Genomic DNA, 56,978 nt, shown 5'->3' on the forward strand with positions numbered 1-56,978 from the left:
AAGTAAGTTCAGTCGTGTTGCATACACATTTTTTTTCTCATTGGGGAGTCTCCAACGTTTCTTTCTGAAATGGACCTCTGAATTGCAAAGGCCTCTGATTACTGTGCATTTGGTATTGGCGTATTGGTACATTTTCATTAGTGATCATTTGACAGGACAAAATTTTGATTATTTTGATTGCTTGCTTTTATGCATAAAATTATATTTTCAGTGCTATATTAACATTTTTGATTGCTTGCTTTTATGCCAAATTATATTTAGCATATTGCAGTGCTGTATTAACAACTGATATGCTCATGTTATTAAAATGTTTAGTCACAACATACATAAGGAATATTTGGTAACGCTTCCTTTTACAGTCCTGTTCTCCATGTACATACTATGTACGTATTATAGTAATTACAATAACTGTGTAATAACTAGGTACTAACCCTGAACCTTCCCCTAAACCTAACCTTAACCCATTAACCTTAACCTTATATTACCCAGTGCGGTTACACTTTATTTTAAGGTGTCATTGTTACAGTGTAATTATATAATTAAGTACTGAGTAGCATTAATTAACTACATGTACTTACTGTAGGGTTATGGTAGGATTAGGGTTTGGTTGAGGGTTAGTTGCATGTAATTATGCATCATTTACTGTTATTACTATGGTAATTACATGTAACATATGTAACAAGAACACTGTAAAATAAAGTGTTACCCCCAGTACTTTCTTAGATAAGTACACTGTAAGTACATGTAAGTTAACGTACTGTAAAATGAAGCGTTTCCGAATATTTTTATTATACAGTGAACATACGTATGCATGTTGCATGGAAGGATTCAAAGGTGAGATTTTAAAAATATCAAGACAAGCAGCCTGATCTACTTTTCCTACACTGTATATTACCAGTATAGTGCTACTTTCTCTCTGTTTCTCTCTCTCTCTCTCTCTCTCTCTCTCTCTCTCTCTCTCTCTCTCTCTCTCTCTCTCTCTCTCTCTCTCTCTCTCTCTCTCTCTCTCTCTCTTCTCTCTCTCTCTCTCTCTCTCTCTCTCTCTCTCTCTCTCTCTCTCTCTCTCTCTCTCTCTCTCTCTTTCTCTCTCTCTCTCTCTCTCTCTCTCTCTCTCTCTCTCTCTCTTTCTTTCTCTCTCTGTTTGAACACCAAACACTTTGACAAGAACTTCATGGTCGGTCTTTAAAGTCTATTTTTATCCTGAATCCATGACAGAAGGAAAGGTTGAATGTCAGAGCCAGATTAAAGCTATTTTAACTCACATGAGGCTTGAAACATATGGATGTATCGCACAAAAACAAAACAAAACAAAACAAAACAAAAAACGTAGGGCTCATTCGTTCTCACTGCCAATGCCATATAAGTACCTATTATCCTCATCATGAGTAAATGAAGGACACGGCAGTGCGAGAAGGCGGACGATTTAATACGAGTAAGACAGGAACTTTGTAAAAATGCTGTCCTCTTCTCTAACAGTCATTAATTGCTCAATGACCTACAATTATCAAACCTGCTAATATTCATCATGTTGATTCCTGTTATTTAGTTTATCCACGCTGACTAATTCATGGCTAGAGGGTTGTAAATCTCCTGCTAAGCTTAATTAGTGATCTTCATTAAGAAAGATACTCAAGCTTATTGAATATAAATTGACGAGAGGCACTGCAAGGCAACGGACGGCTCTATGGATTCACATCTCTTTTTAAGCCTTCAGATTGCATTGCAAAAATTAGATGCTAAATTATGAGTTAATTCCATTATCTGGATTTGCTCAGTGTGTGTGATGTACTTTGCATTTTAAGTGATAATTGTTTTTTTCATGGGAAAATCTTTGACACTCCTTTTTCTCAATAAAAAAACAAAACATGATAGCGTTTCTCAACTGACTGAGTGACAGAAGATATGACTAAAAATCATTTTTGTAGTCATGGACATACAGTGAGATAATAGTGGGAGAACTGTCAAGCTCAAGAGTAAGTGTCCTGTAAATGTGCCTCGATGTGGTTTTCTTGAAGAATGAGGCAGCGCTTGGGAACTGGCACAATCAAATGATTGAAAAGCCTGAAATCACATGTTAAATCCTCTCAAGTATGGCTTTGGACTTTTTTTTCTTATCTGATACAAAAATAAATTATAGCTCTTCTACGTATTACAAAAAGAGAGATCTGTGAGCGCTGATTAAACCTACTGGAACAAACTGTTATTCATAGTTTAGTCACGACCTGTACCGAGACCTCGAGGGCAAAACTGTAGCAAAGGCCTGTCAATCTGTTGAAGCCAGGAATATTTACATCACCAATAATATGTTAAATAAAATTCAGGTTTTGGGCACTTGTGATCCATATCCAGCAACTTCTGCAGTATTTCAATCACTAAAAACAGTGGGATGTTCTAAACGCTAAACATGAAAAACACTTCAATGTAATAAAGTCATGGTGGGTTGCAGGAAGGCAGACGGAGACAAGGATATATTTCCAAAATTATGGTTTTAATGAGATAACAGGACAGCAGAACAGGCAGCAACACACACTAAATACAACACAGATGGACAAACACTGACTGAACAGACGGAACTTAAATACAAACACAGATGACACTGATTAATAGAACACAGATGACACTGATTAATAGAAAACAGGTGATACAGATGATGATGACTAAACAGGTGACAACTGAACTGATAATGACAGTAACCATGGATACGAAGGAGTGGCGGGAAAAGAACAAAGGAGAACAGGAGCCAATCAAAATACAAAAGTCCAAAAAAACACTGACACGTGACATAGTGACATTTAAAAGATAAAATTCAGGCCTTGTCCACACGGACACGGGTATTTTTATAACCGTGACTTTTTTTACGCGGCTCGGATGTTCGTCCACACGGAAACGCAGTATCAGGTCACTGAAACCGAACATTTTTGAAAACCCCTGCCAGGGTGAGGATTTGTTCAGAAACGCCGGTTGCAGTGTTGTCGTGTAGATAGTGAAACCGGGGTTTTTGCCTTGCGACATCTGAGTGTGTTAGGCTTCTGATTGACCAACGTGGCTTTACGTTTAGGGTTATATCGCCGCCTGCTGGTGTGGCATGCTCTTAACAGCGCTTGATTGCGTGTTTTTGCGTTTTCACGTAGACTGAGATTTTTTTTTAAATGCAGGAAAAACTGCGGTTATAAAAATACTCGTGTCCGTCTGGACTAGGCCTCAGTATACACCTTATTGATGATGCATATATATATATTTAAGTGACCAAATGTTCCCAGAAAATTAACACAACACGCTAAATGGTTGTGTGTTTTCTATATAATGGTTTTCTATGGAAAAAACGCTAATCGAGAAACTGTGCATTGATTTTATATTCTGGGTTTGTCTACTTGCCTATACATATGCATTATCAACAAGGTGTATATTGAATTCTTACTACAATAGTACTTAGTAGAAAATAACTGGCAGGCAATGGAGAAAAGCCTTGTTTTAAGCTCCAGCCTGGCGTTCCTATAAGGTTGTGATGTCACGTTAAATCGATGAATTATTTGGTTGTAACATTCAGACAGACCACTGAATAACAGTCTGTGGTCAAACTGGAAGTTTACCTACACCTTGCATCTAATATTAATTAATGCCAGTTAAGGTAACACTTTATGTTAAGGTGCTTGTAATAGGCAGTAATTAACAATTAATAAGACATTAGGATAAATTTGTTTTCCTTAGGATAAATTTTGTTTTATTTTTCTAACGACCTGTGTGCAAAGTTTCAAGAGTTTTCGAGCATGTTAAGGGCCCCAAAAGTGCCCGAATAGTCGTTAGAAAAATAAAACAAAATTTATCCTAAGGAAAACAAATTTATCCTAAGGAAAACAATAGGGTCTTCGCCCTTTCAGGGCTTGGGCCCTTATAAATGTGTTAATTATGCTTTAATTAACACTTATATTAACTTATTTATGTTTATATGCATCCTATAAGGTATTATAAGTGTCTTATTAACTGTTAATTACTGCCTATTACAAGCACCTTAAAATAAAGTGTTACCCAAAATGGGAATGAAGCGCAACAAACTTTTGCCAAGCAGTGTGGCTGGCTTTTTTCAGATTTATTATCTGCTTATCTGAGAGTTTTTTGGTCATTTTTCACCTTTTTTCCTTGTTTGCACAACAGATATTTAAATTGCAATGACAATTTATTTAATATCCAAAGGCGATATTTTGCATTGCATTGACACTGGGAGCGAGGTATGAGACTGCTTTGTTGATTATAATTAGAGGGTTTGCGGGAGTGCAGAACAAAAAGCCACGTGGAACTGTTCAAGGGACCCCAGTCTGCGTCATCATAGGTTATGATGATTATAATGGGAGCATTCGAGTCATTAGCAGTGTGAGTGGGGTTTATTCTGCACACTCAAAGACACGCAATATTCATAGTTTACACCTTGAAGCAGCAGAACCTTTTTATTTCTTGAAACTGAATATGTGAGTGATACCCCTGCTAACTAAAATATGTTCTTAGAATATGTTTTATGTTTAGCCATTAAGTTATGAAAATGTTATCTCTGAACGTTCAAAACGTCCAGTTTAACGTATTAAGAACGTTTTTCTTGGTTTATGTAAATGTTTGAGGAACATTCCATTCTATCATTTTGATAATATCATGCAAACATTATTTCAGAATGTTTGTGTCACGGTCCTGTTGTATTTGGAGTTTTAGTTTGTTTACCTTCAATCACATGTTTCCTTTGTTGTAGTTTCCCGCCACTCTTTGGTCACTATGGTTTCTGTAACACTGTATGTTATTCAGGAAGAGAAGGAGGCGGGAACAGGTGAATGTTCAACACTTTAATTATGAAATAAACAAACACAAAATTAAAAGCGGCAGCCCCTCTGGGACGACTGCCACACACATAACCAAAACATAACGTAAAATAGTCCTTCACTGAAGAACACGCACACTTTGAGGCTCAGCTGGGACTCGAACCGGGAACTGAGTACCAAAAACTATGTTAAGACACATTTTTTCCAGATTGTTTACATTTTACCAGCGTTTAAAAGTTTTTACAAAAATAACAGATGAGACTTTACTTTAAGATTTACACTAAACTGTGTAAGAGTCTCTGGGAAGTACACAGTCCAAAACATGGAATTGTGAAGAGCAAAGCTTACGGTATGTTTTCTAAACCAGAAACACAAGAGGAAAAAGAACACAAACTCAAAAGCACACAAGTCAAATCTAACAAGAAAACAACACAATAGAGCAAAAAAACACCACAAACACCATTGTGTTCTGTGTATATGAACTGTTTCATACAGAGTTTCAATCATGATCATTGTGATGCTCCAGGCTGAAGAGAGACTGAGATTGTAACACTTGTCTGCAGACTCTGGATGCTCGGTTTAAAAGTGGCATGGACTGGATCTGTGAGTGATAGAAAGACAACGAGATAATTTAGTTCAGAATCAGATGCTGTTACAGAAGAGGAAGTTCTGTTTGCTTAGTGTAATGCATTAGGTTTAATGAAGTCAGTCAGTGTATAATACCTGTGTGTATATTTCATATACAACTTCCATTCATTCATTCTTTGTTCCTTATGCATTTGTCTTGTGACTTCATATTCTCTTCTCTTCAATTCTCTTTATTGATCAAAGAAGTAGTAACGCTTAAAAAATGTTAGATGAACGCACAAATAAAACATTCCAAAAAACACAATCCATCAACACTGTATAAAAAAACTTATAGGAGAACGTTCCCTGTGAGCTGGGAATCTACTAAATGCGCCTGTAAGGCATTATGATATTAAGATAAAAATATTATAACTTCGTGATTTTTTTTAAAGCTGCTTTGAAACATTGTGTGAAAAGAGCTATACACAAATTTGACTTTTACAAATAACACTCTAAGGATGTTTCATTAAAATTGTTCACACAAAGTTTATCCAAACATTCCAAAAACATTCAGCAAATATTTATAACATCATAAGGACGTTCCAAATACATTTCTCTCCATCACGAGAACGTATATTAAGTATTCATATCGTTATAAGAACTTTCCATACAGATAATTTTAAAAATGTTTTGTCCCAATGTTAGCATAACTTTTAAAGAACGCTATAGTAAGGGTGATGGGAACGTTCCCTCTTATCTGGGACTGTCCCCGGCAACACGGTTCATTTTCCTACTTTAAAGTTTGTGCAAGTCGTTCACAGCAAAAATGACAAAGGACAGGACAGGTATAAAAGCAAAAATGAATGTTCTCAAAAGCATCCCCACTGGTGGAAATTAGAGACAATAATGGTGCAATAAGTGGTTTCTGAGAAAAACTGTTGATATTTAGGTGTGTTCACACCATGTCGTAATAACTGCAATTGCAAAAAGTGTTCACTTCCTCGTAGAGCTCGTAATTACAGCTTGTAAGATAGTAGTTTTCTGAGAGCTCCTATTTGTAGTGATGTGACATTTGAACCGAGGCGTCAGAGTTTGAGTCCAGCATAAAGGGACCTGTCAGATGTAGCCTGGGACATGTTCAAGCTCAACGTTTTGCTACGGTTTTCGGGTTGAACGACATGTTTCCTGGAAACGGTGTGAAACGGTGTGCACCGGGGTTTGAGATACGTTTTCTCTTGTTTGGTGGGTGTGCAAAAAATGTCAGCCCAATCAGCAGCAACATGTACAGTATTTATGTAGCTAATGTGTAGTTGTCTTCTAGTCATTGATTAGCATATTATGTCATGATAATCTATAAATCGTGTTACAGGAGTGGGGTTTATGTAAATTTTAAGGTTTGTGATGTCACTAACCCGGGAGGAATGTTGTGTAGTTCCTACCAGCCGTTTGTTGTAGTCCTTAAAAAGCAATTTCTTTAAAAGAAAATATCTTACTTTGCTCTGAACTTTGAGTGCCGTAACTTTGCAGATGTTGTTTATGCTCAAACAGCAACATTACACACTAACTAAAGTTAGAAAAGTGAAATCATAATCAACCACCCCTTTAAAGAGACAGCTCACATAATGGGTCCAGTAGTCAGTAGTATGTTAGACTAAATATATGTTTTCAGTCTGAAATGCGAGGCAAATGTTGGATCACAAAAATTAGGAACCACAGTTTCCACAAATCCCTTCACTCGATTGGGATCTTCTCTTTATTTCTGGACGGCAAGGGCAGTGACTTAACATAGAGGGTATTTTGCAGTATTAAACACGTATTTATCAGCGAACACCGATTTCATCAGGCCCCGAAAATTCTTCAAAAAGAACACAAATTATGGCCTTCTCAGCTGCCGTAGTTGCAACTCTTGCATCATCAGAACAGGGTATTCAACACACCACTGTTTCTATTTAAAAAACGTTTTGTCGGGGCTGAACACAGCCCTAGATTCGAGGCTTGTGTTGTTAACGTAGAAATCACGTGACCAATGACAAACGAAGCATCAGTTTCTGTCTAATCACGTGCACGATTAATTTTGCGTGTCGGAATGTTTGAACCCCCAGATCTTACTTTATGTTTTCATTCAGACTTATTCAATTACATTGTTTAATATCCAGTAATGCAAGTAATAGGAAAAATACAAATTATTTCAGGAAAATAAAATATTTGCAATATCTATTACATCATATTGATATACATACTGGCATTAAATGCCACAGTTTAATGGGTAAATTAATTTATCACAGAGAGAAATTCAACACACACACAGACGCACTGTTGAGCCTTTATTTGTCCACATTACATGAAACTATCTATGGATTGCATGGTGGCTGCTTCGTCTGACGAAGCTTCTTACACAGGGTTTTGGCTGCTTTATTTATACCAACACCAGGTGGAGCTGTTTTCGACACTCTCGAAACTTTGAATCTTTTCCCGGAACAATTAGGCGAAAGGCTGAGGCGAATGAGGCTTCCTTTGCCCATTCCTACCTATGACAGCTGTACCACCTGACCTCTGCAGATTAATTTAGGCATTGATTCGTGGTGCCATAAGAGGATGCTCTCTCTCCTCCCTCATCATGAGTGGACACGCTTCCTACTGCTGATTGGCTCTCTCTCTCCTCTCTCATCATAAGTGGACACGGCCCTTACTGCTGATTGTCCCTTTCTCCTCCCTCATCATGAGTGGACACGCCTCCTACTGTTGATTGGCTCTCTCTCCTCTCTGATTATAAGTGGACACGGCCCTTACTGCTGATTGTCCCTTTCTTCTCCCTCATCATGAGTGAACACGCCCCCTTACTGCTGATTGGCTCTCTCTCCTCCCTCATCATGAGTGGACACGCCTCCTACTGCTGATTGGCTCTCTCTCCTCTCTCATCATAAGTGGACACGGCCCTTACTGCTGATTGTCCCTTTCTCCTCCCTCGTCATGAGTGGACACGCCTCCTACTGCTGACTGGCTCTCTCTCCTCTCTCATCATGAGTGGACACGCCTCCTACTGCTGATTGGCTCTCTCTCCTCTCTCATCATAAGTGGACACGGGCCTTACTGCTGATTGTCCCTTTCTCCTCCCTCATCATGAGTGGACATGCCTCCTACTGCTGATTGGCCCTTTCTCCTCCCTCATCATGAGTGGACATGCCTCCTACTGCTGATTGGCCCTTTCTCCTCCCTCATCATGAGTGGACATGCCTCCTACTGCTGATTGGCCCTTTCTCCTCCCTCATCATGAGTGGACATGCCTCCTACTGCTGATTGGCCCTTTCTCCTCCCTCATCATGAGTGGACACGCCCCCTACTGCTGATTGGCCCTTTCTCCTCCCTCATCATGAGTGGACATGCCTCCTACTGCTGATTGGCTCTCTCTCCTCCCTCATCATGAGTGAACACGCCCCCTACCAATGATTGGCTCTCTCTACTCTCCCATCATTAGTGGACACGCCCCCCTGCTGATTGGCTCTCTCTCCTCCCTCATCATGATTAGACATGCCCCTTACTGCTGATTTAGCCTGACTACGTCAGACTTCGTACTTCCGCTCAATTTCATTTCGCTTCTGTACTTAGTCTGAGACATCGACATGTCTCTCAGTATTCCTCCGGCCTGAAAACAGCCGGCCAATCAACGAACAGAGGGCGGGCTGAGAGCCGTGACGTAGACACTAAGCGCCGAGTTTAAGATTGGGAAAATCGAAAACGACCGCGGATATGGAGACACAGGACGCAATTCGCTCTGTTCTGGAGAATATTCCTGGCATTTCCAAACTGAAGGCCGAACAAGAAGAGTGTTTGGTAAACATTTTGAATGGAGGTGATGTTGTGGCCCTACTCTCGACAGGTTTTGGTAAAAGTTTAATTTATCAAATACTACCGATCATCAGCGAGAAACTGGGGAGGCCAAAGGCCGGCAAGGCGATAGTTGTGATTGTGTCCCCCTTGGTTGCACTCATGGAAGATCAGGTTAAGGAGGCAGCAAAACTCGGTCAGCCATGTTCACTCCGGTATTTCGCTCGATGGTTTCGTTTTCGCATCATACATGTGTTTACAGTGGAAGTTCGATGCGGCTGAGCTGGCGAATAACACACGTCATAACCAAATGTTATGTGATTGGCTTACGGGTAACCAATGATTTTATACTTCAGACAAGCGCCCCCCCGCGATAAAGAAAACACTTTTCAATGATGCCATTCCAGACTCTGTCTATGAAGCAAAGCGAAGTAGCAGAGTTTGGTATTACCAGGCTACTGCTGATTGGCTCTCTCTCCTCCCTCATCATGATTGGACACGCCCTCTACTGCTGATTGGCTCTCTCTCCTCTCTCATCATGAGTGGACATGCCCCTACCAATGATTGGCTCTCTCTACTCTCCCATTATTAGTGGACACAACCACCCTGCTGATTGGCTCTCTCTCCTCCCTCATCATGATCAGACACGCCCCCTACTGCAGATTGACTCTCTCTCCTCCCTAATCATGAGTGGATACGCACCTACCAATGATTGGCTCTCCCTGCTCTCTCATCATTAGTGGACACCCCCCCCCTGCTGATTGGCTCTCTCTCCTGCCCTAATCATGATTGGACATGCCCTCTACTGCTGATTGGCTCTCTCTCCTCTCTCATCATGATTGGACACGCCTCCTACTGCTGATTGGCTCTCTCTCCTCTCTCATCATGAGTGAACACTGCTGATTGGCTCTCTCTCCTCCCTCATCATGAGTGAACATGCCCCCTACTGCTGATTGGCTCCCTCTTCTCCCTCATCATGAGTGGACACGCCTCCTACTGCTGATTGGCTCTCTCTCTCCTCCCTCATCATGAGTGAACACGCCCCCTACCAATGATTGGCTCTCTCTACTCTCCCATCATTAGTGGACACGCCCCCCTGCTGATTGGCTCTCTCTCCTCTCTCATCATGAGTGGACACGCCTACTACTGCTGATTGGCTCTCTCTCCTCCCTCATCATGAGTGGACACGCCCCTACCAATGATTGGCTCTCTCTACTCTCCTAACATTAGTGGACACGCCCCCCTACTGATTGGCTCTCTCTCCTCCTTCATCATGATTAGACATGCCCTTTGCTGCTAATTGGCTCTCTCTCCTCCCTCATCATGATTGGACACGCCCTCTACTGCTGATTGGCTCTCTCTCCTCTCTCATCATGAGTGGACACGCCTCCTACTGCTGATTGGCTCTCTCTCCTCTCTCATCATAAGTGGACAAGGCCCTTACTGCTGATTGTCCCTTTCTCCTCCCTCATCATGAGTGGACATGCCCCCTCCTGCTGATTGGCCCTTTCTTCTCCCTAATCATGAGTGGACATGCCTCCTACTGCTGATTGGCTCTCTCTCCTCCCTCATCATGAGTGAACACGCCCCCTACTGTTGATTGGCTCTCTCTCCTCCTTCATCATGATTAGACATGCCCCCTGCTGCTAATTGTCTCTCTCTCCTCCCTCATCATGATTGGACACGCCCTCTACTGCTGATTGGCTCTCTCTCCTCTCTCATCATGAGTTGACACGCCCCTACCAATGATTGTCTCTCTCTACTCTCCCATCTTTAGTGGACACGCCCCCCTGCTGTTTGTCTCTCTTTCCTCCCTCATCATGAGTGGACACGCCCCTACCAATGATTGGCTCTCTCTACTCTCCCATACTTAGTGGACACGACCCCCTGTTGATTGGCTCTCTCTCCTCCCTCATCATGATTAGACACGCCCCCTACTGCTGATTGTCTCTCTCTCCTCCCTAATCATGTTTGGACACGCCCTCTACTGCTGATTGGCTCTCTCTCCTCTCTCATCAGAAGTGGACACGCCCCTACTGATGATTGGCCCACTCGCCTCCCTTATCATGAGTGACGCCCCCTACTGCTGATTGGCTACAACTGTGCTGTGCTGCTCAGTCCAATCCCCTTTCAACAGCGTTTCGACTTCGACCGTGTTTGGGAAACGTCACGCCCCTTACCATAACTGCGAGTTTCAACACACTGGCTGTAAGAAAAGAAGTATGTCTGAATTCACAGTACTCATAAAAGAGCCCTAATACCCGGATGATCTTCTTCTTCCGGTGAGATTCTCTAGTGCGCGTATGATGGATACTTTACTATCCCATGAGGCCACTGGAGAGGATTTATGAATGACAGCAGATTTAGTACATCCAGATTACATTCATACTACACACATGCATACTATATGGTACATGCTTTTTTAGTGGTCATGAAGTAATTACTTACTCAAAATAAGTACCTACTCAAGAGAGTAGGTGATTTCAGACGCTGCCACTACTAACTAACTAACTCAACCATTTATTCCCTCCCTGGGAATTATTTAAATGAGGAATATCGTGTACTTTGTGCTTCGTAGCATCATTTTTCATGCTCAAACAGAAAAATTAATAAAGCAGCTGAAAATGTTATAAAAACATAACAGGTTCTTCTTTAATGCATAATGCTGAATAAAATACATTAGCCTACACTTTTATCAAACTTATTCTGCCAAATTGAACAGAAAATGTTCAGTGCATAATTTAATTCAGCCAAGACACAGAATATATGATATTTCATTTATACGAAATATCAGAATATCTCTGTGCTTATGAGATTAAAGAACCAGATATGTTGTATAATATTCCATATACAGTTTCTGTTGTGGTTTGTGTTTGTTTGTTCACTTTAGTGTTTTTGATCTTCTTTGCTCATGTCTGTTTCTAGGTTGGTTTTCAGTCTTCAGTCTTGGTTCCCTGTGGTTTCTAATTGATTGTTGGTTCTGTTCAGGCGTGTCTTGTTAATTAGCTCCTCAGTTGTCAATTTAAGCCTTGAGTTTCTTTCAGGTTTTTGTCAGTTCTACGTAAGGTTAAGTTTGCTGTTCTGTTCTTGTTCCTGAGAGTCAAAGTTTGAGTTTGTTTTTTGAATAAAGCTGCTGCACTTCAATCCTGTTTCATCTCTGCTGCAACCCGACCGTGACAGTACCTAATCTAGATTGTGGAAATAATGTTATGGATGTGTTCAAGGGCTCATATTAATGCTTCAGGGATTTTTTAATCTCATTCCAAAGCTCTTAACAGGAATATCAATGAAAAGAGAAGATATGGATGATGAAACAGCCAAACAGGGACAGAAAGAAGAAAAGTGTCATATCTGTGTTGTTGGAACATGGCTTAAGGGCCGGGATTATTGTGCAGGATCACAGGACAAAAATAACTTGCACTTTCACATTTTGAGATCAGTGGTTTGATGGGAGCCCCAACAGAGAATATAACTTTCAGTTTTTTAGAGCTGGAATATTTTCCCCATTCATTTTCATTACAGAAAATGTTCTCCAGTAAAGAGTTTGGCATGTCTAATCACCATAGACCAAATCAACCAGCTCTGAAATTAATAAAACACGATTACACAGTTTAATTACAATCCCAAGAATATGTGAATGTCATAATCAAATAAAGAACTCAATAAAGAACAAAAAATAACATTATTTACAGTGAACTTGAAAAGCTGCAATCTAGTGATAATTTTGTCTTCAAAAAAGCTTGTATCTTGTAAGCACAATTATAATGTAAACACAATGTTTGCTAGGCAGACAAAGCCAACCAATCAGATTAGAGCTTGTCAGGTCGAGAAAAATCTTTGCAGTTTGTGCACAATATGCATGAGACGGTCAGTGAATGGATTTTCAGCGGTTAATTGATGGTCAGCTTTAAGGCTTGTGAGCCTCTTGTAAAAGCAATCTATCCTAACTAATGGACCCGCTATTGATGATGTGTATATATATATATATATATATATATATTTTTTTTTTTTTTTTTTCACCTGCATCATTATTTATTGGCCTGTAATCTTTTTCAAATGAACCCCTAAACAACACATAAAAATGCAACAAAATGGTTTGTTTACATATTAGTTAAGCAGAAAAATACAATTATGAATGTCTTGAATAATCCAACATTAGATTATTCAAGAAATTCATGCATTGTTTTTGTATCCATGAGTTAGAATGGATTGTGAAGGATTAAGAGACAACAAGTGTCCAGGATGCACAGGAAATCCTTCACAACAAAAAATATAAGCATAGTTTTAGCAACAACGCAATATGAATAATAAAGAATAACTAGGTGCATGTGCTTTAATAATCAGATAATTATGACATCTGCTAGTAATCATAAACATGTCAAGAGAGCAAGCCAACAATCGTTAATTGTCTGATTTTAAAAATGCGAGCAGGAAAGGGCCGTCCCTAACGCCTACTTTTATACACTGAATGGACCCTCTGTTGTTTCTGCATTCCAATGAATATACAACAGCTTGAAAGCAATTTGGGAGACCACACATTATCATCCTCAAATCGCTTCATGTCGACGGCAGTGCTAAAGCAGAAGGTAAAACATTTCCATTAAAGTACTCTGTTCAGCCATTGTTTTGGATTAGGATGCAAATGTGTTCTGCAAGCATTTTTTACTCATTTCAAATTTTGTCAGAAATGAAGTTTGTCAAACTCTCTTAAGTCATCATTTTTCTGGGGTCGTATTTCATCCTCAGGAGCTGCTAAATGATCAACCGAAATCCAGAAAAGGCGTGATTGCAAAATAAAGTGGTATAAATGGCTGTTGCATGATTTTATAATTGCAGCTCTTGATTTGGTTTCAGAATGAAGACATCAGGTTTTTTTATGTTTTTGTAGCACTGAATGCTCCAATCAGACAATATGAGGATGAAACCTTTCTGCTAATCTGGATACAGCGCTTGTTTTGTTTCTATCGCCTGTTGGTGCAGACAGAAGCTTGATGGCTCTCTGCTGTTTTCATTAGCTCCACGCTGTTTCCCTGTGTGTACTGACATTTCTTTAATAATATGTCTGTTTTTACAGGTCACCACTGTATTTGCAACCAAGCTCAAGTCTTTCACATTTGTGCCACTTCTAAAAAGACTGCCCGTGGAGAACAGGATCTGGAAAAAGGTACTTCAGACAGACAGACCAAACCAGGTGAGAATAAGAAATACTCTTGAGACAGCTCAGGATGGTTCCTGTAAATGAATGCCACACCGTGTCAATCAAACACAAAACATGACACCACACTAAAGGGGTTAATTATTTACTTTGTGCAGTTCCAAACCCATATGCTGATATTTTCCATGGAACATGAATGTTTTGAAGAATTTTAAATAATCCAGCTCTTTGTATACAATGATAGTCCATAGTGAACATGGGTTTACCACTTAACTGTCAGCCCCCTTTTTGAGAATAGACATGAAAATGCACTACCCAGACTTTGGTCTTGTTTTAAAGAAGACACTCATCAGATTATTGCTGAAGTGAAAGCACCTCATAAAATGAAATGATGAAAAATTTATGGAAGTTTAAACTTACTGTAAATCAAATGTACTTATTTTATAATAAATATTTGAATATTATATTTATATATTTTATAATATATATTTAACCAAGTTGTGTTCCAAATTTAAAGTTGATATCATCAAAATTTAAGTTCCTATGAGATTTTGTTTTCCAGAACAAATAGCCACCGGGTGACACACACATTGCCTTGAATTTTGTTTTGATGCATTCTCCTGTAACAAATTAATAAATATTAGTCCAAATATGACTTCTATCACAGAATATGGAATCTTGAGACTCAGACCTTTCCGACGATATGTGTTTTGTCTAGATTAGAAAAAGTTTTGATTATAAAGTAGTTAAAAAACATTTTGTAATATAAAAAATGACACCGCCCAATAGGGGAGCCAGCTAAACAAAAATAGTACTGTTTCCATGGTAACACAACATCCAATTTCAAAACGGTTTTACAGGATTAATTTTGAGTTCGTAAGCTTTCAAATGATACCTAATTTATGATGATTACTAAAATGTGTGATATGAAAAAAAGGACATAAAAAAGAGCACTTCAGGGGTTCGAGCAGTACATAATTATCATAAAGTCAGCTAATGATATCTGTGCTATTTGTATTCTGTAGAAGATTTTTTGGGAGAACAGACCCACATTTAAGTCATAACTCACACATTTTTACCTCTACTGAAGCTCTAAATATGTATTTCACATTTAGATTAAAAACTCACATTCTTTTTTTGCGTTGCAGTAACGCTTGCTTTGATTTTAAGAACATTGTGTGAGTTTGGAACAGTTATTTGAGTGAACAGTTCCTTTAATTAGCAAATACTTCTCAAATCTGATAGAGGGACACTTCAGCGCTTCCCAGAGTCCCTTAGGAGAAGATGACCTATGTCTGTGTGAAAGGGAAACTGCAGAAGGCATTTGCTGAAGGGCTTACACAATCAGGGTGGGTCATATTTTCTTGCATGTGAGCAATACATGAGGGACATGGACTTCTGGTAAAAAGTTGTACGAGCTGGAACGGGAAACACATGCATACATAAATGCATTCACTGACTCTCTTATATCGTCAAGATGCTCAGAAGCTAGAAATAGCCATCTGTAGCTTGTGGACAGCTGCCATTTCAGGTTTGGTGTCTCTTAGTAACATTTCCTTATCCAATGACAGACTTCACGAGAGCCAGGGGACTTTGAGAAGAGCATGGCAGAGGAGGGTGTCTACAAGGCTGAGGTTATTTACGTCCAAGACCCTGCAGAGCTGGGAGAAACGCTCAAGAACACCACTAAAAGTGAGGTTAGTATTGTGGTATATTCTGTCAGAGGGGCAGAACATTTTAAGGTAACACTTTACAATAAGGTTCATTAGTTAACATTAGTTAACTGCCTTAGTTAACATGAACTAAGAATGAACAATACTTCTACAGAATTTATTAATCTTAGTTAATATTAATTTCAACATTTACTATTACATCATTAAAATCAAAGGTTGCATTTGTTAACATTAGTTAATGCACTGTGAACTAACATGAACAAAACAATGAACAGTTGAATTTCTATTAACTAAGGTTAACAAAGCTTAACAAATACAGTAACAGATGTATTGATCATTGTTAGTTCATGTTAGTTAATACATAAACTAATGTTAACTAATAAATCTTATTGTAAAGTGTTACCAAATTTTGTTCTTTAACTGACTGCTGAACCTTCTTTAAAAATGCCACAATTATATATACTTAATACGCTGTGACAGAATGATTGACCATAAAAAAACAAGCTATTGAAGCAATGACTTTCCAAGTAATAGTTTAGAGATGAAGGACTGTTTGTAGAGTACATGTTCAAGTTGCTTTGGGATGAATCCTTGATATCTTTTAACCGGCTGTAATGGGAGCCATGATGATGATGAGTATACTGATAACAAATGGCTGCTTTCTGTGTTGCAGTCCCCTGTTAATTAAACACACACATTAGCGTGCTTACATAGTAGATAAAGTTCTGACCGAGCAATTGATGGATAGGAGCCTTTATTGTGTCTAATTAGTCTGTGCCACTAGTGTGACTAGTCAGAGCTAAAAAATAATGATTTTAAATAATGACATTTTTAAAAATGTTTCCAAGACTTCTCTCGCCAATGGCATACCCAGTAAGAGTCATTTAAACATAAAGACCATCATGCATTTAATGATGGAATTACCAGCTTGCCATTTGATATTGGATTTACGAAAGAACAATGGAACCGACTTCACTAAATTCTCATTGGGCAACAAGTGCCTCTAATTGGAGATGGTCCTCACTGAGCAATGAGGTGCTACTGTCTAATTGGGCAACAAGTGCCCCTCATTGGGCAACAAATGCCTCTAATTGGGCAACAAGTGCCAATCATTGGGCAACAAGTGCCTCTAATTGGGCAACAAGTGCCTCTAATTGGGCAACAAGTAACTCTCATTGGGCAACAAGTGCCTCTCATTGGGCAACAAGTGCCTCTCAATGGGCTTCTGATAATGAGTTATACTGTAATTGGCAATCAGGCCTGTTAATAAACAAACAATTTGCAGAAAACAATGGTTAATCATCATTGCAATACTCAAATGAGTTCTGTTTATGGCTCTGTAATTTTCTTTCTTTCTCAGATTCAGTCAACTGACCATTTAACCCTTAAACCTCCCACCACCCTAGTTGGTCCTCACGCAGAATTCGTTAACATAACCCCTACCATGGAAACCACTGTTAACAAACACCCTGGCATTTCTCATCTAGGATTTCACAACACTGCTGAGGTCAGCTCAGGTCTGTTTTTAAATAGCTTGTCCCAGAGAGAGGAGGTCCTTAGCCCTGCCAGCTCCATGGATTTCCTCACATCCCCTGCTTCTTCCAAGGAGTCGATTCTCTCCGAGGGCTGGGACAAGGAGAGGAGCTGGTCAGCGCTTCACATGTTCTCACGAGACGGTTCTCCAGGTCCCTTGAGTCGCACAGTTTCCCCGTGTTCCTCTGTGAGATCAGGGACATTCACACCCTCTGTTGTGAGAATCAAGCGGCTTTCTTTGGCTCCGGGCTCCAGTTTGCTACAGATGTCGTCTGTTTGCGGTACACCCTGTGACAGTCGGACAACCTCACCCTGTCCTCTTTCGCCCCGTTCCCGGCACAGGACTCCTCCAACCCAACTCTCCCTGCTAACCGCAATCCTCAGGAAAGGCCGTCTACCCGTCCTGTCCTCTTCATCTCAAAGACCTTACACGCCCTGCTGGCCCATCAGTCCAGTTAACATGTCGTCCTGTTTAGCGTGCTCAGCTGCCTCTTCTGTTGCACCCATGAACGTGTCCAAAGCAAAGTCTTGTACCTCCATAGATACAAAGTCTTACCAGATATCAAAGCCACAGATTTGGAAACCAGAGCTGGTTAAGGCACCTGACGAATCCCCACTCATGAAACCACCAGAAAGACTTGGCTCATGCAGACATTTCACCAGTAGTACTAGCAGCATCATCTTACCTACAAATCGCATCTCTTCACCAAGCGTACCTGCAGTCCAGGCTGCCAATGCTCACCTGTCTAAATCAGATCCCAAGGGAAATCGTTTGCCGACTGTTCCTAGCTCTCTTTTGTGTAGCTCCAACTCCTGCTTGAGTTCTCCTAAATCAAGCTATCTATCATCTTCCAGGAACGAGAACTATAAAAATCCATCAGTGTCAGCGGAATGTCCTGTATCTATGGATCCAAATAAGTCAGGCGAATCTTTAATACATAATGATGAAACAAAACCCCATGATAGGCCAGAAAAATATTCAATGCCACAGAAACAGAGTCAGAAATCATCTGAGCTCTCCAATGAACCATATCTGAAACACATAGGAAGTTCATCTGACAATTCACACTCCTCGGTACCAAAACCTGCTCTGTGTTCACGTAAACCTTCATCTCCTACTCTGAAACACACTGTCGAATCACACATCAATTCCATATCTCCAGTTTTAAGCCACAAAGAGAATAAACAAAGTACTCTTCTCCCAAATGCTCGCATAAATGACGTGGAAAGAGTGCACCTGTCATCCCCGGCTTTTAGGCTGTCTCCCTCTCCTAGACCCATGGGTCTCTCCCGCCTGTCCTACACACCTCCAGCCTCTCCAGCTTGTCCTCTCATCCACCCAAGCTCCCGGTCCTCCACCCCAGATCGCTGCACCCTCTCGCCCTCCCCGGCGGTCCCGAGCCGTCAGCTTTCCCCCTCTCCCTCATACTCTTTCTGTTCATCACCCTCTCCATCCCTTTGGGGAAGCACACCAGACTGCACAGATGGGGACTGTAAAAATAGAAAGGTACAGTGCATGCCCTTTCGTTGTTACCTGCAAGCTACTTGCATGCCCTACCACTGAGAAGTGGCAATCATTCCAGCAGTGACATGCCTCCCGTATTGCTGGAAAACATGATATGCTTCATACTCATGCAAAAGCAATAAATCTTTAGCAAAGGGCAAGTTTTGCATGTTTCGTGTTTGCCAGTACCCTTGGTTCGAACAATACACACATGGTATACCACAGTGGAGATGTTTGCACGGCTATCTCTGGGGAGTACGGTTTTAAGCTTTTTCCACATAACACAAATGCAGACTGAGACATTCTGAACGATGGTGAAGTGTATGTTGATCTGCAGTCACATGCATGGGTATATTGGCTTTTATATATTTTTTGACATGCATGCATTCCCCCCAGTAAGGAGAAAGAACCACATGGCTATTTATTATTGATAACTTTTTCCATGCAAAAACAACAATATTGTGATATGACAATATTGTGTTTCATTATAGGGAATCACAGTACTCATATACCGCCTAGCCTTATTGCATAGCACAGGGACTGTAGATTATGTTGTTTAATTCTGCTTTTGACTTTTTATGACTTCTCAACCATTTTTTCCTAAAAAAGACACACAGGATCAAATCCACCTACAAAGCGCTCGCTGCTATTCCTACAAATACTCTGCTCCTGGAACAGCAGGTGAGCTGCTTTATCTAATTACTCTAAATGACAGCTATTATTTAGTGTACAATTAATAAATGGATCTCTTTCAGTGTCAGTTTAAGCCATTAAATGAGTGTTATTTTTGGATTCCATGCAATTATATTGTCGTTAAAGAGGTTGAAATTGAATCGTTCATTTTTTTTCCGTTGATGGACAGCAAAATGGATTTTTTCATAAGTTGTCAAAGGGACTCTTAACAGAACAAGCAGGATGAGTCATCCTCATTGTATACCTCATTAGACATTATAGGAGAGGTTAAAATGTACTGAACAGGGTCAGAAAATAGAGGGACAATCAATATAAGACATGAGCAGACTCACATCTTTGGGATTTAGTTGCTTCTAAAACCTCCTACCCACTTGCTAAGGTCAAGAATATATTGCATCATTAAAAGATTAAAGCTTCATCTGCATTTCTTAATTTTTTCCCTGCTGAAGGCTATAGATGAAGATGTCAACAAGAAAGAGGCTTTGCTCATCCCTGCAGACAACTATTCTTGGGAGGACCCACATGAAGAGGTAGAATGAGACACAAACACCTGAATTCGCTGGGTATAACAGTATACCATGTGGTGGCTGGTAGAACCTGTAGATATTTTACTATATAACTCTAAATTTCAGAAGGCAAGACTGCTGTAGATTATGTTACATGTGAAAATAAATAATGAGAGACTGGGATTTGCCCCAAATAAAGATCAGTACAAACTATCATTTTTATAACTGACTTTTAGAACCTTGACGTGCATCTTTGTACTGATAATCTTTTAATTTGCATCCATTATCCATTAATTAAATGGAATCAATAATACAATGAGATGAAGTACCAATAATAAATAAGTATTTAACTCTCTGGACTTTCCACAAATATGCATCTCTGTTAGTATATAAAATATATTTTTATTTTGGTGAAATGTCCAGCAAAATTAACCACATTCTGATATTGTATGTACCAGTCCCATGATACACTATAGCGTCAGCTTTTGTCTTAGTGTCTGATGTGTGAAAGTGAATGTGTGTGTGCAGATGTGCTCTCCTGCGCAGCTCCGTCAGCAGACTGCAGACCTGTACGCCACCATTGATGAAGTCCTCGAGGACTCGATCCAAAAAGTGAGCTGCCGCCATAACACACTCTTCTCAGAGCAGACCTAAACAATATTCCTTTTATCTACCGATTTTCATGTTTTAATCTATTTTTTCCCCAGCATCAATCAGACCATGTGAACAAAGCTACTATGCAGTCTTTGGTAGTGGAGACATCAAGGGTATGTAATTAAAGATTGACACTGGGAATTATCTCATCTTCATTTTGATTATTCACATCAAAATCACGTTCAGTCAAATCATAAATTATACTGCTTGTCTGGTAATAAAATATTTTTTGTTTGTGTGTATAATCAGTGTATCTTGGTCTTCGATGTTGTCTTTAACTGTGTTATAATAAAAAGTAAAAAAAAAAAAAAAAATCAAATAAAAAAGAAAATAGATTGTCATTCCTGATTATTTTCAAAGACTACGCCTGTTAGCAATATGAGATGAAGAATTCGATCATCCACTCTGACTAACACTTTCAGCCCCTGCTGTTCAAACCCAGCTTTCCATTTTTATTATATTCACTGTACTTGCATTGAAAATGTGTGCGTAAATCATACTTTTTTCTTTTATTCTGAATCTCTAAAGTCACAGACGTCATCACCATCACCAAAACTATTGGGACGGGAAACAAGATATGTGAGTATTTCCACTGATCTCTGTACATATTTTACACTCAGGCTTCTGAGAAGGCAAATCTGAAAAATCATTAATTATAAAAGTGTTAGTTCTGGAAATATTCTTATTTTGCAGTCCTTCATATTATACTATTTTTGTATGCCAGTGAATCTGAGCATACAAGCCAATAAAAGACCCAGATTTCACACCTAGATTTTAGATCCAACTGTTTATCCGACAGAAGTATAGAAAACTTATTGGATGCATAGTCTTTGATGTTGGCAAGAAAAGATATGGGAAGCATTTTCATCTTCCAAATGTTGACCAGCCTATTTCCCCTGCTGTTTGGCTCCTCAACCCACCAGTAGAAACGTTGGTAATCAGAGTAAATGTCTGTTATTCAGTCAGATCCAATCACATAATTCAGCCTGTACTGCCCACATGCTGCTGCATTGTGCCTATGAATATAAAGTGTGTAGACGTTACAACAGTTGACCCATAAACTGGACCCTTTTTCTATTGCTATTTTCATTTACTTCATTTTTATGATAAGAATAGTGATTTGTGTGAAAATGCAGGTATTCTGACCTTTACTGAAGTATTTACTTTATAATAATCGTATTTTAGACCCTGTTTACATTCTGAGGGCAGAATTTCATCTCGCTTGGATAAGATTTTCTTATCATACGCAAATTTGGACTCTCAGTTTGCTATCGTTGTTTCACAGGTTTTGCCAATAGAAAGATTTAATGGAATATCACAAACTCCGAAAAGATTACAGGCAAGGAGCTGAATAATGTGATATGAAATCACTTCAAATAATATCATAACAATTAAGAGCATATTTTGGAAGCACTTTACAAAACTATTTAATTCATGCCCTGAGTGTTCTTCAGCTTAATCAGGAATCTGTAAAACAATGTAGAATATACACAATTTCATATGCAGATGCATTTCATTACTGACTCTTTTATAGATGTCATGGGTAAAGCCATCTTTTTTTCTAGGCAAGCTCTCCTTTTCAACACTTTGTAACTACTGAAAAAACATTGGTAAGTATTTGGTATATATATCTATTTGCATTTAAAATGTTTATCTCAGTTTCTGCTACTTTACATCGTTCAGTAGATATGGAGAGGAGATTTTGTTAAATAATGTTTCTATTTAGGGTATACATATGCGTCAGAGAAACAAGAGCGCACTCATCTTTATCCTTTTGTATTTGAGCTTCAGTTTTTGCAGTAGCTCTGTATATTTCTATGGCATCGCTGTCGAAGAGTAATTATCTAGGAAAGTGGATTTACATATTGTAGAGTTAAGGAAAGTTATCATGTGCATTGTAATGATTGAAGCGGATGTCATAACAAATGTCATAAAGATATTCCATATTGTTGAATTTAATTCATATATGTAATTGCGAAGATTTCATTGCTGTATGTACTAGACGACACATACTAGGTGTTGGCTGTAGAAATCTTTAGCTGATTTTGTGAATTATTGATTTATAATAATTTTTTTTCTTGTTTATCTGTCCTAGACAAAGACAAAGCCTGGAATTATTAGACCAGTCACTGCAACATCCAGAGTTACAGATGATAAACATGATGAAGAATTCCACCCAAATCCTTTCAAGAACCCTCAAGAGAACAAATCCAGTCGCTACCAATACAAGGTGTGTTTCTCTGAAGATTCATGCGCAGTGAACGCAAACTCAACGTCAAACTAACATCATGTCATCAAATGCAGAATGAATGCAGGACGAAATCTTTCATATTGCATATAATAATAGTGTGAAATTCATAACTTGAGCAGATGCACAAAAATGTATATATATATATATATATATATATATATATATATATATATATATATATATATTGTTTATATATACAGTATATGAATAATAGGGGTTGTGTATATTTATATATATATATATATATATATATATATAATATGTGCAATGCTTAGACATGCCACATGAGGGGGCTCATTATAGATTTTAGAAAATCATAATTGTTTTACGTTCTATAAATGTCATCATAAATAATGGAGGATGCGAGTAACAACTGTTTATTAATGGTGAAGGTGAGAAGTAATATTCAAAACAGTCTGGTGCAGGAAACAGTAAAATGGAATGACCCAGGGACGTTGACAAGCAAACCCGATTGGTCGTGGCAGAAGTGAAGAAGTAATCCATGTGAATCAAGGCACGAAGCAAAAGAGCTCCAGATGAGAAATAATCCCAGGCAGAGAAGTTGGAACTCAGGAACTAGAATCCAACACAGGCAAGGGCAGCTAGTAAACAGGAAGCAGGACACGCCACTGGAAATTCCCACAACGATCTGACAACACAAGACACCAGGCAATGAACATATATAGGCGCGGCTGATAGTTATCAGCTGACGCTGCTGATAATTATAGTAATTAGCGATCACACCCACACACACACACACACTAACATAGTGTACGGGAGGAAAGAGAGACAGGGAATTCATGAACCGTGACAGTACCCCTCCCCCTAAGAGCGCCTCCTGGCGCTCCCAGATGAACTTACCTGTCGATTGTAATCATCAATAAGAGAGTGATCCAGAATGTCTTTAGCTGGTACCCAACTTCTCTCCTCTGGACTGTAACCCTCCCAGTCCACCAGGTACTGAAATCTGCGTCCCCTCCGTCTCAAGTCCATAATACGATTGACCGAATAAGTTGGTTCCCCGTTCACGAGTCGGGGGTGGGGGTTCTCTAGTGTTCTCTATGAATCCCATCTTTGAACTGGCGGATGAATTTGGGAGCTAGCTTGTTAGACACGGAGCGGAGCAGAATGTTCTTGGTTGAAAGCCACACTTTTTGACCTACGACGTACACGGGAGGCTTCGACTGGTGGCGATCAGCCTTAGCCTTGGTGCGCGCCCCCACCTGGAGAAGAGTCTCACAGGCTCTGGTCCATGTGTGACGACACCTCTGGATGAAGCTGTGGGAGGAGGGGACCGAGACTTCGGATTCCAGACTCTGAAAAATAGGTGGCTGGTAACCTAAGCTGCACTCAAACGGAGAGAAATGTTAGGAAGTTCTTGTCCTTTGAGAGCATTGACAGAAAACATGTGAGAAAGTGATGTGATGGGAATCTGAAGCTTGTGAGCAAAAGGCAGGTCCATAAAGTTACCTTCTGCTCCAGAGTCCAGTAAGGCTTGACAGTTGTGAAATCGGGTTGCCCATCTCAGTCTTACCGAGAGGAGAGTAGATGATGAGGTCTTCTCAGCGGAGATCCAAGTCAAGTCATCCTCATTTATATAGCGCTTTTAACAATGTAGATTGTTTCAAAGCAGCTTTACAGAGATAAACATATAATTTAAGGTAACAGAGATTGGTTTGGTTTTATAGTGGTTCTTGAAAAATGTTTTTTTCCAGCTAAAGTTAGTTTTGATTGATTCACTTCCGTCTAAAGGATCATTTGTTATTAAATTAGGGGCCGCTAAGACGACACCGTTCTCTCTAAACAGACTTTAGAACGTGAACCTGTCCCACCCGATAGTAGCCTCGTCTTCACTACCGGGATCGATCTTTTACCGGGCAGGAGTATACGAAATGGCTGGCTCCTCCACAATAGAGGCAAAGTCCTTTGGACCTTCGCCTCTCTCTCTCCTTCCGGGAAAGCTGAGCCGAGCCGAGCGCGGGAGGAAAGAGAGACAGTGAATTCATGAAACGTTACAATAAAGCCTACAAATAACATTAAGTGCAATAATAAAATATTTGTTTAGTTCATTATTCTGTTACTGTAATTTTTAAATTGGTTCATATGCACCTTTTTGTCCCTATTAGATCCATGTAATTCATTCTGCATTAAAATGAAAGCTAATTAATGTTGCAGTTCCCTTTCAAGAGCGGTTCACTCGTATTGCGTAGCTATACGCTATGGGAAAACTCATTTTCTCGAGAATATTGAAGCCTTTATTTTAAAACGCAGTGCAGCTGCACAGCAAGCACGATGCAGGCTGTCTAAGCGCGCTGATTGGCTGGGCTGCGGCAACTGGCCCCTGTTGGGCCCAAGCCTCTACATATCCCTTCAGGGGACCTCGTCTCATCCGGGCCTCGATAGATTCTGACTTTAGTTCTACCATGAATCTTGGGATTCTCAGCTCCAGGCATTAGTCATAGCGAAGTCATCAGCTAATAGACCCCTTTTCAGTTGGTAAACATGATGACGTTTTTATGTGGGCGGAGCTTAGGTGGAGGCAGAACGATTCCCTCTGGCCGCTTCACTAACATTAGTTTGCAAGTTTTGTTAGCTTGTTTTTTAACAATGACGGGCAAAAATCAAAAATCTTATCTTAATGTGCAAGGTCACTCACTGTCCAGGACCGCGATTGTTATTTTCAAAAGTAAATTTTAATGGACGGAACCAGATTAGCCGACCCGTACACGCTCAGTCAATGGATGGAGTATCTGACAGGATTAACGTTACCTCGGGTGAGTGGCCTGCCTTCTACACCGACCTGATAGAGACACTGAGCGTAAGGACAAACTGAGGGCATATAAATCTATAGATGCCTATAACTATGTGATGAATGGTCTTGACTTGTGGCAACATTACATTGCGCGGTCCTGCCCTGCGCCAAGGCCAGAAGACGACAATGTAAAGAGTGACATTACAGTGCAATTTTAATGATGTGAATATTTTCTAGAAATAAAAATATTTTTTATGTATTAAAATTATATGAATTAACTATGTATTTGATTATTCTTTCTTACCATGTTCTTCAAAATGTCTTATCACAATCAATCACAACAATGTATACAATCATAGATGATTCACAAATAATCACAATAATTTAGAAAACATTATGCGATACAATTTCAAATTGGATCCTTTAGGTGATTCTTGCACCCAGAAACACAACAAGATGACAATTAATAAAAATAATAATAATTTAAGCTCCTTATTATGTAGCTGAATTTGTACTGGTTTGTATTGGCCGCCTCCAGTTTTCACTTTGCTTTGCCTCAAGCTAACGCCGTGACGTAATTGTGACATCGGCGCAAAAGGGGTCTATAGAACAGCGTTTTAAAATGGGTTCCCATAGCGTATAGCTACGAAGTATCATAGGAGTAAACCGTTCTCGAAAGGGAACGTACTCAGTTACTAATGTAACCTCTGTTCCCTGAGAGATAAGGGTACGAGTATTGTGTAGCCAGCCTTGCTATTACGCTGCACGTCCAGGTACTGTCGCTTCAGTCGATTTAACCTGATTCCTATGACGAAATGGGCTGCTTATATAGTCAGCAGCCACACCCATTCTGGCGTGCTTTGGCGCCCTCATGGATTCGCGCATCCTCGCTGCTTCGCCATAGGTTCGTGCAGTTGCCGCTGCCCAGCCAATCAGTGCGCTTAGACAGCCTGCATCGTTCTTGCTGTGCAGCTGCACTGCGTTTTAAAATAAAGGCTTCAATATTCTCGAGAAAAGGAGGTTTCCCATAGCGTATAGCTACACTGTACTCGTTCCCTTATCTCTCAGGGAACCGAGGTTACGTTAGTAACCCAGCACGTTTTCTGTTGTATAGAGCAAACTGAACTGCGCCTGCTGTTGCTGATATTTATTTACACACACTGTCTGTGGTGTTTCAGCATCAGATTTACTAAAGGAATTATGTAATGTAGGCTCGGCAGTTTGTATACAGCCACAAAAAGTGTGTTGAACACAATATGCCCGATGCAGTTTCAGATTCCTTCCTTCCTCTGCTGTATGGTCATCCTTCCGATCATTCATCCATCCATCCATCCATACTTCCATCCTTCATTCTATTCATATATCTATCCATCCACCCTTCTATCCATCCATACTTCCATTCATCCCTCCCTCCCTCCCTCCATCCATCCACCCCTCATCCACCCCCCATCCATCCATTATTCCATTCATCCCTACCTCCCTCCCTCATCCATCCATCCATCCACCCCCCATCCATCCATTCTTCCATTCATCCCTCCCTCCATCCACCCCTCATCCATCCATCCATCCACCCCCATCCATCCATTCTTCCATTCATCCCTCCCTCCATCCATCCATCCATCCATCCATCTATCCCTCCCTCCATCCACCCATCCATCCATCCCCAGCCCTTCTGTTGTGTGTTTGGGTATTTTATATCAGGGAACAAGCAAATCAAAGGGTCAACATTCCATATGTACTTCAGTAGGAATTTAAAATGTGCCACTAGAAATGATTTATCAGAGTAGTGCAGCTGCATCATGTCCTGCTGGGTTTGACTTTTTTCCAGGGGGATCAGGAAGTGCATGCATCACAAGAACCCAGTGTCATGAGAAATTCCCCACATCAGGACATACTTCTAAAACCCACAAGATAAGAGCACACTGATATACCCAACAAATCGCTGCAGAACCCCCAGAGAGACCAAACACATCATCCATGTATCAAACTATTTATACATGCTGATTAACCCGAACCTGCTATCCAGTTTTTTTTTTTATATAATAGTTTTCAAATTAATTTTGCAAATAATATTACATTAAATAGAGATTGCTTGCATCGAAATAAACATGTGTTGTGTCGAGCACAATGTGTTTAGTCTCAACGGCTGCCTCAATCAAGGCTACTGTATATAAACCCTGGATACTTTACTATCTCACAAGGCTATGTTAGAGGAGCTGTGAATTTATACGCAACTGACATTGAAATGACATTAAATTGACGGCAGATGTAGTACGCCCGGATCGCATTCATGTTATAAACATTTATACTATATGGAACACACGTTTCTAACTGTCGTGAAGGTTGTTCCTCAGCAAATGTTGCTGCTACTCAGAGAGTATTCGATTACAGACACAGCTCCAGTCTTGACATTTGACATATAAAGGACACTTTCTCGTTCTAGTAAGGTCAAGTCTGATTTGCTGGTTTTACACAGCTTTGAGAGTAACACCACACAGGTGTGTATAATTTGCCTGCCTGGAAACTAAGGCTGTGTCCAAAATCCCCCTTTTTGAGGAAAATCCATTTGTAGTAGTGTGTAAAATCATTGTGGGCAATATTGAGTGCACTCATTCAATCCCATAATGCACCACAGAAACGAGGGTTGCACTTTATCTTACAGTACATGTACTTACAGTCTACTTACTCAAGAAAAATCCTTTGAATTAACAAATGTTGCCGTATTTTCTTACAGTGCAAGCAGAGCTCTGCCAGGCTTTTATCATCTTTTTTAAAAGCAAGCACAAACTACACAAGTGGCAGACAGACACACATGGAGCACATCACTTGCGGTCTTGTGGACTTATAATGTACACCATGTGTGCGTGCGAATTAAGTTAAAAAAAAAAACTGCAGGGTGTTCATTTCGTCATTTTAAGTTTCTGAAGGGTGTTAATGCAATAAAAAAGGTATATATATATATATATATATATATATATATAGTTAGCAATGCTGGGTGTAATGCATTAGTAATTATTACTGTAATTACTTTTTCTTTGAAAAGTAAGTAAAAGATTATACCCTTAATTTTTCCGTAATTTAAATACAGTTACTTCTGATGTGATTGCATTTAATTCTGTATAGACTAAATTAAACAATAGTGGATTTAACATCAAAATCAAAGTCTAATGTTAAAATTTATGTTTTCAATGCAAACTTATCCCATTAAATAATTGGTCAGTTCAAGAATAATTAAGAGGCAAAGAATTAAAAGAGCAGTTTCATGTCTATCCTTGTATTGGTCAACTGGTCGAGGTTGATATGAGATATAAAACGTTTCAAGTTCTGTTGGGTTTTCAGTTTCATTTTCAAAGACTTTTAATTTCAAATCAATATTTCCTGTTTCCTTTTTGTTTTGCTGGTTGTCATATTTACTCATTTGTTAATTGATTAACACACACCTGCTCCTTGTTTTCATCGTTAGTTCTCTCACCCTGCGTCCCAATGTTCATACTATCCATCCTAAATAGTATGTGAGATTATGTGTCCCTTAGCATAGTATGTTGAAAAGAATATGCCAAAATCCCTCGGATGTTTGTGAGTCGCACACTGTTACGTTTATCTCTTTGTTTTGGATTATCGCTCTTTTGCTTTATTTAATAAAGTTGCGCTGTATTTAGATCTGCTGCACATCGCCTCATCTTCATCCTCAGCCAAGCGTCACAGTAATTACTAAGAAATAATGCAATACTTTTTAGAGAGAGTAATTAGTACAATAATCTAATGACATTGTTGAAAATGTAATTAGTAGCTAATTACATTTTTGAGGTGGCTCTACAGCAGACTCTCACGTTGTGTGGAATATATTCCACAATGCAATGCAATACAAAATCTAAGTGCTAATAAACATTAAAGCATTAAGCCAAAAACGGAAGATTCTGTTTAAGAGATGTGTGTATTTTGACATTTGCTCTGATCTTTGTAAACACTATCCCATGATACATTGCGGCTTCATTTTCTATCATTGTTCACCCCTTATCTACCATTGGCATAGATTCATGTGATGAGACAGCGGCGATGATGAAAGAAAAATCACAGGAAATTTAAGCTCTTTAGAAACGACCACGTGTACGTCAAACGCAAGCTTTTAGAAGCTATCTAAGGTTGAGGATGCCAGTGTCCTGACACCCTAAACACAGTATTTATTTCCTAACAGGCTTTTATATGATCGCAGGCGGTAAAAGTCATCAGGATTTGTCACTAAATTATTGTCTTTGAAGAGGATTACAGATAAACAAAAGATACATTTATTATGACATGTGTACGTCTCCAGACTCTCCTTTAGCAGGACATTTATAATCGAAAATGACTTCAGGTGTGTTTGACATTCACGGCTCGTTTCATTTCCTCTGGAAAGGCTTATGTTGTCACATTTATTCAATAATGATTCTTTGGAAAAATCCAAAAGCTGCTGCGTGGCCTATATGACTCTTACATTATTATTATTGCCTACATATATTTCACATGTAGAAATATTTAAATTCATTATACCTAAGGTAAATTTTAGTAACTTCATTGTATTGTATCTTTAATCATTTTTTCCCTCTAATTTCGAAAAGGATTGAAATGAATTTTATATTTCGGCTTGTCCCACCACCCAGACTTTGACTTAATTAATTTGTTATTGATGTAGGTATAGAAGTGTGTGTATATAGTAAATAAAAGTGTACATAGTAAATGCTGTTATGCCAGTAATCTACAATAGTGGCCAAAAGTGATGTTCAGAGGGGATGTTTGTTTTTAACTACCATACAATCTTGATTAAACCATCAAAATATGAGGAACATATTTTATATTTTTAAAATATTCTAAATATGAGGGAAGAACAAAGCATTAAACTTGGCTAAGGTATTTATCTGACACAATTATTTGTCAGAAAAGGCAAAAACTACAGCATAAATTGACTACATCATAATCAGTTATTCATATTTCGTCGGTTCTCTCTTGTTTTAGTCACGTGTTCATAATTTTTATGCATGACAGGCTGGCCAAAAATGATGGCATGTTTCATTGCTTAATCACCAATAAAACAATTGAATCGTGCAACATGCCTACAAAATCTTTACCAAACTTTATTGATGCTATTTTATCAAACTTTTAATGATATTTGAATAAAGAGCAAGATGTCAGTTTTCCTAGGCCGGACATCACGCTTGGCCACTACCTTATTTAAACGTATTTATTTTTATTTTTTTAATCCCCATATATCCTCAATAATCATGACCTACTGGAAAATAAATTCATGAAAATGCAGGGGTCCGAAGGTGAAATATGATTGAGAAATATAAGTGAGATGATCTGTTAACACATTCACAGTAAGGACAGATGAGGTTTGTCTGTCAGACAGTGTTCAGATCTTGAGAGTCTGTCATTAATTTAAAACTTGCAGCTGATGAAAAAATATGCAATGCTTTTGAATAATTGAAAAGCCGTCTGTCTTGTAAATAATATCAATAGTTCATAGCAATAGTTAGATAGATTTATGAAATGTTCACTCAGTGTTGATTTTAAACACACAAGGAAAAAGCAGGTAAAATCCTTAAATGGATATTTTTCCCCTTAAAAAAGGTTCCTCAAAAAAAAATAAAAAAAGTGGATTATGTATAAAGAACATGTGATGTTTGGCCTGCAAAGCTAAATACCATTAATAGTCTCTTAATGTCATACAGTATTTTGTCACGCAGAGCGAAATGGCTTTCATCCAAAGGAAACTTCAAGGCTTTTCTTGGCATTTATTTTGCATACAGCTTATCAATTACATTCAATTTTTCACTTCCTATGCAGAGGAGGTCTGCTTAGTGAATAAATTACCTTGACAAAAGAAGCTTGCATGATCATTAAATGTGTAAATGAGTTTATAAAAGCTGTTTACTTATGTATTCAAGCTGTCAATGTGACAACATAACTAGACTAGCTATGAGCGCAGTAATGTTGACCGCTGTAATTATAAGCATGCCATAGCAGAACTTCATTTACATAGATAGACTGACATTTGCAAATGAATAACAGCAGTCATGAGTTTGCTTGTGTGCGTTTCAACATTTCTCCAAGAGCTGACGTTGTTATCTTCAGGAATTATTTCTGTCTGCAGATATATTAAAAAATAAATGATGCTGAAAATTCAGTATTGCATCAGTGGAATAAATTACATTTTAAAATATATTCAAATTGAAAAAAAGTTATTTTAAATTGTGATATTTCACAATATTTCACAAGAAGAGACTTTAAAAAGTCCAAACTTGTGACCCCCAGTGTGTATAAACTCAGCAAAAAAGTAACAGCCTCTCACTTTCAAATGCTTTTTCCCCGGAATTTTTTTTTAAACATGTAAATATTGTATGAACAAAAAAAGATTCAACAACTGTGACAAATTTCACAGATATTTGACGAACAGAAATGGAATAATGAGTCCCTGAAACTGTTAAAAGTTAAAAGAGTATCTTGTAAGTCCACCAGCTATGGAAGCTTGAACACAGAATAAAAAATAAAAACAGCAATTGGGACTTTTCATCTCACAGTTTACATCTTGCAATTCTCTAGTTTTTATCTCAGAATTGCGTTGTATAAAGTCGCTATTGCGAGTTATGAAGTCAGTATTGTCTTTCAATTGCAAATTTATATCTCGCAATCAAAATGTTACTCCACTCTTCCACCGAGACACTTGCAGGTTCTCAAACACGTCTGAGGTCACATGGTTTGGCACTGCATTGCATTGTGGTTTATTGCTCTGTTCACACATGTAGTCCTCGTGTTCCCTCAGGTGATCAGGGATCATCTTTCTTCTGGTGTTTATCAGAGTCATTAGAAAGCTCTCTTTAGAGTTACTTCAGCTTTATTTTGGTAAGATGACACATAAGTGTCTGACCATATATAAATCCACAATATCCACGTTGTCGTCAGTGTTTAATTATTTTAAAAAGACAACATAAGCCTATTGGAAAAACATACCTGTGGCAACATTTTCTGAAAACACAAAATACTTCATAATATGTACATATCACTGCAGCTTTCAACAGAAATGAACCCTAGAGGCAGTAAAACAGCAAGCATTTTTAATCGTTTTCACACACAATTATGATTACTGTTACGTACTGCTCTGAGACAAATAGGTTGAGGATCCAAATGCAGTTTTATTGAAAGGGTAATCCACAATTGTAGTCAAAATCCAGGCAAGGGTCATACACAAACAAACAATCCAAACAATCATAACAAGGCAGGGAACACTGCAAAAGAGTAATCCACGGAACAGGCAAGATATCCAAAAACCAAGAGACATGAAACCAGGGAGAATGCTCAGAGTTGCAGTTTTATCTATGATCGGCCCCAGTAATTGTAACAGTCACCAGTGAGAGTGCCCGGGATCAGAGGACACTCCAACCCGAACAATCACAACACAGCCACAGACTCCATTCCCCATAATCCTTTGCCCAGACCATCATCCATTATCACTTTCACCTGTGTCTCATTATCTTGTTTAGTTCACCCCATATGAGCCTGGTTTTCTCATTCATTATCTGCAAAGTCTTGTATAGTGTTAATAAAGACTTGTTTTCACGCAGCTCTTTGCACAATTCTGTTATGATAACCTCAATTCACTTTTTACCATAGTGCATGACGTGTAAACGAATATATTTTGAAGATTGTATCATTTAACCTCTCCATATGTTCGATTTTACTGATGTAATAAGCTCGCTCGGTAGCAGAATAGTAATCAGTAACTCGCGTCTGAGCGGTAAACTGATGTGAATGTGCTCTATTTATATTGTTTGGGGAGGGGCCAGCCTCTGTGGCTCCAGTGCTTCATCAAGTAGGGGCGTGTCCAGGAGCTCAGGGGCTCCAGTGCTTCATCAAGTAGGGGCGTGTCCAGGAGCTCAGGGGCTCCAGTGTATCAAGTAGGGGCGTGTCCAGGAGCTCAGGAGCTCGAGTGTATCAAGTAGGGGCGTGTCCAGGAGCTCAGGGGCTCCGGTGCGTCAAGTAGGGGCGTGTCCAGGAGCTCAGGGGCTCCAGTGTGTCAAGAAGCGGCGTGTCCAGTAGCTCAGGGGCTCCGGTGCGAAAAGTAGGGGCGTGTCCAGGAGCTCAAGGGCTCCGGTGTGTCAAGTAGGGGCGTGTCCAGGAGCTCAGGGGCTCCAGTGCGTCATCAAGTAGGGGCGTGTCCAGGCGCTCAGGGGCTCCAGTGTATCAAGTAGGGGCGTGTCCAGTAGCTCAGGGGCTCCGGTGCGTCAAGTAGGGGCGTGTCCAGGAGCTCAGGGGCTCCGGTGTGTCAAGTAGGGGCGTGTCCAGGAGCTCAGGGGCTCCAGTGCGTCATCAAGTAGGGACGTGTCCAGGAGCTCAGGGGCTCCAGTGTATCAAGTAGGGGCATGTCCAGGAGCTCAGGGGCTCCAGTGCATCATCAAGTAGGGGCGTGTCCAGGAGCTCAGGGGATCCAGTGCATCATCAAGTAGGGGCGTGTCCAGGAGCTCAGGGGCTCCAGTGCGTCATCAAGTAGGGGCGTGTCCAGGAGCTCAGGGGCTCCGGTGCGTCAAGTAAGGGTGTGTCCAGGTTCTCAGGGGCTCCAGTGCGTCAAGTAGGGGCGTGTCCAGGAGCTCAGGGGCTCCGGTGCGTCATCAAGGAAGGCCGTGTCCAGGAGCTCAGGGGCTCCAGTGCGTCAAGTAGTGGCGTGTCCAGTAGCTCAGGGGCTCCGGTGCGTCAAGTAGGGGCGTGTCCAGGAGCTCAGGGGCTCCGGTGTGTCAAGTAGGGGCGTGTCCAGGAGCTCAGGGGCTCCAGTGCGTCATCAAGTAGGGACGTGTCCAGGAGCTCAGGGGCTCCAGTGTATCAAGTAGGGGCATGTCCAGGAGCTCAGGGGCTCCAGTGCATCATCAAGTAGGGGCATGTCCAGGAGCTCAGGGGATCCAGTCCATCATCAAGTAGGGGCGTGTCCAGGAGCTCAGGGGCTCCAGTGCGTCATCAAGTATGGGCGTGTCCAGGAGCTCAGGGGCTCCGGTGCGTCAAGTAAGGGTGTGTCCAGGTTCTCAGGGGCTCCAGTGCGTCAAGTAGGGGCGTGTCCAGGAGCTCAGGGGCTCCGGTGCGTCATCAAGGAAGGCCGTGTCCAGGAGCTCAGGGGCTCCAGTGCGTCAAGTAGTGGCGTGTCCAGTAGCTCAGGGGCTCCGGTGCGTCAAGTAGGGGCGTGTCCAGGAGCTCAGGGGCTCCGGTGTGTCAAGTAGGGGCGTGTCCAGGAGCTCAGGGGCTCCAGTGCGTCATCAAGTAGGGACGTGTCCAGGAGCTCAGGGGCTCCAGTGTATCAAGTAGGGGCATGTCCAGGAGCTCAGGGGCTCCAGTGCATCATCAAGTAGGGGCGTGTCCAGGAGCTCAGGGGATCCAGTGCATCATCAAGTAGGGGCGTGTCCAGGAGCTCAGGGGCTCCAGTGCGTCATCAAGTAGGGGCGTGTCCAGGAGCTCAGGGGCTCCGGTGCGTCAAGTAAGGGTGTGTCCAGGTTCTCAGGGGCTCCAGTGCGTCAAGTAGGGGCGTGTCCAGGAGCTCAGGGGCTCCAGTGCGTCATCAAGTAGGGGCGTGGCCAGGAGCTCAGGGGCTCCGGTGCGTCAAGTAGGGGCGTGGCCAGGAGCTCAGGGGCTCCGGTGCGTCAAGTAGGGGCGTGGCCAGGACCCATACAAAAATGTAATATATGGCCATATGTACTTTTATTTTAAATAGCATGACATATTTCTATACATATATTTGACTTATCTGAGAACACAATATATGCCTGCAACATATATTAACATTTATGTGTCCAAACATGTGAAGAAATATATTTGAGTTCATCCATATATGATACCATATATCTGCATATATACAGTATAGTATTGGTTTCTCACATATATGGACAACATTAAGTATAAATATGTGACATACATATTTGTTTTCCACATATTTAATAAATGTATGTAAACATACATGCATGTGATAATGATGCATTGAAATATACATATATGCGTCTTACATATATTTAACATTTATGTGCATATACAGGAAAATATATGAAAACGGCCATTTTTGCTATATTTTGAAATATATGTTTCATGTATGTCTATGTGTTTTATATATATGAATTTTGCATATATTCTCATATACATATATTACATTTATGTATGGGGAGCATAAGGGGCTCCAGTGCGTCCCTGTTTAGCCCTGCCCAAAAAATCCGGAAAATAGCAATGATGAAAAACTGTTTAACGGTCTAACTCCACAATTCAGTACTTCACAGTTCACAGTCTTTGTAATATGTTTTAGTAATACATTTCTAACATTTATAATGTGTTTAGATTTTTTTTTAGAATTGCCTTTACAGGGACTTTAAAGTTTACATTTCACATGAAGAGCAAGCATAAAATATATATATTGTAAATGCCAATGCTCATATTTAATAAGAAATAGTGCATCTCTTTTTCAAAATAATTTTTTCATCTCTAAAGTATTGTAAATGATTTTTTGATGTTTCGAGTCTTTATGATGACATTTCTCTGCTCACAACGCTGTCATTATGGCACAGACAGAGAAATCAATATGTGATTGTAATTGTGTCATGAAAAGCTCCCAATATCAGAGCCCTATTTGATCCGGAGAAGCTCGACTCCCTGTAGGTTTCTATAGTTGAGATGAGATCTCATTACTGCTAATTGACGGCTTGGATGACATGTGGCCAGAGGGAGTCTGATAAACAATAAATCGGTAGCCGCAATGAGCGATACGATGGATAGGTAAGGAGAAGAGTGATTGAGTCTATCAGATTGCTGAGAAGTCCATTTAGACTGGAAGTAGGTGGACAATATTCAAGAATAACTTGTGAATGTTATATTAGAGAACTGAATTTGACCGAAAAAACCTGCCCACTGAAAAAGCAAATGCATGACTTATAATAATTATAAAAATAATGTAATTGTGGTGGCTGCTATTATGCAGTTTAGGTCTAAATGAGTCTTTATAAATATATTTATATATTTATATTTATGTATTTATGAATAACTATAAATGGAGCTATAATTCATTATAAGCATGGACTTCATAGAAAGTGTTACCGGAGGGGCCAGAACTCAGAGTATTTTGGACAGACTGTAAATTGAGGTACTCCAAAAATGCATAGTTTGTTAAAAAATGTTTTTTTTTATATACATATTATAGACTTTTAACCTATTCAAGTAGACTCAAACTAATAATAATGAATTTTTAAAATAGCATCATATTGGCTCTTTAAGGTTTCTAAGGTTCTAGATACATTTGCGGTGTATGAAAAGTTTCTGCATTTGCTTTACTGTAATCATTCCTGTAGCTGGACTTCTGAGAAGAGACATTTTTTTCCTATTGATAATTCTCACTCTCTCGCTCAAAAAAAAAAAAAGAAGCTATCTTGCTTCTTTGTAATTTAATAGAAAGATTTCCCCTAATATGAATATTTCCAGGTCACTCATTATTATGGCGTGTGTAATAGGGACATGTAATAGAAAGATTTCCCCGATTATGCATATATCCAGGTGACAGGTCACTCATTATTATAGCGTGTGTAATAGGGACATGTAATAGAAAGATTTCCCCGATTATGCATATATCCAGGTCACTCATTATTATAGAGTGTGCAATAGGGACGGGATGAATCCGGAGGCTCTTGGCGGCGGCTGATATTCTTAGGCCACTAGAGATGGAGATATCGAGCGCCGAGCTTCTCTCGAAGATGGTCTGTAGTGATTAAGTGCTTGAGGATTGGCTCAGAATGAGCGACGCGAGCCGTGCTCAGTGTCATTCTTCACCCGGACTGAGGGATTTCAAAGAGTCAGAGGGAAGCTCTTTCTCTGTGTGAATGATTCTTCCGTTTTATCCTTCAATCTTTCAGAAAGAGTATTATATATTGTCCTGCTGCTATTTTATTTTTTTCTGTCACCTTTATTAAAGAAGAATATAGAGTGAATGATTCAAACTTGCATCACTATCAAAACAGCATTATCGTAATACTACGTTTTTTTAAAATATATAAATGAAAAAATATTGGTAGTATCATGATAGTCTTTTGTCCTATTCGGATTGGATTAACTCTACAAGGGTAGATGGAGTAATGTAATTTTACCACAGGACGTCTGTAGGCCTAATATTAATGGCCAATTCGCACGGGATAAGAGATCTCAGTAAAACTGGCAGAAGTGGGGAAGACTCCTGTCTTCATGTGTGTATTACATTGTTTCCTGATGTCACGTGCGTAAACACATATAACCTATATTTATAAAACAGTTATGTCCGATCGAACGATGTATTAATTATCTTCAGATTGGATTGTGTTGGTAATAGGCACCTACCAAACGCTAAAAGAGGTTTTGTGCCTCTAACAAGTGCTTTCGATCTTCTTCCTGATCTGAATGGTGTGTGGAAACACTTGAGGTTTGCCACAGATTTATCCCACCGCCTAGAACGCAACTGAATGCTTTTTCAAGCGTCTCCATACTTGAAAAACCGCAGAAAACTACTTTTAAACAGGAAATGACAAAATATTTACGTACATAATTTCAGCGGGTCTATTCGCACAGGATTAGTATTACCTGAGGTCATTTTTACGGACCTTTTTACTGAAGGTAAAAGTCGCCATAATCCTTTACTGACATTGTCCCAAAAGATTACTGAGATGCACATTTGGACGGGACTAGACGAGAAGCTCTGGTAATTATTACTTTACCCCACCTCTTCATGTTAAACTATCCCGTCCGAATTGGGCTTTTGATGTAAATACCAAGGTACTTGTGATCGATTAGTACTTTCTGCACTTAAAGGAGAACTCCGGGCAAGATTAACTTAAAAATTGCCCGGAGTTCTCCTTTAACCTCGGGTTATCATCGTTCTAAACCCTACTTTTAACCCCATGTAGAGGAATGTTTCACACTTTTAATGTAGAAGAGGGTTAGCATCACGTTTTACCCCGGGTTATGAAACTTGGGTACTGTTAAACCTGCACTGCAGTGCCAAACTTGTACAGTGTGAAATGATGCAGTGTTAAAATGTTAGGGCTTGATGCTTTTCAACCGACAGCCAATCATACTTGCCTCATATTCACGTGCTTTGAAAGTCACAGAAACACCATGCTTTGTATTAACAATAAGCTGTGTTTCAGTATTTGCACAAAGCTAGAGCCTTTATGTAAACATATCTTTTGCAGCATTCGTCCAATCAATGACACTGACAACACAAATATGCAAATAAAAACATTAAAGGAGTGGTTCACTTCAGAATAAAAATGTCCTGATAATTTACTCACCCCCATGTCATCCAAGATGTTCATGTCTTTCATTCTTCAGTTGAAAAGACATTTAGGGTTTCAGGGAAAACATTCCAGGACTTTCTCCATATAGTGACTTCAATGGAGTCCAATGGGGTTTCAGTGCAGCTTCAAAGTGTCAACACGATCCAGCCGGAGTCTGATCTAGACAAACCATCGGACATTTTATAAAAAAAATTAAATTATATACACATTGAAAGGTCACGCTTGTTCCGGTTCAGAAATGTAGAGTAGTGGAAAAACTCATTCATCTCATTTTCTGCTCCAACTTCAAAATCGTCCGACATCGTTGTTTTACCTTTTATTTAAAATTTTTTTTGTAAATGCCGTTTGACTTAGTCTTTGCACGTTCGCTTTGTAAATACTGGATCTGTTCCTCCTCCTACGTCACGCTTGAGCTTTCAACCTGATTACGTAATGTGTGCCACATCACAGCTAGAGCAAGACGAGCATTTGTGGTAAAAAGTATATCATTTATTTTTGTTTTGTTATAAAATGTGCGCTGGTTTGTCTAGATCAGACTCTTATTCCTCGGCTGGATCGTGTCGAGACTTTGAAGCTGCACTGAAACTCACATTTGGACCTTCAACCCGTTGGACTCCATTGAAGTCACTATATGGAGAAAATCCTGGAGTGTTCTCTTACGAGAGTATATCTCGTACTGCGTAATATCTTACGCTATGGGGAAAATCTCTTTTCCACGAGATATTGAAGCCAAAAATGATCCTTAATTTTGAATAAATGTAAAACGCTGTGCGGCAGCATGCAGACATAGGCAAGACTGCTCGCTGGCCCTGAGTGAATAGGCCAGAATAGGTGTGGCCTTGGCCTATACATACGCTCGACAGGCTGATACAAACTGATTTTCATCTCTTCAGCGAAGCACCTCTGCACACTACTGAAAGAGTGTGTTTAAAGTCCCACCGAGGCCAGACAAATCGCCATTTCTCAAACATTTCTCAGCTCCTCTTAGTTTGAGCAGCTGAAAATGTCAATATTGCAGCACTACTGCATCGCCGGATCCGGAGTGAGAAGCCGCGCCGTCTGATAGTAAGCCTTCAGAGCGAGCTATTGCCATGGTGACTCTGAGGACTCACCTGGCATTTTTTTCCGCCCGCTGTAGTGCCTCAGCTCTGTAGTGCCAATATTTCTCAGCTCCTCTTAGTTTGAGCGGCTGAAAATGTCAATATTGCAGCAATGAGCCTGTTGTATAACACGCACGCCTGCAAGCAAACGCCGACACACACAAAACTGTGATGACGCTCTCTTATCCGCTCGTTCAGTTCCAAGAAAATGCGACTGTTCCAGTGTATTTTGCAGTAATCAAGCCGGTACCATGCAAATGCCGTTTCCACGGCGATCCAGAAAAATCATATTAGCAGTGTATTTTCTTGTATTCCGGCCACAGACGATGGTGTTATGAGTGTTATAAAAATGCCCACTGCCCAGTGTTCATTTCTACACACAAACACAGCCTGCCACAGTGCAGGGCTCGCACAAATGAGATCGACTCATGTCAATTGTGCATTAAATGTTGTGAATGTGCCCACAACCTAGTGCCCACAAACACTTCTCACTGCATGTGCCACGTTTTCTGTAAAAGAAACCAACACACATACAGTCTGTTATGAGTGTTGTAAGAATGCCCACGTCTCAGTGCCCATTCCCACACACAGACACAGCCCGCCACAGTTCAGGGCTAGCACAAATAAAATCGATCATGTTGATTGTGCAAGAAAATGTAGTGAAGGTGCCCACGACACAGTGCCCACAAACACTACACAATGCGTGTCCCACGGTTTCTGTAAAAACGAAACCAACACACATTCAGCCAGCACAAGCCGACGGTGTTCTCAGTGCAGTGAGTGTGCCCGCTGTCCCGTGCCCACATTCCCTCACAGACACGCTCAACCCCACAGGGTTTGTCCCGCTCGCTCTCTCTCCACAATCTGTCATAGAGAAATCGAGCACGACCAGGCTGCCCGCCGCGATCGGCGCGGCCCCCCGCCTCGCACGCTGTAAGCACAGTGTTTATGTCTCAGCACACCGAAGCTCTGCGGCCGCCGCTATGCCGTGGCCAGAGCCCGGATTTCATTCTACCTCTAGCTATTCACGCAGATGCGTGGGCAAAACTTCCCGTGGTATCAGAATGGGTTTTGAACACTATAAAAAGAGGCTATTCGCTACAGTTCGCTCGACGTCCCCGCCGATACATGGCGTAAGTTGAAACCACGGTAAACAACGAAGTATCTAATCTACTTCGAGCCGAAATAGCGAAACTACTGAGCAAAGGGGCCATAGAACCTTTATCTCAGAGCGAAGGGGGGCTATACAGCAGATATTTTCTGGTACTGAAAAAAGACGGGGGTCTCAGACCCATTCTAGATCTACGGCAGCTGAACAGATCGCTTGTGAAGCGTCAGTTCAGGATGCTGACAACAAGGAAAATCCTTGCGCAAGTTCGCCAGGAAGGCTGGTTTATGTCAATAGATCTGAAAGACGCCTATTTCCAAATACAAATAGCGTCACGTCACAGGCAATTCTTGAGATTCGCCTTCGAGGGCCAGGCATATCAATACACAGTCCTGCAGTTCGGCCTGTCCCTAGCACACCGTATATTTACGAAGTGCATGGACGCGGCTCTCGCACCCCTGAGACTTCAGGGCATGTGAGTCATGAACAACTTGGACGATTGGCTGATTCTAGCTCGATCACAACCAGAGCTCATAGAACACAGAACCACATTACTCGAGCATCTCGAGAATCTGGGTCTGACAGTCAATTGGGCGAAGAGTTCGCTGTTTCCCAGCCAGAAAATATCTTTTCTGGGAACAGTGCCTAACTCGCTGTCTATAACAGCACGTCTGTCGCAGAAGTGCGGACTGGACATTCAGCACGCCGCGAAATCCTTCCGCCGCAGCTCTATAGTCACGCTCAAAAGGTTTCAGAAAATGCTGGGCCACACAGCGTTTTACATTAATTCAAAATTAAGGATAATTTTTGGCTTCAATATCTTGTGGAAAAGAGGTTTTCCCCATAGCGTAAGCTATTACGCAGTACTCGTTCCCTCTCTAGAGAGAACGTCTTGTTACGTATGTAACCCTCGTTCCCTGAGTAGGGAACGGAGACGTTATGTCGGATGACGACGAATGGGGGTTTCGCCTAGAAAGCCAATCATCTTCGTGTATTACAAAACGAGCCAATGGCAATGAAATGCCATGGGTCTGCGGAATTTGCATAGCGTATCTCCGCCCCACCGCGTGGGTATAAAAGGAGGACGCCGGCAACATGCAGGTATGTCTTCGCTGAGGAGCCGAGACTGAACTCAGTCTACCCAGCGGTACAGCGGAAGTGCCAGGGAGATGTAACGTCTCCGTTCCCTACTCAGGGAACGAGGGTTACATACGTAACCGAGACGTTCCCTTTCGTAGTCACTCCGAGTAACATCGGATGACGACGAATGGGGGTCCCCGTGTAATCACGCCACCTTCACAGCTGTCTTCCAGTGCCTGCGAAAGTCTGATCCCCCTGTCGTGATACTGGCACGGACGAAGGAGTCCTACCTAACACAGGAATACCAATGTACACTGGGAAGCATATCTCAGAGGAAATATGCCGCAGCATGCCTACCCGTAGGGAGGACTTAAGAACACACATATGGCCGGGGGGCTTCATATGGAGGAACGCTGGAGTGACCAGCCCGAGGGGTGGCAACTTTCAACTCCAGGAGTGGCAAAGTGACTTGCCAAGGGAAAGACACATGCTCAAGGAGGCTTACAGTGGGAATACACATGTGGGGGTTACTCAGGGGAGGAACCATGCACATGGAGGCACCTAGCCGACGCACAGGCAATAGACACTGGCGCCAGCGTCAATAGTGCTGGAGGAACTCAGGGCTTCAGAGAGGAAGGCTCACCTGAGGAAATATATCGCACGTATACAGTCCGTGGAGTGGAATGGCGAGCAAGCGAAGACACCTGAGCGGGTCCAGTACTAGCTGACTGAAGCGAGTACACGAGAGGACACAGGCTCCACTCGTAGTTTATAAAATCTGGCGAATGTGTTGGGTGTCGCCCAGCCTGCAGCTCTACAGATGTCTGCCAGCGAGGCACCATGTGCTAGAGCCCAAGAGGAAGCCACACTCCGGGTGGAGTGGGCTGTCACACCAAGGGGGCACGGTCGGCCTTGCTGTTGGTAAGCCAAAGCAGTGGCGTCCACTATCCAGTGGGACAACCCCTGCTTTGAGAGAGCCTTTCCCTTCAGTCTCCCACCATAACAGACAAAGAGCTGTTCTGAGGTCCTGAAACACTGCGTCCTGTCTACGTAGGCACGGAGAGCGCGTACTGGACAGAGCAGTGCCAAGGCTGGGTCTGCCTCCTCCAGGGGAAGCGCTTGCAGGTTCACCACCTGGTCCCGGAAGGGAGTGGTGGGAACCTTGGATACATATCAAGGCCGGGGTCTCAGGATCACGTGAGAGTGACCGGGCCCGAATTCCAGGCACGCTTCGTCAACGGAGAATGCGTGCAGGTCCCTAAACCTCTTGATGGAGGCCAATGCAACCAGGAGCGCTGTCTTTATAGACAGGAACATAAGCTCAACTGATTGCAGAGGCTCAAAGGGAGGCCTCTGTAAGGCATTTAACACCACAGAGAGGTCCCAAGAGGGAAAGAGAGGAGGGTGAGGATGATTCAGTCTCCTCGCTCCTCTCAGGAACCTGACGATCAGGTTGTGCTTCCCTAGAGACTTACCTTCAACTGCTTCGTGATATGCGGCGATAGCGGCCACATACACCTTCAGGGTGGAGGGAGACAGCCTTCGCTCCAGCCCATCTTGCAGGAAGGAAAGCACGACAGAGATCGGGCATCTCCTGGGGTCTTCTCAGCGAGAAGAGCACCAGTTGACGTAGAGGTTCCACTTCAACGCATAGACATGTCTCGTGGACGATGCTCTAGCGGAAGTGATGGTAGCCGCCACCGCTGGTGGCAGGGTACTCAAACCTGCCTCGTCCCGTTTAGGAGCCACATGTGGAGACTCCAAAGATCGGGTCGAGGGTGCCAGAGGGTGCCCCGTCTCTGAGAAAGGAGATCCTTTCTCAAAGGAATTGGCCAAGGAGGTGCTGTCGTGAGGAGTATCAGTTCGGAGAACCAGGTCCGGGTGGGCCAGTACGGCACAACCAGAATGACCTGCTCCTCGTCCTCCTTGATCTTGCACAAGGTCCGTGCGAGAAGGCTCACTGGGGGAAGAGCATATTTGCGTAGGCCCCACGGCCAGCTGTGCGCCAGTGCATCTGTGCCGAGGGTGCCCTCGGACAGGGAGTAATACAGGGCGCAATGGAATGAGTCGTGGGAGGCAAACAGGTCTATCTGTGCGTCCCCGAACTGGTCCCAGATCAGCTGGAACGACTGGGGATGGAGTTGCCGGGAACGGGCCGAAACCGTGACAGCTCGTCTTCTGACTCCATAAGAGGAGGTGGCGTGCCAGTTGCGACATACGGCGGGAGCGTAGACCACCCTGACGGTTGATGTACACTACTGTCGCGGTATTGTCTGGACGGACTAGTACGTGTTGACCCTTGAGCAACGTGCGAAAACGGTGCAGAGCAAGGCGTACTGCCAACAACTCGAGGCAATTGACATGCAGAAGACGCTGGGGTCCTGTCCAGGAGCCCGCGGCAGCATGTCCGTTGCACATGGCGCCCCAGCCCGTGGAAGAGGCATCTGTGGAGACAACAACATGCCTGGAAACTCGTTCTAGGGGAACACCGGCCCGTAGAAAACTGAGGTTCCTCCACGGGGTGAAGGTCTGACAGAAGGTCGGAGTTACTGGAACTCGGAGCGTGCCATGATGCCATGCCCACCTCGGGACTCGATCGCGAAGCCACAGCTGAAGCGGTCTCACATGAAGTAATCCGAACGGCGTTGCCGCGGCTGCAGATGCCATATGCCCCTGGAGCCTCTGAAACAATTTCAGTGGGACCGCACTCTTGCCATCGAACTGTCGAAGACAAGTCAGCAGTGAGTGTGCGCGCTCGCTCGTAAGCTGCGCGGACATAGCGACCGAGTCGATCTCCATACCGAGAAAAGAGATCCTCTGCACGGGGCAGAGTTTGCTCTTCTCCCAGTTGACCCGAAGGCCCAGACGGGCTAGGTGCCGGAGCACTAAGTCTCTGTGTTCGCAAACCTGATCTCGAGAGTGAGCCAGTATTAGCCAGTCGTCGAGGTAATTCAGGATGCGAAACCCGTGTTCGCGTAGGGGAACAAGGGCTGCCTCGACGACTTTCGTAAAGACGCGAGGAGACAGAGCCAACCCGAATGGGAGAACCGCGTACTGGTATGCCTGCCCCTCGAAAGCAAACCAGAGAAACGGTCTGTGTCGAGGTAAAATGGAGACATGAAAGTGGGCGTCCTTCAGGTCTATCGCTGCAAACCAATCCTGTGGCCGCACGCATTCGAAAATGCGTTTAGCCGTGAGCATCTTGAACGGCAGCCTGTGAAGGGAGCAGTTCAAGACGCGCAGATCCAGGATCGGCCGTAACCCACCGGTCTTCTTGGGGACAATGAAGTACGGGCTGTAAAACCCTGACTTCATCTCGGCTGGAGGGACAGTCTCGATTGCACCCTTCGCCAGCAGGGTAGCAACCTCCGCTCTCATGATTGGGGCATTGCCTCCGACCATAGTGAAGCGAACTCCCCTGGAGCGGGGAGGAGACCGTGCGAACTGAATCGCATAGCCGAGCCTGATAGTTCAGGCGACCCAACGGGACAAGCTGGGAAGCTCTAACCAAGCTGACAGAAACTGAACCAGCGGGGTCATGCGAACCAGAGGCGTCCCCCCGGAGGGGCAGCGAAGCGGAGTGACCGGCCCAGGCAAGGGTGGCATAGCGGCCCGGTGCGGGGGCGCGGACATGATCCGCGTCCTGACAGTGGAGACCAGGGAAGGACCAGCGTTCCACGGGGGTCTGCTCTGCCAGGGGTCTGGCGACAGAGGGGGACGAGAGTGGTGAGGTCCGGGGACGGCACACACTGTCATCCGCACCCTCTGCGACAGAGGGGGACCGGAGTGGCGAGGCCCGGGGGCGGCGCACACTGCGGTCCGAGAACTCTTTGACAGAGAGGGATGAGAGCGGCGAGGCCCGGAGGCGTCGCGCACTGTCAACCGGCTCTGTGTGCGCAGTGATAGGTGTATCGGTTCTTTCTTTGACCATAATAGGGTACTGCCCACCCGTGGGTGAGAAGCGGGAGAACAAAAGATTCTCCCCCGGCCCTCCGCCGGGGGAAGGAGGGGGCCTGCAACCACCTCCTGGGAAAAAAACGACACCATCACTGAGCAGCCCGTCTCAGGAGCGCCGCTTAGCCTGGCGTTTAGCGGGGCGCGGGGCTGGAGAGGGCTGAGGAGCCTACCTGCGGCCTCCTCCACGACCCGGCCCGGGTGAAGGCTTCTGCAGGGGCCGTGCGGGAGGGGAGGGAGCCACAGGAGGGCGCCCTCGGCGGCGAGCAGGCTGAGGCGTCTGTACCGACAGCTGGGTGAAGGCAGCAGCAGGCCGTCGGGGCAGAATATGTTTGATCGCCTCAGACTGCTTCTGTGCGGTTGAGAACTGCTGGGCAAAGTCCTCAACCGCTCCGCCGAAGAGGCCGGCCTGGGATATGGGGGCGTTGAGCAGACGAGTGTGCTCGGCGTCCCGCATATCAGCCAGGTTCAGCCAAAGGTGACGCTCCTGGACCACAGAGTTGGCCATCACCTGACCCAGGGAGCGTGAGGCCACTTTCGTCGCTCGGAGAGCGAGGTCAGTGGCGGCACGCAGCTCATCAAAGAGCCCTGGGTCAGTCCCCGCCTTGTGCATATCTCTGAGCAGCTGGGCCTGGTAGACCTGCAAGGTGCTCATCGCATGCAGAGCGGCGGCCGCCTGTCCTGCAGCTCTGTGAGATCTCGCCACGAGGGTGGACGAAAATCTACAGGCCTTGGACGGGTGCTTAGGAGTACCACGAGATGAAGCACTCTGAGGACACAGTTGCATGGCAACAGAGCGTTCAACCGGGGGAATCCCAGTGTACCCATGGGCGACCGCCCTATCGAGGGGGGGGAAGGCGGAGAAAGCTGACGAACGTACACGGGAGGTCAAAGGAGCCTTCCATGACTTCGCCAGCTCCTTGTGCACTTCCGGGAAGAATGGTATTGAGGTTGGCTGTGGCTGTGAGGCGGCAGCTTCACCCAAAAACCAATCATCCAACCGCGAGCGCTCAGGGCAGGGCGGAGGGGTCCACTCAAGCCCGATGCTCGCGGCGGCCCGGGAGAGCATGGCTGTCATCTTGGGATCTGATACGGACAACGCTGGAACTCCAGAAGGAGGCAACGCAGCTTCATCGTCACTTCCCGATTACTCGTGCCTGCCTTGTAATGCCGCGATCGACATCGAGTCCTCCTCTGGAGCGCCGAATGAAATACGCGGGGCATCAGTAGATGGACCCGGTAAATTCACCGCAGCACTCGCGGGTTGCAACACTGAAGAGGGGGGTGTGGTCCGAGGACGCATCGTCGGATTGTTCCACACCGTCACCGTCAAGTCACCCTGTCCACCAGACGAATTACCACCTCTCGTGGAGGGTGTAGATCGGGTTGTGGATGAGGGGACTCTCTTTCTCGAGTGAGATCATTGAGTCTCGACCTTAGTGTTGCGATGGCCATGTTTCCACAGAAGGAACATGAGTCATCCACAAGCGCTGCTTTAGCGTGCTCAAAGCCCAGACACGCAAAGCAGCGATTGTGCCCATCAAAGGAAGGCAGGAATCGACCGCACCCAGAAGAACACGGGCGAGACATCTTTAAAAAGACGTGCCACGTGCAGCTCTTTTAGAGAGGAAAACTCAGCGATGCTGAGGCGACCAGGGAGAACACACAGACTGGCAGATCACTGCTCAGATCGCAGGCAATGTGAAACTCGCTGGGAACCGCCGTCAGACCAACACCGGAGAGTTCGCTCGTCTCGAAGAGAAGATGATGTCACTGAAACTCAGGATTTGGCTTGTGGAGTTAATAGAAGCTCTTGGCTCCGAAGCGAAAACATACCTGCATGTTGCCGGCGTCCTCCTTTTATACCCATGCGGTGGGGCGGAGATATGCTATGCAAATTCCGCAGACCCATGGCATTTCATTGCCATTGGCTCGTTTTGTAATACACGAAGATGATTGGCTTTCTAGGCGAAACCCCCATTCGTCGTCATCCGACGTAACTCGGAGTGACTACGAAAGGGAACCGAGGTTACGTTAGTAACCGAGTACGTTTTCCTCAAAAACCTTCATTTCTTTTCGACTGAAGAAATAAAGACATGAACATCTTGGATGAAGTGGGGGAGAGTAAATTATCAGGAAACTTTATTTCTGAAGTGAACTACTCCTTTAACCCAGGGTTTAGGACTCTATTGTGAAATGGCAGCGCATTATGAACATCCAGGATTAATTCTTAACCCCGGGTAAATCATGAGCAATGTGAAACATGAAGCCAGATAACAGGATGTAGTTTACCCAGGGTTTATAATGACCCAGGGTTAACTATTTCAACCGTGAAAAGCCCTTATATCAGGGTATACCATTTGCAATCTCATTAAATCTATCCCAGGTTTATTAATATTTGCATAATGGCATGGTAAATTTATTAACAGGTGGTGTGTTAAGCCCCTTTCACACAGAGATTCCGGAAAAAACACGGATAAAGTGACCTGGGATTTGACCCGGGTTCATTTGACTTTGGTTCATTCACAACCCGTATAAATCCCATAAAGACACGTGACATCGATGTGACATGTAATGTCTCAGCAGCGTCTATAGTTTGCTTATGAGCTGCGATTTCTCTCTCCACGCTTGTGCATTTTTTTGTCTGATTCAATCATAAACTAGCGCATTACTGTTTCACGCTGGCGAACGATCCCGGCTTCAGCACCATCATTACGACACGGCACTGATCACGGCTTTTGTTCACACAGCGCGCGTTCCGGGACTGAACACAGCAATGTTACTAGCTCCGCAACCCGGCATCGATCCCGGCATCAATCCCGGGTCATGTTTGCGTTCACACAGAAGGTGTTCTGGCATTTTCCCAGCAATTTCCCGAGATCAACGCGCTGTGTGAAAGGGGCTTTAGTGTTACAATCCTAAAAAATATAAGCTTTTTATTTTTATAACTTGATAGTTTTGTGAGACCATTTTGCTTCAGTGGTTTGATGATAAACTTCAGTTTCTCAGGCTCTTCTCATGTTTCATTAGTAAGCAATGCATGTGTTTTCAGTTTGCCAGCAGTGGTGAACCCCGAGCTGAAGGTGGAGGAGCTTCAGACCCGCGGTCAGCTTGTGGAGAGCGGAGAGGAGACTGTAAGACCAGACTAACATCTCTGATCACGCAGACACAAGATCCTCCCACCTCCAGCAACATCCAGGAGACGCACATATGAGGCCAACAACAGAGCCTGATCTGATTCTAACTGTGACTACACATCAAAATGGTTGTTCAATGCAACACACGCCAAGCATTATTCATTCCACTATTAAAGGTGCACAAAAGCAGTTGAGATTAATTGTCCCTTCGTGGTGGAAAATTTAAATCAAAAGGCAATTTAATATCATTGACAAAACGCCAATACTCTCCAGATAACATCAGAATCATCAGAACCTCATCAAGGACATTCAGATTTCATCTTAAAATCAAAAGAAATATATATTTTGATTTTGTTTTGTTCCATATTTGATGAAATTAAACACCTTTTCTCAGTTACCCTTTTGGTAACACTTTACATAAAGCTTTATGTATAATGCATTATACAAGTATGTTTAATGCATCAATTATGCACCTTATAATGCATTGTATAATCGCAATAATAATTAAAACCACAGTTATAACACAAATATATACATTGTTACTCATTTAGAAAGCTTAATGCATTAAAACTCAAGACAAACAATTGTATAATTGTAATAATTGTAATAATAATGTAATAAACAATAATTGTAACTCAAGGTTACAATTATTTATGCAAACATGTAATGTTTATACATTGTTTAATGTCGAACGACAGGCTTACCTTTTTTATTATTTTTTTCTTGTTGATTTTGCTGTGAAATGTGACTAATTTTTGTAACATGAGAGACTTTAAATAATAGACATGTAATTACAGCCGTCGAGTCAAAGAGAGATTGCTCTGAGAATGGCCTTACTGTCCGCATCACATCTACACAGTGCCTTTGATAGGATGTGGCCTTTTCAAATCAGTTAATAATGAATATAATGCCATGTCTAAGATATTTCTCTGTACTGTTTGAACTCAAAATTCATATTATAAATTTTATTCTTATGTTTGCGGTCTAGATTCGTTGGGTTTTGACGTCCTTTTCTTATGGCCTCTTTCTCCAAGTACTCAACTCAAAATCCCCCTTGCTTGCAAAAACCACTAAGATATTTCATATGTGTCGTATGTTTTTTTTTTTTTGACCTTACAATCACTTTTCATTTAGACCACAGAGTAGGTCTGATATTAGATAAGTTAATAAACCATTTACTGCAGATATGCAGTTCTGTCAAAAGCTGCATAATTGGAGCCTGGAGAAAATCAATATCGGCCCAGTCAATACTTGCCTGATTACTCTATAGGGTTTCCCAACTGTGCATTCTCTGAAAAACTGAACATTTTACCAGAAGTTTTGTGGATCATCCAGGTGGGCTTGGGAAAACAAGAGACATGCCTCATTTTATCTAATATACCAACGCTATCTCACGACCAATTCGTATGAGTGATTTAAAGGTGGCTAATTCGTACAAATTCGTACGACCTCACTCATACAAATTCGTACAATTTGTCTAAACCCACATGATGGTTAGGTTTAGGGGCGGGGTCAGGGGTAGGTCATTCGTACGAATTCATACGAACTGGGTAACTTGTAAAATAAGTTACGATTTAGCAAAAATCTTCCTAGTTCGTACGAGTGAGGTCACATCAATTCGTACAAATTAGACACCTTTGTAAAATTCGTACGAATTGCCGTGAGATCGGGTTGAATATACTGTATCTATTTTTTTTTTTTTCATTTGGTGTGTGTTGTCTTTTCATGAACACCATTCTTGTTGAACCTATTCTTCAACAAGAATAAATATTTACACTAAAGAGGTGATAAACACCTATTTTTCTGATAGTGGACACATGAACAAAGACATTCACAGTTTGTAGTTCCCTTTCGAGGGAACTCGCGATGCGTCAACGACGCTTTGGGAACGCTCCCAGCGTGAATGCGTCTGAAGCATCTATGTCAACTAGTCCAATGGAAGGAATGAATGTCACGGGCGGGTGACGTCATGACCAGGAAGTGATAAAAGAGCATCCGGTGCAAACCGGCATTAGCTTCTGTTGCCTCAGCAAGCGATCTGTGTCAAACTGTCTGTTATATTTACTGTTGTCTGTCTGATATATATATTTATGGAAACTAAACAATTGCACAAACTCTGTGTTCTCCCTGCTCGCGCTATTTAACGAGTAGGGACACACACGAGCTTTGTGTGATGTGTTTGGGAGTAGAGCATGCGGTATCAGCCTCCGAGGGGGCTGATTGCCAACATTGTGAGAAGCTTTCGCTTCGCATGCTCCGCTCCCGCCTGTCACTTTTCGAGGAAAGTGGCCGGGCTCGCAATTCTCAGGGTGACAGGTCCCGCGTCTGCCGAGGCTGCGCGGAGAATGCATTCCTGTGGATCGCGAATAGGATCTCTTTACGGGGTTGGAGACGGGTCCGCGGATCTTATCTCCTCCCTTTCCACGAGGGATCCAGTGCTCTCTCGCCGGTCTCGGAAGCCCGCGCTGCGGTCTCTTCCGCCCGGGGAGAGAGAGAAATCAATGCTTCAGTGCTCTACCTCCGAGGAGGTAGATGTGCTGGGCATTGAAAGTGACACAATCATGGGGGAAGTGAATTTGCCATCTCTTTCCCCAGCGTATGAGAAATATATATAGCCTATATATATATATATGATAGTTTATATATTATATATAAAATAAAGTGAATATATATAAAAAATATATATAAAAAATAATAAGCTGGTGGAAGTGTTTACTAAGGCTGTAGATAAATTAAATATTTATGGCCAGCAGAAATAAGGGGGCACTCGTCCTAAAAATAAAATAAATTAAACGAGTTTCCTTCCCTCTATTTTTCCACCTCCATCACGGGGCCTTCCATTTTTCCCGATCTGCACAGCGAGCTGTCTAGATCATGGAAAAAGCCTTACTCCTCTTGTCTTTTAGCCCCCACATTCATGTATATTCAGATATTTGGGGGTTAAGAGGGTATGGCTATGGGGCAATACCCCGGGTAGAACAGACGCTTGCGAGCTATCTGTCTCCCGGTTCAGTATCGTACCTGAAGGCGTCGGCTTCTCTCACTAAACCATTAAAGAAAACTATTTTTTAATCTAGTGGGAAAAGCATATATGGCAGTGGGTCTAGCATGGGCCTGCTTGCACACCATAGCAGTGCTACAAGCATATCAGGCTGACCTGCTGCGGTATTTGGACAGAAGTGAGGGAGTTTGGCCCGATGGGGTTTGAGAACTCCGTCGGGCCACAGATTTATCTCTCAGGCATGGCAGCCCTTGTGGTCACTGAGAGACACCTCTGGCTCAATTTGATGGGAATCATGGAGAAAGATACAAGATAATCTCTCCCTCGCTATGTCCAACCCCCTGGGCCTGCTGGGCGTGAGCAGCTCCAGCCGTCTAGTTTCTCATACACAACACAGCAGCCAAAGCCTTCAAAGCAGAAGCCGGATCCGAGGACCGTTCTTCACGCTGAGAAGGCTGCGGCTCAAAAGAAAAGGTCTGGCGCCACCGGCGTCAGACCGGTGAGGGCAGCCCCAACCGGGGTGGAATGGTGTACACCTCATTATACGGTGCCCTTTCCATCTCGGTGCCCTCAGGGGACCGTTCTGCCAACCCCGCCACCCTTGGTGCTTCGGGGCGCAGCGGTCTTCAGCGAGCTTCTGGCGCAGCGTCAACTCGACATTGCGTCGGAATGCGCCCTCTGAGGGGGGTTCGAAAACAGTCAGTTCGGGTGGTTCCTGCCAGTATGCTTCAGGTCCCCGAACTGGCTGTCTTTATTACACCAGAGGCCAGCCTCGAGGGGCTGGTTCCCTTGGTAGATTTTCTGGCAGCGCGGAAGCTACTGCCAAATATATCTCTATGGGTCCTGCAGTTAGTAGTAAGAGGCAGATTTGGTTCTCGTCCTCCAGGCTACAACGGGGTGTTGCTCACGTTAGTGCATTCCGAGCAGGCTCTGGTAATGGAGCAAGAGGTAAAGGCCCTGTTAGCAAAGAAAGCTATAGAGCAGGTGTACTCACCCGACATTGCGTCGGGTCTTTACAGTCGTTATCTCATTGTTCCAAAAAAGGATGGAGAGCTGCGTCACATACTAGATCTTCGTCTGTTGGAGTGTTTGGTGCTGGAACTCAAGTCCAAAATGCTGACACTCAAACAGATCGTGACTCAAATCAGATCCGAGGACTGGTTTGTCACGATAGATCTAAAAGACGCATACTTCCATATCTCCATCCTCCCTCAGCACAGGAGGTTCCTGAGGTTTTCTTTGGGGCAAAGAACACCAGTATCAGGCACTTCCTTTCGGTCTAGCTCTATCACCCCGCACATTCACGAAGCGTGTAGACGCAGCTCTGGCCCCGCCAGGCTGCAGTGCATATGCATTCTGAATTGCATAGATGACTGGCTGATTCTAGCGGAATCAGAACAGTTAGCGGTTCGGCACCGAGGTGTCGTTCTCGCTCCTATGCAGATGTTGGGGTTGAGGCTCAATGCCAAGAAGAGTGTGCTTTCTCCAGTACAGAGAACCACTTTCCTTGGTGTGGTATGGGATTCAGTGACGATGCGGGCCACTCTGTCGCCCGTTCGTGTAGCTGCTATCCTAACAGCCACAAAAGAGCTGAGGCTAGGCCAGTCACGCACTGTAAAACAGTTAGAGAGACTGTTGGGTCTTGTGACAGCAGCGTCCAACGGGATAACTTTTGGCCTGCTGTACATGAGACCTTTACAGTGGTGGCTCAGGACCAGAGGGTTCTCCCCGAGGGGAAACCCACTTCGTATGATCAAGATCACGCGGCGGTGTCTCCGCACCTTGGTTATATGGAGGAAACACTGGTTCTTAACCCAGGGTCCGGTGTTGGGAGCTCTTTGCCATCGAGTTGTGATCTCGACAGATGCTTCCCTCACCGGCTGGGGAGCGGTATTGGAAGGCCGCTCAGCTCAGGGCTTGTGGAGGAGTCATCATCTCTCTTGGCACATGAATTGCCTAGAGATGATGGTCGTCTTCAATGCGTTGAGACATCTCCTCCCAGACCTGAGGGGCCATCATGTGTTGTTCAGGAACAGTGACTGTTAGGCCTCAGGGCAGCAGCGTCCAATGTGATACCCTTTGACCTGCTGTACGTGAGACCTTTACAGAGGTGGCTCAGGACCAGAGGGTTCTCCCTGAGGGGAAACCCACTCCTTACGATCAAGATCACGCGGCAGTATCCCCGCGCCTTGGTTATATGGAGGAAACTCTGGTTCTTGACCCACAGACAACACGTTGGTGGCCTCTTATTTTGGTCCCTCAAGAAATTACGCTGTCTGAGGGCAGTGTATATTCCAGGGGGGGCCAGAATATTGGAGCAGACACCCTGTCGAGGCAGGGGCTGAGGCCAGGGGACTCCACCCCGAGGCGGTGGAGCAAATATGGGAGTTTTACGGCCAGGCAGAAGTGGATTTGTTCTCGTCTCAGCATACGACGCACTGTCCACTCTGGTTATCCCTCACTCAACCAGTCCCCTCGGGGCTGGATGCTATGGTGCAGACGTGGCCGAGGCTACGTCTGTACGCATTTCCCTCCGTTGCTCTGCTCCCAGGAGTTCTGGAGTGAATCCGCCAGGATGGAATAAGCCTATTTAGTAGCACCACCCTGGCCGAGCTGAATTTGGTTTGCGGACCTAATTTTTCTCCTCGACGGACCTCCCTTGGAGGTCCCGATCAGGAGAGACCTTCTGTCTCAGGCAGGGGATGCAATATTGCACCCCCGGCAGGGGATTTGGGAACTGTGGGTTTGGCCTCTGAGGGGGCCCAACTCATAGAGAGTGGTCTCTCAACCGAGGTTGTTTAGACCATTCTAAGCTCCAGAGCTCCCGCTACGAGGAAACTATATTCACTATTTCGAGAGTTTTTCACTTCTTGGTGTTACCAGCGTCAGTGGGATCCGGTTAACTGTTCAGTAAACACAGTATTCGAGTTTCTGCAAGAACGCTTTGTATCAGGTCTATGTCCTTCCACGCTTAAGGTATAATATGTGTGGCGGCCATTGCGGCTTTCCACGCCCTGGTGGGTAGTACATTTTTGGGTCGAGACCCCCTGATCACTCGTTTCCTTCGTGGCACTTTGAGGCATGCAACTTGCACTAAGGTGCTGGCTTGGGACCTTGCAATAGTTCTAGAAGGCCTATCTGGGGCTCCCTTCGAGCCCTTAGATTTGGTCTCAGAGAAGTTCCTTTCTTTTAAGACTATTTTCTGCTAGCTATTTCGTCCCTATAAGAGTCAGACCTTCAGGCCCTTTCGGTCCCCACCTGCCTTGAGTGCACCGGGATGGCCAAGGCAATCTTACCCGAAACATGGATATGTTCCAAAGGTGCCTACCATTATTCCGAGGCCTATTGTGCTGCAGGTTTCTGTCCTCCCCCATTTTTCGGACCAGGAAAAGCTGAACCTCTTGTGCCAGTGCGAGCACTGGACACTTATGTTCATCGGACTTCTCTGTCGAGAAAATCCAACCTATTGAGCATATAGATAGTCGAGACTATTCTTCTTGCTTGTGAGTCTTCTGGCCAACCATTTGGTGGTCAGGGGTCATTCCACTAGGAGTATGGCTTCTAAGCGTATTATCTGGAGTTCTCTCCAAGACGTTTGTGATGCGGCGGGCTGGTCCTCACCGCTCACATTCATGAGGTTTTACAGCTTGGACCTGGATGCTGCCCCAGGATCCCAGGTGCTTGGTGCAGTGTGACAACAGGCTGACACTCAGGCATTTGAAAGTCTGGCGTTTTGGGTATTCTCGTTCCCAAAGCGTCGTTGACGCATCGCGAGTTCCCTCGAAAGGGAACGTCTCAGGTTACGACTGTAACCATAGTTCCCTGAGAAAGGGAACGAGACGATGCGTCACCCTGCCATACTTCCTGCATCCCTGTGATCGGCTTGCTTCGGCAATTTTTGAAGCTAATGCCGGTTTGCACCGGATGCTCTTTTATCACTTCCTGGTCATGACGTCACCCGCCCGTGACATTCATTCCTTCCATTGGACTAGTTGACATAGATGCTTCAGACGCATTCACGCTGGGAGCGTTCCCAAAGCGTCGTTGACGCATCGTCTCGTTCCCTTTCTCAGGGAACTATGGTTACAGTCGTAACCTGAGACGTTTTCTGGAGGTCAACATGATATCAGTTTTGTTGCTGTCTCACACATCTGTCCTGGGGTGTGTTTCCCGTACAACGGCGTAACTCGATGCTTCACTACTATAGTACGATGCATCGTTGAAGAAATCAACTATCTAGTCACGACTGTTTCCTGAAACCATAGTGTCGCAAAGTGGTCGTTCAACCCCGCTGGTTTATTACGTCACACTAGTGGTGGAGTAATAACTTATTATAATGTAACTGTTTGAGATCGAATTAATGCTAGATT

The 56,978-nt window shown here is 43.1% G+C and overlaps 1 protein-coding gene across 3 annotated transcripts; it reads left to right on the forward strand.

Annotated features, from left to right (window-relative positions):
* The first annotated feature begins 14,224 nt into the window (after positions 1-14,224).
* mlip (muscular LMNA-interacting protein) lies at positions 14,225-50,594 on the forward strand. 3 transcript variants are annotated; one of them, XM_077230320.1, is made up of 11 exons: positions 14,225-14,358; positions 15,921-16,046; positions 17,383-19,062; positions 19,669-19,740; positions 20,202-20,282; positions 20,787-20,870; positions 20,966-21,025; positions 21,441-21,491; positions 22,478-22,522; positions 23,008-23,142; positions 49,523-50,594. In XM_077230320.1, exons 2-11 carry the CDS (start codon positions 15,954-15,956, stop codon positions 49,682-49,684), a joined length of 2,463 nt encoding a protein of 820 aa, XP_077086435.1. In that variant the 5' UTR covers positions 14,225-14,358; positions 15,921-15,953; the 3' UTR covers positions 49,685-50,594. The 3 variants fall into 3 exon arrangements, with proteins under 3 accessions (XP_077086435.1, XP_077086434.1, XP_077086436.1); XM_077230319.1 differs by having other exon boundaries at positions 14,254-14,385; XM_077230321.1 differs by lacking the exon at positions 49,523-50,594 and adding an exon at positions 23,579-23,741 and having other exon boundaries at positions 14,254-14,385.
* The last annotated feature ends 6,384 nt before the right edge of the window (positions 50,595-56,978 follow it).

The sequence above is a fragment of the Siphateles boraxobius genome, unplaced genomic scaffold (assembly GCF_051911475.1).
Source record: "Siphateles boraxobius isolate OS27281-9 unplaced genomic scaffold, OSU_SipBor_1 142, whole genome shotgun sequence".
Taxonomy (NCBI): domain Eukaryota; kingdom Metazoa; phylum Chordata; class Actinopteri; order Cypriniformes; family Leuciscidae; genus Siphateles; species Siphateles boraxobius.

Coding starts and splice junctions, on each gene's coding strand:
- mlip (XM_077230320.1), top strand. CDS start 15,954: ATGGCAGAGGAGGGTGTCTACAAGGCTGAGGTTATTTACGTCCAAGAC. Junction 16,047..17,382: donor AGAACACCACTAAAAGTGAG/GTTAGTATTGTG, acceptor TTTCTTTCTCAG/ATTCAGTCAACTGACCATTT. Junction 22,523..23,007: donor TAACTACTGAAAAAACATTG/GTAAGTATTTGG, acceptor TATCTGTCCTAG/ACAAAGACAAAGCCTGGAAT.